At 47.8% G+C, this 72,089-nt stretch overlaps 1 protein-coding gene across 1 annotated transcript; it reads left to right on the top strand.

Annotated features, from left to right (window-relative positions):
- Nucleotides 1–19,034: 19,034 nt before the first annotated feature.
- Nucleotides 19,035–48,213, top strand: LOC142188991 (uncharacterized). The gene is made up of 9 exons (XM_075262092.1): nt 19,035–19,113; nt 25,609–25,716; nt 25,934–26,206; nt 26,290–26,455; nt 26,540–26,628; nt 27,278–27,335; nt 33,297–33,391; nt 34,109–34,217; nt 46,497–48,213. The coding sequence occupies exons 2-9, from the start codon at nt 25,639–25,641 to the stop codon at nt 47,900–47,902; spliced, it is 2,274 nt and encodes a 757-aa protein (XP_075118193.1). The 5' UTR covers nt 19,035–19,113; nt 25,609–25,638; the 3' UTR covers nt 47,903–48,213.
- The last annotated feature ends 23,876 nt before the right edge of the window (nt 48,214–72,089 follow it).

Below are 72,089 nucleotides of genomic sequence, written 5' to 3'. Positions count from 1 at the left end.
TATATATATATATATATATATATATATATATATATATATATATAGTAACAGGACTAGCTCAGGCATCGGCGTCTCCTCAGATAGATGCAGTATACACAGTATATATATATATATATAGTAACAGGACTAGCTCAGGCATCGGCGTCTCCTCAGATAGATGCAGTGTACACAGTATATATATATATATATATATATATATATATATATATAGTAACAGGACTAGCTCAGGCATCGGCGTCTCCTCAGATAGATGCAGTATACACAGTATATATATATATATATATATATATATATATATATATATATATATAGTAACAGGACTAGCTCAGGCATCGGCGTCTCCTCAGATAGATGCAGTATACACAGTATATATATATATATATATATATATATATATATATATATATATACATATAGCAACAGGACTAGCTCAGGCATCGGCGTCTCCTCAGATAGATGCAGTGTACACAGTATATATATATATATATAGTAACAGGACTAGCTCAGGGATTGGCGTCTCCTCAGATAGATGCAGTATACACAGTATATATATATAGTAACAGGACTAGCTCAGGGATCGGCGTCTCCTCAGATAGATGCAGTATACACAGTATATATATATATATAGTAACAGGACTAGCTCAGGGATTGGCGTCTCCTCAGATAGATGCAGTATACACAGTATATATATATATATATATATATAAAACAGGACTAGCTCAGGGATTGGCGTCTCCTCAGATAGATGCAGTATACACAGTATATATATATATATATAGTAACAGGACTAGCTCAGGCATCGGCGTCTCCTCAGATAGATGCAGTATACACAGTATATATATATATATATAGTAACAGGACTAGCTCAGGCATCGGCGTCTCCTCAGATAGATGCAGTATACACAGTATATATATATATATATATATATATATATAACAGGACTAGCTCAGGCATCGGCGTCTCCTCAGATAGATGCAGTATACACAGTATATATATATATATATAGTAACAGGACTAGCTCAGTGATCGGCGTCTCCTCAGATAGATGCAGTATACACAGTATATATATATATATATATATATAGTAACAGGACTAGCTCAGGGATCGGCGTCTCCTCAGATAGATGCAGTATACACAGTATATATATATATATATATATATATATATATATATATCCGGACTAGCTCAGGGATTGGCGTCTCCTCAGATAGATGCAGTATACACAGTATATATATATATATAATAACAGGACTAGCTCAGGCATCGACGTCTCCTCACATAGATGCAGTATACACAGTATATATATATATATATATATATATATAGTAACAGGACTAGCTCAGGGATCGGCGTCTCCTCAGATAGATGCAGTATACACAGTATATATATATATATATATATATATATATATATATATATAGTAACAGGACTAGCTCAGGGATCGGCGTCTCCTCAGATAGATGCAGTATACACAGTATATATATATATATATATATATATATATATATATATATATATATATATAGTAACAGGACTAGCTCAGGGATTGGCGTCTCCTCAGATAGATGCAGTATACACAGTATATATATATATATATATATATAGTAACAGGACTAGCTCAGGCATCGGCATCTCCTCAGATAGATGCAGTATACACAGTATATATATATATATAGTAACAGGACTAGCTCAGGCATCGGCGTCTCCTCAGATAGATGCAGTATACACAGTATATATATATATATAGTAACAGGACTAGCTCAGGGATTGGCGTCTCCTCAGATAGATGCAGTATACACAGTATATATATATAGTAACAGGACTAGCTCAGGCATCGGCGTCTCCTCAGATAGATGCAGTATACACAGTATATATATATATATATATAGTAACAGGACTAGCTCAGGGATTGGCGTCTCCTCAGATAGATGCAGTGTACACAGTATATATATATATATATATATATATATATATATATATATATATATATATAGTAACAGGACTAGCTCAGGCATCGGCGTCTCCTCAGATAGATGCAGTATACACAGTATATATATATATATATATAGTAACAGGACTAGCTCAGGCATCGGCGTCTCCTCAGATAGATGCAGTGTACACAGTATATATATATATATATATATATATATATATATATATATATATATATAGTAACAGGACTAGCTCAGGCATCGGCGTCTCCTCAGATAGATGCAGTATACACAGTATATATATATATATATATATATATATATATATAGTAACAGGACTAGCTCAGGCATCGGCGTCTCCTCAGATAGATGCAGTATACACAGTATATATATATATATATATATATATATATATATATATATATATATATACATATAGTAACAGGACTAGCTCAGGCATCGGCGTCTCCTCAGATAGATGCAGTGTACACAGTATATATATATATATATATAGTAACAGGACTAGCTCAGGGATTGGCGTCTCCTCAGATAGATGCAGTATACACAGTATATATATATAGTAACAGGACTAGCTCAGGGATCGGCGTCTCCTCAGATAGATGCAGTATACACAGTATATATATATATATAGTAACAGGACTAGCTCAGGGATTGGCGTCTCCTCAGATAGATGCAGTATACACAGTATATATATATATATATATATATAAAACAGGACTAGCTCAGGGATTGGCGTCTCCTCAGATAGATGCAGTATACACAGTATATATATATATATAGTAACAGGACTAGCTCAGGCATCGGCGTCTCCTCAGATAGATGCAGTATACACAGTATATATATATATATAGTAACAGGACTAGCTCAGGCATCGGCGTCTCCTCAGATAGATGCAGTATACACAGTATATATATATATATATATATATATATATATATATATATATATAGTAACAGGACTAGCTCAGGCATCGGCGTCTCCTCAGATAGATGCAGTATACACAGTATATATATATATATATAGTAACAGGACTAGCTCAGGGATTGGCGTCTCCTCAGATAGATGCAGTATACACAGTATATATATATATATATAGTAACAGGACTAGCTCAGGGATTGGCGTCTCCTCAGATAGATGCAGTATACACAGTATATATATATATATATAGTAACAGGACTAGCTCAGGGATCGGCGTCTCCTCAGATAGATGCAGTATACACAGTATATATATAGTAACAGGACTAGCTCAGGGATCGGCGTCTCCTCACATAGATGCAGTATACACAGTATATATATATATATAGTAACAGGACTAGCTCAGGGATTGGCGTCTCCTCAGATAGATGCAGTATACACAGTATATATATATATATATATAGTAACAGGACTAGCTCAGGCATCGGCGTCTCCTCAGATAGATGCAGTATACACAGTATATATATATAGTAACAGGACTAGCTCAGGGATTGGCGTCTCCTCAGATAGATGCAGTATACACAGTATATATATATTGTTAGGATCACATCTTCCATCTTGTATTCTGTCAGCCATTTTATAAGCATTTTCTGTTCTAAGCTTCATAAGGATGTCTGTTTAGAGTCTAAGAGACCCCTTTAGGGGATAAGGCGTGTGGAATGTTAATGGTTGGGTTATAACTCCTTATCTATTTGTGGTCATCTTTGAGAGTGGGTGTAGAAACCGGTTCAAATAACCTGTTTGGTCGTTAGCCCCAAGGCCGGAGCGGACCAGTACGTGATCATTATCTCTCTTTCTGTGATATACATCTAGAACTAGTGTATGATGTTGGCTTACACATAAATATCTTAGATTCTTTTTCATGTCATGAGAAAAGTCATCCCAGGTTGGAGTGTAATAATGATATGCAGACCTCAGCCAATAGTCATGTGCCAGGCTTGTCTTATATCTCTATAACCAATCGTGTTGTACCTGATTAGAATAGCCAAGCCAGCTCTTTGTCTGTAATGTATTTAAACTACCTTTTTCTTATAATAAATCAGAATCCATTTTGATACACGACCACCATGTGTCTTGTGGTTCTCCAGGCCAAGATGGCGGAGGCCGATCTTGGCCTGTTAATTAATTTTCCTTTACAGACAGCATATCTCTGGGGTATTATGATTTTCCCCCGACAATATATATATAGTAACAGGACTAGCTCAGGGATTGGCGTCTCCTCAGATAGATGCAGTATACACAGTATATATATATATATATATATATATATATATAACAGGACTAGCTCAGGGATTGGCGTCTCCTCAGATAGATGCAGTATACACAGTGTATATATATATATATATATATATATATATATATATAACAGGACTAGCTCAGGCATCGGCGTCTCCTCAGATAGATGTAGTATACACAGTATATATATATATATATATATATATATATATAGTAACAGGACTAGCTCAGGGATCGGCGTCTCCTCAGATAGATGCAGTATACACAGTATATATATATATATATATATATATATATATATATATATATATATATATTAACAGAGAACAGAGAACTTCCACCTGGAGTTCTGCAAATACCTGCTCCATGTCCATCGCAACACCACCAACATGGCCTGCAGGGCAGAGCTAGGCAGACTCCCCCTATGGCTCACCATACAGAAGAGGGCGCTAGCTTTCCAGGCACACATCCAGGGGAGCGACTCCTACCACCACCAAGCATGGCTAAGCCACCTGAGCAAACCAGACATTCACCAACCAAACAGCAGCCAACCACCAAACCAAAAACACCAACAGAAGATAACCAAGGCCGAAATAAAGGCGACCACAGAGGCAAACAGAGAGCGGTACATTGAAGAATGGAGAAACGAAATAAATAACTCCAAGAAACTCACCAATGTGTACCAATCCCTACAAAGGGACTACACCATGGCCACCTACCTGGAGAGAATACGCCACCCCAAGCACAGACAGACCCTGAGCCGGTACAGACTGAGCGCCCACAACCTAGAGATAGAGACGGGGCGATACAGGCAGACGTACAAGCCACGGGAGAAGAGACTGTGCCAGCACTGTGACCAGGGGGCCCTAGAAGACCAGACCCACTTCCTGCTACACTGCACCAAATACTCAGCTGTGAGGGCCGTCTACTACCAAAGACTCTCTGCCCACATCCCAGACTGGGAGAAGAGGAAACTCTACATCCTACTGGGAGAAGAAGAGGCCACTGTGGAGATCGCTGCCCAATACGTGTCCAGCTGTCACCAAACAAGAGGAAGATGAGACTCCACGGACTGTTATATTTATCCCAATACACCCACCCCACCCCCACCTCCCCATATAGCAGTCACCAACGAAGAGGAAGATGAGACTCCATGGACTGTTATAACCCAACTCCCCCCCCCCACCCACCCACTTTACTAGCTTTGGCAATGCCAAATACCTATTCGGACGTGCCAATAAAGCATTTTTTTGATTTGATTTGATTAGTAACAGGACTAGCTCAGGGATCGGCGTCTCCTCAGATAGATGCAGTGTACACAGTATATATATATATATATATATATATAGTAACAGGACTAGCTCAGGGATCGGCGTCTCCTCAGATAGATGCAGTATACACAGTATATATATATATATATATATATATATAACAGGACTAGCTCAGGGATCGGCGTCTCCTCAGATAGATGCAGTATACACAGTATATATATATATATATATATATAGTAACAGGACTAGCTCAGGGATCGGCGTCTCCTCAGATAGATGCAGTATACACAGTATATATATATATATATATATATATATATATATATATATACATATAGTAACAGGACTAGCTCAGGCATCGGCGTCTCCTCAGATAGATGCAGTATACACAGTATATATATATATATAGTAACAGGACTAGCTCAGGGATTGGCGTCTCCTCAGATAGATGCAGTGTACACAGTATATATATATATATATAGTAACAGGACTAGCTCAGGGATTGGCGTCTCCTCAGATAGATGCAGTGTACACAGTATATATATATATATAGTAACAGGACTAGCTCAGGCATCGGCGTCTCCTCAGATAGATGCAGTATACACAGTATATATATATATATATATATAGTAACAGGACTAGCTCAGGGATTGGCGTCTCCTCAGATAGATGCAGTGTACACAGTATATATATATATATATATATATAGTAACAGGACTAGCTCAGGCATCGGCGTCTCCTCAGATAGATGCAGTGTACACAGTATATATATATATATATAGTAACAGGACTAGCTCAGGGATCGGCGTCTCCTCAGATAGATGCAGTATACACAGTATATATATATATATAGTAACAGGACTAGCTCAGGGATCGGCGTCTCCTCAGATAGATGCAGTATACACAGTATATATATATATATATATATAGTAACAGGACTAGCTCAGGGATCGGCGTCTCCTCAGATAGATGCAGTATACACAGTATATATATATATATATAGTAACAGGACTAGCTCAGGGATCGGCGTCTCCTCAGATAGATGCAGTATACACAGTATATATATATAGTAACAGGACTAGCTCAGGGATCGGCATCTCCTCAGATAGATGCAGTATACACAGTATATATATATATATATATAGTAACAGGACTAGCTCAGGGATCGGCGTCTCCTCAGATAGATGCAGTATACACAGTATATATATATATATATATAGTAACAGGACTAGCTCAGGGATCGGCATCTCCTCAGATAGATGCAGTATACACAGTATATATATATATATATATATATATATATATATATAGTAACAGGACTAGCTCAGGGATCGGCGTCTCCTCAGATAGATGCAGTATACACAGTATATATATATATATATATATATATAGTAACAGGACTAGCTCAGGGATCGGCATCTCCTCAGATAGATGCAGTATACACAGTATATATATATATATATATATAGTAACAGGACTAGCTCAGGGATCGGCATCTCCTCAGATAGATGCAGTGTACACAGTATATATATATATATATAGTAACAGGACTAGCTCAGGGATCGGCATCTCCTCAGATAGATGCAGTGTACACAGTATATATATATATATATAGTAACAGGACTAGCTCAGGGATCGGCATCTCCTCAGATAGATGCAGTGTACACAGTATATATATATATATATAGTAACAGGACTAGCTCAGGCATCGGCGTCTCCTCAGATAGATGCAGTATACACAGTATATATATATATATATATATATATATATATATATATATATATATAGTAACAGGACTAGCTCAGGGATCGGCGTCTCCTCAGATAGATGCAGTATACACAGTATATATATTTATATATAGTAACAGTACTAGCTCAGGGATCGGCGTCTCCTCAGATAGATGCAGTGTACACAGTATATATATATATATATATATATATAGTAACAGGACTAGCTCAGGGATCGGCGTCTCCTCAGATAGATGCAGTGTACACAGTATATATATATATATATATATATATATATATATATATATATATATAGTAACAGGACTAGCTCAGGGATCGGCGTCTCCTCAGATAGATGCAGTGTACACAGTATATATATATATATATATATATATATATATATATATAGTAACAGGACTAGCTCAGGGATCGGCGTCTCCTCAGATAGATGCAGTATACACAGTATATATATATATATATATATATAGTAACAGGACTAGCTCAGGCATCGGCGTCTCCTCAGATAGATGCAGTATACACAGTATATATATATATATATATATATATATATATAACAGGACTAGCTCAGGGATCGGCGTCTCCTCAGATAGATGCAGTATACACAGTATATATATATATATATATATATATATATATGTAGTAACAGGACTAGCTCAGGGATCGGCGTCTCCTCAGATAGATGCAGTGTACACAGTATATATATATATATATAGTAACAGGACTAGCTCAGGGATCGGCGTCTCCTCAGATAGATGCAGTGTACACAGTATATATATATATATATATATATATATATATATATATAGTAACAGGACTAGCTCAGGGATCGGCGCCTCCTCAGATAGATGCAGTGTACACAGTATATATATATATATAGTAACAGGACTAGCTCAGGGATCGGCGTCTCCTCAGATAGATGCAGTATACACAGTATATATATATATATATATATATATATATATATATATATATATAGTAACAGGACTAGCTCAGGGATCGGCGTCTCCTCAGATAGATGCAGTGTACACAGTATATATATATATATATATAGTACCAGGACTAGCTCAGGGATCGGCGTCTCCTCAGATAGATGCAGTGTACACAGTATATATATATATATATATATATAGTAACAGGACTAGCTCAGGGATCGGCGTCTCCTCAGATAGATGCAGTGTACACAGTATATATATATATATAGTAACAGGACTAGCTCAGGGATCGGCGTCTCCTCAGATAGATGCAGTATACACAGTATATATATATATATATAGTAACAGGACTAGCTCAGGGATCGGCGTCTCCTCAGATAGATGCAGTATACACAGTATATATATATATATATATATATATAGTAACAGGACTAGCTCAGGGATCGGCGTCTCCTCAGATAGATGCAGTGTACACAGTATATATATATATATAGTAACAGGACTAGCTCATCCCTGACCACAGGCGCTTGTCCATGTGTCGGTGGTCAAGTGGACCTTGCAGCAAAGCGCAGAGCTCTGGGCCCGACTGATGTTATGGGACACGTGCAGGGACAGCACACCAAGAGAAGTAGTAACGGCTAGGCCCAGCATAGGGAGGTGCCCCAGCTGCCATCTTGGTGACGGAAGGCCTGGGTATCCAGAAGCAGAAACGCCAACATCTCCAGGGCCAGCAGTTTTGAGATGAGGCCCTTGAAGGCTTGGGCCATGGGGGTGGCTTGCACTGTACTTCTGCCTGTAATGAAACGCCTGGGAGATGGGGAGTGGCTGGGAAGAGGCGCATGATGGTGCAGGCCAAAAGGGCGGATGAGGGTGAACTCCCCAATGTGTCAGAGACAGATGTGTAGGTGTCCTGGGATGTTAAGGAGAAACGAACTGTTAAGCAAATATTTGACAATCTGCGCACCATACCTGAGACTAAGACTCTGTCAGAACTTAAAGCTCGGTTCTTTAGCCGCAAGCAGAACGCTGGTGAAAGTCTTAGAGACTCTGCTCTGAGCTTGGGTGAAGCTCTCCGCCAGGTTGCACAATTATGATCGCACACTGAGGGTCCATTCACACGGAGTAACGTGCCGCGTGATCTGGCATGTATACGGCGTGTGAGATCACGCAGAATTACGGGCGCAAAATAACGTGGCGTATACGATCCAGGCTCCCATTGAAATCAATGGGAGCTTTTACGGCACGCAGAGTCTCACACGCCGTATGCGTGCCAGATCACGCGGCACGTTACTCCATGTGAATGGACCCTGAGGGAGCAATTCATCGAGGGTGCTACACCTCTCAAGACCCTGACCGACCCTTCAACCTATTTAAAGAGACAGCCATCCAAATCCTTAAAGTGGACACAATGCCAGTGGAGCAGCATAATGTGCCCTCAGCTTCTACAGCACCCCCGCCCTGTGTAATCCAACGACCCATTGCTCAGTGCGCACAACTCCAACCTTCTGACTCCAACATTCAACTTCAAGGACAAACCGCTGAACTTTCAAAGAATCTAATTAAGCTTTGCAAAAAAGTAGATGACCTTCAGCTGACACCACCGAGGTCTCTCTCATCCAGACACTGGCAGGAACCTTCGCCACGTCAGTATTCACACAGACAGTTATTCCGACCCGGTCGCAGGGTCACAGACCAATTTGATTCGTCTGGAAGGCCCATCTGCAGGCGTTGTCATCTACCTGGACATGTTGAACGAGAATGCCAGCCTTTAAACTAGGCCGTCCTGGGGCTGAGGACCTATCCCCGGGAGACAACCACCACCATGGTCCACTATCACCTGAATGGGGCTGATGTTTCATCGGAGACCGTCCTATCCTTTCCATCAATATGAACAACATCCCGCTGACTGCTCTCTTGGATACGGGATCACAGACGACCACCATGCCCCTATCCCAGTTTGAGAAATATTGGTCTCAAGATCATCTACAACCATGCAACCCTTGTGAGAATTTGACTCTAATTTCCAGCAATGGACAAGAACTTAAACAGGTGGGATACTTCCTAGCCACCCTTAAGATCGAAAAAAACGAACTGAAGGACCAGGGGATTGTCATTGTGGACGTTGCCAAAGACAGAGACACTCCCTCCATCATCATTGGGACCAATGTCCTAGTTAATTGTTTTGATGAAGCTATTGCCGCCTTGTCTGACACTCTTCAGATAACCTCTCCAAAAGAGAGACACATCTACCATAAGGCCATTAAGGTTCTGGTCCAACAGCAACAGGTCCAACTTTCCCAAGGTGAGATCGGAAAAGCTAGGGTGACTGACGCTAGACCCATCATCTTACCACCTGGTCATGTGATGATGGTCTGGTGCTGGGCCAGGTTTGGTGTCAAAGGCAGGGATTACTCCATGCTCATCAAGTCAATGCCTACGGATCGTACAGTTATTGCTGCCCCTAGTTTGGCTAAGGTGACCCATGGACGAGTCCCTGTACAATTGCTGAATTTTGGAGATTCTGAAGTTACACTACCTTGGTATACAGTGGTTGCCAAATTATCCAGAGTTCAGGATGCTGATTGCCTCCAGAGAGTCCATTGTGAAGCTCAGACCACCTATTCACAACCCCCAGATAACCCCACTGGGGAGCAAAAAGAATGGTGGCAAGAGGTTCACCTTGGAACCCCTAAGACGCCTTCATCTCAGCTGGAAGGGGTATTGCGGGTAGTTCACGAATTTGAACACATTTTCAGCAAGTCCCCTATGGACTTTGGGCATGGGCAGTGGAACACACAATTCAAACTGGTGATCATCCTCCCATCAAGGAAAGACATAGGCCCATTCCCCCAGCACAATACCAACAAGTAAAAGGCTTACTCCCAAACATGAAGGATTCCGGTGTCATAAGGGACAGCTGAAGCCCTTGGGCTGCTCCTTTAGTACTCGTCAAAAAGAAGGACGGTACCATTCGCCTTTGCGTGGATTACTGCAAATTGAATGGTATCACCCACAAGGATGCATATCCGCTGCCCCGGATAGAGGAGTCCCTTGCCGCTCTTCAGTCTGCAGCCTACTTCTCTGTCCTGGACCTGACCAGTGGATGCTGAAAAAACTGCCTTCACAACACCAATGGGTCTGTTTAAATTTGACCGGATGCCATTTGGGTTGTGCAATGCGCCTGCCACCTTCCAACAGCTCATGGAGTTCTGTTTAGCTCATCTAAACTTTGAGTCTGTCCTGTTATATATCTGGATGATATAATTGTTTACTCCAGGACATACTGTATGCAGAGCACTTGGATCACCTTGCGAGAGTGTTTGAGTCTTTGGGTCGCTATGGTCTGAAACTCAAGCCTCCAAATGCCATCTCCTAAAATCTGAAATCCAATACCTGGGACACATTGTGAGCGCCGATGGGGTGGTCGCACATATATTGTCCCTCTTTCTGTACTTTGAAAGTTGGGGGGTGAAGTACAAGATCCAACCAGGACTGAAGCGGATTACACACACATAAAGCTGTAGGAGCCGTCACCAGTCGTGTCCTGTATGTGCAGATGATGCCTGGACATATAATGTTACCCAGAAATGGCCTCATATCATGTGGGGTAATGTGGGAGCGGGGACAGAGGAGGGTTTGTTTTAGGGATTCTAATGACGGTACAGAAAGGGTTACATTAGGACTAGAGATGAGTGAACGCCGTTCGATCGAATATCAGGGCGTTCGATGTATTCGTTCACAATCGAATACAAGGCCGCATACGCAGTAAAAATTCGTGTCCCCTCCCACCTTCCCTGGCGCGTTTTTTGCACCAATAACTGTGCAGAGGAGATGGGACGGGAACTACGACAACGGAGGCAGTGAAAAAAAAATTGAAAAAACCCATTGGCTGCCGAAAACATGTGACCTCCCATTCATAAGAACGGCCGCCGCCCTATTCGCCATTTTGGCGGTCAGACATAGGGAGAGAAACATCTGCTGAGGGCGAGATAGCGATTAGCTTCAGATAGGCAGGCAAGAACTAAAGAAGAAAACCAGCCGCTCTTCTCAGAGCTATACACTGCAGGGACATCAGTCCCGCTTTCCCCGGACGGTGGAAAACAGGGACACACAACAGATACAAGTTCATATATAGCGGAGAAACAGCGCTCATTATTGGCTGTCCGCACACAGAATAGCCGGAATACACAGCAGTGACTAGATCATATAGAGCTGGAAAAGCCTGGAATTTTGGGGGGGCCTGAAAAATAGCAGCAATCCACAGCAATTAGAAGTTCATATAGAGCTGGGAAAAAAAATTGAATTTTGTTGTTTCGTGACAAATTGCAGCAATCCACAGCAGTTACTTCTTGCTATATACATGCAAAGCAGCTTTTCAGGCTGTGTAACCCCAAAACAAGGATACAGAGCAATTAGGTCCGGCTATGTACACTCAATCCAGATATCCAGGGTGTGTACCCCCAAAACCTAGGTGGGAGACACCGAAATTCAGTCTGGTTATGTCCGCTCAATACAGTTGTTCACAGTGTGTAACCCCAAACCCTAGGTGGGAGAGACAGAAGTTCAGTCAGGCTATGTCCGCTCTTTTCAGTTTTTCACAGTGTGTAACCCGAAAACCCTAGGTGGGAGACCCAGAAATGCAGTCAGGCTATATCAGCTCAATCCAATGTTTAAGGGTCTACCCCTTGTATTTTTCATTTATTTCTGTGACATTATTTCCACCAATACCTCAAGCAGTCCAAGCAGTGGACACTGGTACTAGAACACTGACACTGCTCTATAAATGTAGTACAACTGCAGCCATTACTTCTCCGCCCTCCCAGGATCTCTTTTCGGGTCCTTTTCTCCCTCTGTTGAACCCCTTCCCCTCAATACGGTGTGATACACTAAACAATCTATGTGATACTCAGGTCGCTCGTGTCTACCTATTTCCAAGGGCCACTGGTGGCATTCTTCACAGTCACACAAGTACAGTTAAGGATTGTTTGATATCTCAACCTTTCAGCCTCACAAATTTCTTTCCTAAAGTATAAGGAAACTTTAATGAAGGACAATCCGAACATCCGGTGTGACAGGACCAGGGGAAAAGTGGGAGAAGCAGTGTAAATTTCTCCCAGGTTCCTGTCATACACAATCTAGGTACAGCTGAGCAAAGCTGCGCTCCTGGCTGGTGGGTCTTACCAAAACCCTGGTAAAGGTCTGGCTGCTGGAGCAGGGTGTATTGGTGTCTCTACTCCATTCAGCCACTCCAGGTTTTGGGATATGTGGGGTTAAATCCTTGCACCATACTTGGCTGGATTGGACTTTCATTTTGTGCCAAAGTGGTCAAGACAGCGATCCCTGAGCTAATCCCGTTACACCGTCCATTACCAACTGCAGCACTGAAGTTACCGTCTCTGGAAGTGGTACAACTTCTTTCTCTGCATTTAGCCAGGCTCAATGCTATGCTGACTACACTTGGTTGCTCGAGGGTTCTCTTAATGCATATCGCCAAGGGGTATCAGATGTGTTTTTCAGCACTGAGGCCACCTCCTCTGAGATCCCAAAGGAACTTTGTGTGTTGCAGCAAAAGAGAAGAGAAAATAAGTGTAGGGCACAGAGGGATCGGAGAGGACAGAGCTGGGGTCGGCCAGGTACTTCCACAACATGCGCCTATACTTGTCCCTCCTGGTGACACTAGGCCCGTCAGTGGCGGTAATTTGGCCAGGGGGGCCATTAACGTGTCCCTCCTGGTAACAGTCGGCCCCTCAGTGGCGGTAATTTGGCCAGGGAGGGGGGCCATTAACATGTCCCTCCTGGTGACAGTAGGCCCCTGAGTGGTGGTAATTTGGCCAGGGGGGCCATTAATGTGTCCCAGACCTAGGAATAAGTCTTGAAACAGGGTAGAGTTTTGCATGCCTTAGCCTCTACCCACTGTTTTTGCTGCTTAGCTTGCCTCCTCATCTACACTGCTTTCGCCCCTAGACATCACCGCAGTTTATGCCTCTGTTTCTAGCCACCTTTTTTGTTGATTAGCTTCCCTCCACATCTACACTGCTTTCACCCCTAGACATCACCCCTGTTCATGTCGGGTCGGTGGCCTCTTCGTCCACCAACTCCTCTTTCAATTGCTCAATGTCCCCTTACTGAAAACCGCACATAACCACAGCTCGGGCCTGGTCTGCGTTGTACCCTGCACCCTGCTTAACGCAGCTGCCATATCCGGAGTTGTGATGAGCGCATGCTAATGTTTTGTGTCCAGTGGAAAGGATTTCACATAAGTCTGCCACCCATGGAAACTCATGGTGCAGAAACTGAGGGAGCTGACTCTGAGGAACCCTTGGGTTTTGAACATGGTACTCCATCAAAGGTCTCTGCTGCTCACATTCTATTCTGGCAGATGGAGGCGTTGCTGGAGGCTTCGGAGGCTAGCAGCGGCTCCTGTACACTTGCGAAAGTGGGCGCACAAGCGCCGCACTTTCACCAGTAGCTTGTGTACATTGGGGTATGTTTTCAGTTAGACGTGGGCCAGGCATGGAACGTGTTGGAGGCTGGAAAGCTCCAGAGCCGCTACCAGGTTCCTGCCGTTATCACACAAGACAAACATGCCTGGTCCCAGGTGCAGCAGGGAAAACCACATTGCCATCTCAGCCAGGATGGCATCCCTGACCTCGGAGGCCGTGTGCTGTCTGTCCCCCAAGCTGATGAGCTTCAGCATGGCCTGCTGACATCTCCCCACGCCAGTAGCTGGGGTCGATTCAAGGGCAGAGGAGGAGGAGGGTGGTGTTTCAGCACTCCTACCAGGAATATTGGGCGGGGAGACAAGGCAGGCCGCCACAGTTTGCGACCCGGTCCCAGCCTCAACTACATTCAGCCAGGCTCATGTTAAGGGCCATAAAAGTGAATTTTGGAAGGTCTCACCACATCACACACATCCACACACATATATACACATCACACACATCCACAATGACAGGTCAGGGGGGGACTGAAGGATTTCCCATTGTCTATTCCATCTGTGGTTGTTGTGGGCAATGTGATATAAAGGGGGGCTCGGTAATGTTTGTGGAGCTTACATTGGGGTTTGTGTCCCTCCATTTGGGGAGTAAAGAAGGTTTCCAGGTATTTCCCCCCACTGTGATAGAGGTTGTAGTGAGTGTGTATAGTGTGTAGTTGTTAGGCTGTGATAGTGGGGTAATAGAGGGACTTTGGGGTGTTAGATGCCCCCAGACATGCGCCCCCTGCTGGCCCAGTTACATTGCAGAGGTGTTGGTATCATTTCCTGGGGTGTCATAGTGGACTTGGTGACTCCTGAGGTGAATGGTGGGATCCCCTGGAGTGAAGCATTTTCTCCCATAGACTATAATGGGGTTCCAGATTCCTTCCAATAGTCCCATATTCAGGTGATATTCAGAACGAATAACGGACATCAAATATTTTACTGATCACTCATCTCTAATTAGGACATGTGATCGGCCGGTCTGATGTGTCTTTAGTTTGTGCTTGAAGCTGTAGAAACTGGTAATGAATCTGATTGTCTGGGGGAGACCATCCCGAACCTTCATCTCCTCTCCTAAGCTCCGCCCCCATGTACTGGTCACATGATAGCGGTGACATCATCACAGGTCCTTCATCCTTCTCCTGAGCTCCGCCCCCATGTACTGGTCACATGATACTGGTGACATCGTCCCAGGTCCTTCAGCTCTTGCAGGTCCTGCTCGGTGGTCAGTGCTGTTGTCTTGTTCTCTCTGTTATCAGCCATTACCCCAGGCTATAGATATATATATATACTGTATATACAGCAGTGACTGCTCTCTCTGTTATCAGCCATTACCCCAGGCTATAGATATATATATATACTGTATATACAGCAGTGACTTCTCTCTCTGTTATCAGCCATTATCCCAGGCTATAGATATATATATACTGTATATACAGCAGTGACTGCTCTCTCTGTTATCAGCCATTACCCCAGGCTATAGATATATATATATATACTGTATATACAGCAGTGGCTGCTCTCTCTGTTATCAGCCATTATCCCAGGCTATAGATATATATATATATACTGTATATACAGCAGTGGCTGCTCTCTCTGTTATCAGCCATTACCCCAGGCTATAGATATATATATATACTGTATATACAGCAGTGACTGCTCTCTCTGTTATCAGCCATTACCCCAGGCTATAGATATATATATATATACTGTATATACAGCAGTGGCTGCTCTCTCTGTTATCAGCCATTACCCCAGGCTATAGATATATATATATACTGTATATACAGCAGTGACTGCTCTCTCTGTTATCAGCCATTACCCCAGGCTATAGATATATATATATACTGTATATACAGCAGTGACTGCTCTCTCTGTTATCAGCCATTACCCCAGGCTATAGATATATATATATATACTGTATATACAGCAGTGACTGCTCTCTCTGTTATCAGCCATTACCCCAGGCTATAGATATATATATATACTGTATATACAGCAGTGACTGCTCTCTCTGTTATCAGCCATTACCCCAGGCTATAGATATATATATATATACTGTATATACAGCAGTGACTGCTCTCTCTGTTATCAGCCATTACCCCAGGCTATAGATATATATATATACTGTATATACAGCAGTGACTGCTCTCTCTGTTATCAGCCATTACCCCAGGCTATAGATATATATATATATACTGTATATACAGCAGTGACTGCTCTCTCTGTTATCAGCCATTACCCCAGGCTATAGATATATATATATATATATATACTGTATATACAGCAGTGACTGCTCTCTCTGTTATCAGCCATTACCCCAGGCTATAGATATATATATATATACTGTATATACAGCAGTGACTGCTCTCTCTGTTATCAGCCATTACCCCAGGCTATAGATATATATATATACTGTATATACAGCAGTGACTGCTCTCTCTGTTATCAGCCATTACCCCAGGCTATAGATATATATATATATATATACTGTATATACAGCAGTGGCTGCTCTCTCTGTTATCAGCCATTACCCCAGGCTATAGATATATATATATACTGTATATACAGCAGTGACTGCTCTCTCTGTTATCAGCCATTACCCCAGGCTATAGATATATATATATACTGTATATACAGCAGTGACTGCTCTCTCTGTTATCAGCCATTACCCCAGGCTATAGATATATATATATATACTGTATATACAGCAGTGGCTGCTCTCTCTGTTATCAGCCATTACCCCAGGCTATAGATATATATATATACTGTATATACAGCAGTGGCTGCTCTCTCTGTTATCAGCCATTACCCCAGGCTATAGATATATATATATATACTGTATATACAGCAGTGACTGCTCTCTCTGTTATCAGCCATTACCCCAGGCTATAGATATATATATATATATACTGTATATACAGCAGTGGCTGCTCTCTCTGTTATCAGCCATTACCCCAGGCTATAGATATATATATATACTGTATATACAGCAGTGACTGTTCTCTCTGTTATCAGCCATTACCCCAGGCTATATATATATATATATATACTGTATATACAGCAGTGACTGCTCTCTCTGTTATCAGCCATTACCCCAGGCTATAGATATATATATATACTGTATATACAGCAGTGGCTGCTCTCTCTGTTATCAGCCATTACCCCAGGCTATAGATATATATATATATATACTGTATATACAGCAGTGGCTGCTCTCTCTGTTATCAGCCATTACCCCAGGCTATAGATATATATATATATACTGTATATACAGCAGTGACTGCTCTCTCTGTTATCAGCCATTATCCCAGGCTATAGATATATATATATACTGTATATACAGCAGTGGCTGCTCTCTCTGTTATCAGCCATTATCCCAGGCTATAGATATATATATATACTGTATATACAGCAGTGACTGCTCTCTCTGTTATCAGCCATTATCCCAGGCTATAGATATATATATATACTGTATATACAGCAGTGACTGCTCTCTCTGTTATCAGCCATTACCCCAGGCTATAGATATATATATATATACTGTATATACAGCAGTGGCTGCTCTCTCTGTTATAAGCCATTATCCCAGGCTGTAGATATATATATATATACTGTATATACAGCAGTGACTGCTCTCTCTGTTATCAGCCATTATCCCAGGCTATAGATATATATATATATATATACTGTATATACAGCAGTGACTGCTCTCTCTGTTATCAGCCATTACCCCAGGCTATAGATATATATATATACTGTATATACAGCAGTGACTGCTCTCTCTGTTATCAGCCATTATCCCAGGCTATAGATATATATATATATACTGTATATACAGCAGTGACTGCTCTCTCTGTTATCAGCCATTATCCCAGGCTATAGATATATATATATATACTGTATATACAGCAGTGACTGCTCTCTCTGTTATCAGCCATTACCCCAGGCTATAGATATATATATATACTGTATATACAGCAGTGACTGCTCTCTCTGTTATCAGCCATTACCCCAGGCTATAGATATATATATACTGTATATACAGCAGTGACTGCTCTCTCTGTTATCAGCCATTACCTCAGGCTATAGATATATATATATATACTGTATATACAGCAGTGACTGCTCTCTCTGTTATCAGCCATTACCCCAGGCTATAGATATATATATATATATACTGTATATACAGCAGTGACTGCTCTCTCTGTTATCAGCCATTACCCCAGGCTATAGATATATATATATATACTGTATATACAGCAGTGACTGCTCTCTCTGTTATCAGCCATTACCCCAGGCTATAGATATATATATATATACTGTATATACAGCAGTGACTGCTCTCTCTGTTATCAGCCATTACCCCAGGCTATAGATATATATATATATACTGTATATACAGCAGTGGCTGCTCTCTCTGTTATCAGCCATTACCCCAGGCTATAGATATATATATATATACTGTATATACAGCAGTGGCTGCTCTCAGGACACGTTCACACTGCGGCTAGAAGGTAAGATGACATTAGGGTTTTTTTGCGGGTTTCTTGTGGTCTCCGACCCTGTTACGTCATTGTGGCGGTCAGCGGGGTCATGTGACCTACAAGTGTTAGTGGCGGTTTGTCGGGATATTACATTTCCTGTTGTAAAGGGTTAAATGTGGGGTATAAATCCGGCCCAGAACATATTTGGTGCTTGGCTGGATACGGAGGAGTCTCCCTCACATAGATATTGGGAAGGGGGTTCCATATTTTGTGCCCTCTGGGCTCCTCCCTTGGTCTGACATCACATCATAGACGCTACAGTTATCCAGGCGACTGATTCTTGTGACAGCTGATGAGATTCTATTTAACCCCTTCCTGCTCTGCCCCATGTTTTTATATGACACCGAGTGTACAGAAAACTGGGACTGATAGCCCGATTTCAGAAATACTCCTGACAGATCTGTCCTCAGATACCGTGAAAAACATTCATCATGTCATGTACAAGCAGAGGACACAAATTACACACATGACAAGTCACACACATACACACATTAGACATGTCACAGAGGTAACAGATACAAGACACTAGACGAGAGATGTAACAAATTATACAAGTCACTAGACGAGAGATGTAACAGATCATACAAGACACTAGACGAGAGATGTAACAGATCATACAAGTCACTAGACGAGAGATGTAACAGATCATACAAGACACTAGACGAGAGATGTAACAGATCATACAAGACACTAGACGAGAGATGTAACAGATCATACAATTCACTAGACGAGAGATGTAACAGATCATACAAGACACTAGACGAGAGATGTAACAGATCATACAAGACACTAGACGAGAGATGTAACAAATTATACAAGACACTAGACGAGAGATGTAACAGATCATACAAGGCTCTAGACGAGAGATGTAACAGATCATACAAGGCTCTAGACGAGAGATGTAACAGATCATACAAGACACTAGACGAGAGATGTAACAGATCATACAATTCACTAGACGAGAGATGTAACAGATCATACAAGACACTAGACGAGAGATGTAACAGATCATACAAGACACTAGACGAGAGATGTAACAGATCATACAAGGCTCTAGACGAGAGATGTAACAGATCATACAAGACACTAGACGAGAGATGTAACAGATCATACAAGTCACTAGACGAGAGATGTAACAGATCATACAAGACACTAGACGAGAGATGTAACAGATCATACAAGTCACTAGACGAGAGATGTAACAGATCATACAAGACACTAGACGAGAGATGTAACAGATCATACAAGACACTAGACGAGAGATGTAACAGATCATACAAGACACTAGACGAGAGATGTAACAGATCATACAAGACACTAGACGAGAGATGTAACAGATCATACAAGACACTAGACGAGAGATGTAACAGATCATACAAGTCACTAGACGAGAGATGTAACAGATCATACAAGACACTAGACGAGAGATGTAACAGATCATACAAGACACTAGACGAGAGATGTAACAGATCATACAAGTCACTAGACGAGAGATGTAACAGATCATACAAGACACTAGACGAGAGATGTAACAGATCATACAAGACACTAGACGAGAGATGTAACAGATCATACAAGAGACTAGACGAGAGATGTAACAGATCATACAAGACACTAGACGAGAGATGTAACAGATCATACAAGGCTCTAGACGAGAGATGTAACAGATCCTACAAGACACTAGACGAGAGATGTAACAGATCATACAAGTCATTAGACGAGAGATGTAACAGATCATACAAGGCTCTAGACGAGAGATGTAACAGATCATACAAGTCACTAGACGAGAGATGTAACAGATCATACAAGGCTCTAGACGAGAGATGTAACAGATCATACAAGACACTAGACGAGAGATGTAACAGATCATACAAGACACTAGACGAGAGATGTAACAGATCATACAAGACACTAGACGAGAGATGTAACAGATCATACAAGTCACTAGACGAGAGATGTAACAGATCATACAAGACACTAGACGAGAGATGTAACAGATCATATAAGACACTAGACGAGAGATGTAACAGATCATACAAGACACTAGACGAGAGATGTAACAGATCATACAAGACACTAGACGAGAGATGTAACAGATCATACAAGGCTCTAGACGAGAGATGTAACAGATCATACAAGGCTCTAGACGAGAGATGTAACAGATCATACAAGACACTAGACGAGAGATGTAACAGATCATACAAGTCACTAGACGAGAGATGTAACAGATACAAGTCACTAGACGAGAGATGTAACAGATCATACAAGACACTAGACGAGAGATGTAACAGATCATACAAGACACTAGACGAGAGATGTAACAGATCATACAAGTCACTAGACGAGAGATGTAACAGATCATACAAGACACTAGACGAGAGATGTAACAGATCATACAAGACACTAGACGAGAGATGTAACAGATCCTACAAGACACTAGACGAGAGATGTAACAGATCATACAAGACACTAGACGAGAGATGTAACAGATCATACAAGACACTAGACGAGAGATGTAACAGATCATACAAGACACTAGACGAGAGATGTAACAGATCATACAAGACACTAGACGAGAGATGTAACAGATCATACAAGACACTAGACGAGAGATGTAACAGATCATACAAGACACTAGACGAGAGATGTAACAGATCATACAAGTCACTAGACGAGAGATGTAACAGATCATACAAGGCTCTAGACGAGAGATGTAACAGATCATACAAGGCTCTAGACGAGAGATGTAACAGATCATACAAGACACTAGACGAGAGATGTAACAGATCATACAAGGCTCTAGACGAGAGATGTAACAGATACAAGTCACTAGACGAGAGATGTAACAGATCATACAAGACACTAGACGAGAGATGTAACAGATACAAGTCACTAGACGAGAGATGTAACAGATCATACAAGACACTAGACGAGAGATGTAACAGATCATACAAGTCACTAGACGAGAGATGTAACAGATCATACAAGGCTCTAGACGAGAGATGTAACAGATCATACAAGACACTAGACGAGAGATGTAACAGATCATACAAGGCTCTAGACGAGAGATGTAACAGATCATACAAGACACTAGACGAGAGATGTAACAGATCATACAAGGCTCTAGACGAGAGATGTAACAGATCATACAAGTCACTAGACGAGAGATGTAACAGATACAAGTCACTAGACGAGAGATGTAACAGATCATACAAGACACTAGACGAGAGATGTAACAGATCATACAAGACACTAGACGAGAGATGTAACAGATCATATAAGACACTAGACGAGAGATGTAACAGATCATACAAGACACTAGACGAGAGATGTAACAGATCATACAAGACACTAGACGAGAGATGTAACAGATCATACAAGACACTAGACGAGAGATGTAACAGACCATACAAGACACTAGACGAGAGATGTAACAGATCATACAAGACACTAGACGAGAGATGTAACAGATCATACAAGACACTAGACGAGAGATGTAACAGATCATACAAGACACTAGACGAGAGATGTAACAGATCATACAAGACACTAGACGAGAGATGTAACAGATCATACAAGACACTAGACGAGAGATGTAACAGATCATACAAGACACTAGACGAGAGATGTAACAGATCATACAAGTCACTAGACGAGAGATGTAACAGATCATACAAGATACTAGACGAGAGATGTAACAGATCATACAAGGCTCTTAATGAGAGATGTAACAGATCATACAAGGCTCTAGACGAGAGATGTAACAGATCATACAAGGCTCTAGACGAGAGATGTAACAGATCATACAAGGCTCTAGACGAGAGATGTAACAGATCATACAAGACACTAGACGAGAGATGTAACAGATCATACAAGGCTCTTAATGAGAGATGTAACAGATCATACAAGACACTAGACGAGAGATGTAACAGATCATACAAGGCTCTAGACGAGAGATGTAACAGATCATACAAGACACTAGACGAGAGATGTAACAGATCATACAAGGCTCTAGACGAGAGATGTAACAGATCATACAAGGCTCTTAATGAGAGATGTAACAGATCATACAAGACACTAGACGAGAGATGTAACAGATCATACAAGTCACTAGACGAGAGATGTAACAGATCATACAAGATACTAGACGAGAGATGTAACAGATCATACAAGGCTCTTAATGAGAGATGTAACAGATCATACAAGACACTAGACGAGAGATGTAACAGATCATACAAGGCTCTAGTCGAGAGATGTAACAGATCATACAAGACACTAGACGAGAGATGTAACAGATCATACAAGACACTAGACGAGAGATGTAACAGATCATACAAGACACTAGACGAGAGATGTAACAGATCATACAAGACACTAGACGAGAGATGTAACAGATCATACAAGACACTAAACGAGAGATGTAACAGATCATACAAGACACTAGACGAGAGATGTAACAGATCATACAAGGCTCTAGACGAGAGATGTAACAGATCATACAAGACACTAGACGAGAGATGTAACAGATCATACAAGTCACTAGACGAGAGATGTAACAGATCATACAAGGCTCTAGACGAGAGATGTAACAGATCATACAAGTCACTAGACGAGAGATGTAACAGATCATACAAGACACTAGACGAGAGATGTAACAGATCATACAAGACACTAGACGAGAGATGTAACAGATCATACAAGACACTAGACGAGAGATGTAACAGATCATACAAGTCACTAGACGAGAGATGTAACAGATCATACAAGACACTAGACGAGAGATTAACAGATCATACAAGACACTAGACGAGAGATGTAACAGATCATACAAGACACTAGACGAGAGATGTAACAGATCATACAAGACACTAGACGAGAGATGTAACAGATCATACAAGACACTAGACGAGAGATGTAACAGATCATACAAGACACTAGACGAGAGATGTAACAGATCATACAAGTCACTAGACGAGAGATGTAACAGATCATACAAGGCTCTTAATGAGAGATGTAACAGATCATACAAGACACTAGACGAGAGATGTAACAGATCATACAAGGCTCTAGATGAGAGATGTAACAGATCATACAAGACACTAGACGAGAGATGTAACAGATCATACAAGACACTAGACGAGAGATGTAACAGATCATACAAGACACTAGACGAGAGATGTAACAGATCATACAAGACACTAGACGAGAGATGTAACAGATCATACAAGTCACTAGACGAGAGATGTAACAGATCATACAAGATACTAGACGAGAGATGTAACAGATCATACAAGGCTCTTAATGAGAGATGTAACAGATCATACAAGACACTAGACGAGAGATGTAACAGATCATACAAGGCTCTAGATGAGAGATGTAACAGATCATACAAGACACTAGACGAGAGATGTAACAGATCATACAAGGCTCTAGACGAGAGATGTAACAGATCATACAAGACACTAGACGAGAGATGTAACAGATCATACAAGTCACTAGACGAGAGATGTAACAGATCATACAAGGCTCTAGACGAGAGATGTAACAGATCATACAAGTCACTAGATGAGAGATGTAACAGATCATACAAGACACTAGACGAGAGATGTAACAGATCATACAAGACACTAGACGAGAAATGTAACAGATCATACAAGACACTAGACGAGAGATGTAACAGATCATACAAGTCACTAGACGAGAGATGTAACAGATCATACAAGATACTAGACGAGAGATGTAACAGATCATACAAGACACTAGACGAGAGATGTAACAGATCATACAAGACACTAGACGAGAGATGTAACAGATCATACAAGTCACTAGACGAGAGATGTAACAGATCATACAAGACACTAGACGAGAGATGTAACAGATCATACAAGTCACTAGACGAGAGATGTAACAGATCATACAAGACACTAGACGAGAGATGTAACAGATCATACAAGGCTCTTAATGAGAGATGTAACAGATCATACAAGACACTAGACGAGAGATGTAACAGATCATACAAGGCTCTAGACGAGAGATGTAACAGATCATACAAGGCTCTTAATGAGAGATGTAACAGATCATACAAGGCTCTAGACGAGAGATGTAACAGATCATACAAGGCTCTAGACGAGAGATGTAACAGATCCTACAAGTCACTAGACGAGAGATGTAACAGATCATACAAGACACTAGACGAGAGATGTAACAGATCATACAAGGCTCTAGACGAGAGATGTAACAGATCCTACAAGTCACTAGACGAGAGATGTAACAGATCATACAAGACACTAGACGAGAGATGTAACAGATCATACAAGACACTAGACGAGAGATGTAACAGATCCTACAAGTCACTAGACGAGAGATGTAACATTGTGAAGTGGTCCTGGTATGATTTTGGGCCCCTCCTCTCTCCTGCACTACTAGATCCTCCAGATCATCCAGTTTCCTCCTCTTCTCCTCCAGACGCTCCTTTTCCTGAATGACCCACCAAGAATGGACAAGAACAGGACTGAGATCACCAGAAGAATATTAGACTTCACCTTGGAGATCATCTCCCTGCTGAGTGGAGAGGTATCTGTACTACATTTCTATCATCTATCTGCTGAGCGGAGAGGTATCTGTACTACATTTCTATCATCTATCTGCTGAGCGGAGAGGTATCTGTACTACATTTCTATCATGTATCTGCTGAGCGGAGAGGTATCTGTACTACATTTCTATCATCTATCTGCTGAGCGGAGAGGTATCTGTACTACATTTCTATCATCTATTGTCTCTCCATACACAGGAATACTCACTGGTGAAGAAGAGATCGGGGGACGATGTGGCCCCCAGCAGCCGGGGCCCCATCTCAGAGCCAGGAAGAGGATGGAGCAGGAGCCGGGGCCCCATCACAGAGCCAAGAGGAGGAGGGAGCAGGAGCCGGGGCCCCATCACAGAGCCAAGAGGAGGAGGGAGCAGGAGCCGGGGCCCCATCACAGCCCCTCCCCCTCTCTCCCTGATACATGAGCAGAAGATTCTAGAACTCACCAACAAGATGCTGGAGCTGCTGACTGGAGAGGTGACACTGCTGGGAATGCTGGGAAATTCTCCAGTAACAGCACTGGAGGGGTCGGGGTGATGACTGTATCATTGTGTTGTCAGGTTCCTATAAGGTGTCAGGATGTCGCAGTCTATTTCTCCATGGAGGAGTGGGAGTATTTAGAAGGACACGAGGATCGGTACAAGGAGGTGATGATGGAGGACCCCCGGCACCCCCGGACATCTCGGGATAAGTGGAGCCCTTCCCTGGTAATAGAGGAGACATCAGGTTTGAGGCTCTTGTAGATTCTCCGTCTTCTGCTCCTTATTACATATAGACAATGTCTTCAGTCTTGCTGATTGTTTCCTATAGATCGCTGCAGTCAGAGGAATCCACCAGACAGATGTTCCGCTTTGCTCCGTTCCTGGGATTGTCCAGAGAAGACTCCTCAGGTAATGAAGGTGAGATCTGTGTAAGTCTTCTATAGCTTGGTGTAGTTTGGTGCGGGGGTGCTGGAGGGTCCTCTATGTCCTCATGTTGTGGACTCACTATGAGGCTGTGGCGACCTCCAGAGCTTAACTCCTTGGCTCCTGATCCCTCCATCCAGGAGTCACTGTATAAATCTCCTCTTTGTCTTCTTCACCATGTGCCATGAATTTCTATGCGCCTCATGGATAAAGCTGTAAAGTGCTGCACAGTGGGGGGTCCCCGGGACCTCCTAACCTGGGGTATAACTTTAGTACAGTAGTGCAGCCTCCTCTAGACTATACAGTCGGCCATTGGAGGACGTGACACATGATAGACATAGAGTCATGTAAGAAATCCTGTGAGCAGCTTCATAGAGGAGCAGAGCAGTGTCTGGCTGCAGGAAAGGTGGCTCAGTCTCTAGCAGTGATGAGCGGCTTTTCTACAGTCACAGCTGAGTCAGGTCAGGTCTGGTGTTAGTGATCTCGGTTGTCCAGGATCGGCTCAGATCAGGTTTATGTGCTTGGTGAATGTTGGTCCTGTCTGACGGTCACTATGGCTCCGCCGTCTCCTCGCTTCCCGCTGCTATGGGGTTTGATTCAGGATAATCTCCACTCTTTTCTGTTTTTTCTCATGTCCTTGCAGGAAAGTTCTGATGGATGGATGAGTGGACGTGAAGACCCCACATGGGCGTTGGTGACTGGTAAGAGTTTGCCATATACCTCCTGGAGGAGATGGACCTCACGTAGGGTCCATTTGGCTCAGCCCTTATTAACCTGGTTTTGTCCTATAGTGATATTATCTGATATATTGGAAGAACCCAGACCAGTTTTCTTACCACTAAGATTATATATCAGTATCACAGTATTGAAATTTGAAATCTCACATAAACTGGACTTAACTCTGACCTCATTGACCTGGCAGATACGGATAGTGGCACAGTGCTGAGCAGGGAGCGGTTAGTATTAATGAGATTCCGGTTCTCAATATGGGCTTCTTATTTTGCCCCTTCAACATTTTATACTAATGGTGGACTTAAATATGTTCTACAGAAAATGAACCATAAAGCACTAAACCATGAAGGACCCATTTTACACCATCAACGACCCCTGTGCACAATAGACCATACTGTGATTAGGAGGTCAAGCCTTAGACCTCACTATAATCTATGATACCACAGGTTTACCCAACCTGAAGATTTATGAAATGTCTTAGGAGAACGTATCCTGCCAATTCTCAAGATTTAGAAGAACCTATCCTGCCAGACCTCAGACTGAGAAGAACCTATCCTGCCAGACCTCAGACTGAGAAGAACCTATCCTGATAGACCTCAGACTGAGAAGAACCTATCCTGCCAGACCTCAGACTGAGAAGAACCTATCCTGATAGACCTCAGACTGAGAAGAACCTATCCTGCCAGACCTCAGACTGAGAAGAACCTATCCTGCCAGACCTCAGACTGAGAAGAACCTATCCTGCCAGATCTCAGACTGAGAAGAACACCTATCCTGCCAGATCTCAGACTGAGAAGAACCTATCCTGATAGATCTCAGACTGAGAAGAACCTATCCTAATAGATCTCAGACTGAGAAGAACCTATCCTGCCAGACCTCAGACTGAGAAGAACTTATCCTGCCAGATTGAGAAGACCCTATCCTGCCGGATCTCAGACTGAGAAGAACCTATCCTGACAGACCTCACACTGAGAAGAACCTATCCTGACAGACCTCAGACAGAGAAGAACCTATCCTGCCAGATCTCAGACTGAGAAGAACCTATCCTGCCATACCTCAGATTGAGAAGAACCTATCCTGATAGATCTCAGACTGAGAAGAATCTATCCTGACAGACTGAGAAGAACCTATCCTGCCAGATCTCAGACTGAGAAGAACCTATCCTGCCATACCTCAGACTGAGAAGAACCTATCCTGATAGACCTCAGACTGAGAAGAACCTATCCTGATAGATCTCAGAATGAGAAGAACCTATATTGCCAGACCTCAGACTGAGAAGAACCTATACTTCCAGACCTCAGACTGAGAAGAACCTATCCTGCCAGACCTCAGATTGAGAAGAACCTATCCTGCCAGACCTCAGATTGAGAAGAACCTATCCTGATAGATCTCAGACTGAGAAGAATCTATCCTGACAGACTGAGAAGAACCTATCCTGCCAGATCTCAGACTGAGAAGAACCTATCCTGCCATACCTCAGACTGAGAAGAACCTATCCTGATAGACCTCAGACTGAGAAGAACCGATCCTGATAGATCTCAGAATGAGAAGAACCTATCCTGCCAGACCTCAGACTGAGATGAACCTATACTGCCAGACCTCAGACTGAGAAGAACCTATACTGCCAGACCTCAGACTGAGAAGAACCTATCCTGATAGACCTCAGACTGAGAAGAACTTATCCTGCCAGACCTCAGACTGAGAAGAACCTATCCTGCCAGATCTCAGACTGAGAAGAACACCTATCCTGCCAGATCTCAGACTGAGAAGAACCTATCCTGCCATACCTCAGATTGAGAAGAACCTATCCTGATAGATCTCAGACTGAGAAGAACCTATCCTGCCAGACCTCAGACTGAGAAGAACTTATCCTGCCAGATTGAGAAGACCCTATCCTGCCGGATCTCAGACTGAGAAGAACCTATCCTGACAGACCTCAGACAGAGAAGAACCTATCCTGCCAGATCTCAGACTGAGAAGAACCTATCCTGCCATACCTCAGATTGAGAAGAACCTATCCTGATAGATCTCAGACTGAGAAGAATCTATCCTGACAGACTGAGAAGAACCTATCCTGCCAGATCTCAGACTGAGAAGAACCTATCCTGCCATACCTCAGACTGAGAAGAACCTATCCTGATAGACCTCAGACTGAGAAGAACCTATCCTGATAGATCTCAGAATGAGAAGAACCTATCCTGCCAGACCTCAGACTGAGATGAACCTATACTGCCAGACCTCAGACTGAGAAGAACCTATACTTCCAGACCTCAGACTGAGAAGAACCTATCCTGCCAGACCTCAGACTGAGAAGAACCTATCCTGCCAGACCTCAGATTGAGAAGAACCTATCCTGATAGATCTCAGACTGAGAAGAATCTATCCTGACAGACTGAGAAGAACCTATCCTGCCAGATCTCAGACTGAGAAGAACCTATCCTGCCAGACCTCAGACTGAGAAGAACCTATCCTGATAGACCTCAGACTGAGAAGAACCTATCCTGATAGATCTCAGAATGAGAAGAACCTATCCTGCCAGACCTCAGACTGAGAAGAACCTATACTGCCAGACCTCAGACTGAGAAGAACCTATCCTGATAGACCTCAGACTGAGAAGAACCTATCCTGCCAGATCTCAGACTGAGAAGAACACCTATCCTGCCAGATCTCAGACTGAGAAGAACCTATCCTGATAGATCTCAGACTGAGAAGAACCTATCCTGATAGATCTCAGAATGAGAAGAACCTATCCTGCCAGACCTCAGACTGAGATGAACCTATACTGCCAGACCTCAGACTGAGAAGAACCTATACTTCCAGACCTCAGACTGAGAAGAACCTATCCTGATAGATCTCAGACTGAGAAGAACCTATCCTAATAGATCTCAGACTGAGAAGAACCTATCCTGCCAGACCTCAGACTGAGAAGAACTTATCCTGCCAGATTGAGAAGACCCTATCCTGCCGGATCTCAGACTGAGAAGAACCTATCCTGACAGACCTCAGACAGAGAAGAATCTATCCTGACAGACTGAGAAGAACCTATCCTGCCAGACCTCAGACTGAGAAGAACCTATACTTCCAGACCTCAGACTGAGAAGAACCTATGCTTCCAGACCTCAGACTGAGAAGAACCTATCCTGATAGACCTCAGACTGAGAAGAACCTATCCTGATAGATCTCAGAATGAGAAGAACCTATCCTGCCAGACCTCAGACTGAGAAGAACCTATACTGCCAGATCTCAGACTGAGAAGAACCTATCCTGCCAGACATCAGACTGAGAAGAAAATATCCTGCCAGACCTCAGACTGAGAAGAACCTATTCTGATAGATCTCAGACTGAGAAGAACCTATCCTGATAGACTTCAGACTGAGAAGGACCTATCCTGCCAGACTGAGAAGAACCTATCCTGATAGACCGCAGACTGAGAAGAACCTATCCTGATAGACTTCAGACTGAGAAGAACCTATCCTGCCAGACCTCAGACTGAGAAGAACCTATCCTGCAAGACCTCAGACTGAGAAGAACCCATCCTGCCAGACCTCAGACTGAGAAGAACCTATCCTGCCAGACCTCAGACAGAGAAGAACATATCCTGCCAGACCTCAGACTGAGAAGAACCTATCCTGCCAGATCTCAGACTGAGAAGAATCTATCCTGACAGACTGAGAAGAACCTATCCTGCCAGACCTCAGACTGAGAAGAACCTATCCTGATAGACCTCAGACTGAGAAGAACCTATCCTGCCAGACCTCAGACTGAGAAGAACCTATCCTGATAGATCTCAGACTGAGAAGAACCTATCCTGCCAGACCTCAGACTGAGAAGAACCTATCCTGCCAGACCTCAGACTGAGAAGAACCTATCCTGATAGACTTCAGACTGAGAAGGACCTATCCTGCCAGACTGAGAAGAACCTATCCTGCCAGACCTCAGACTGAGAAGAACCTATCCTGATAGACCTCAGACTGAGAAGAACCTATCCTGCCAAACCTCAGACTGAGAAGAACCTATCCTGCCAGACCTCAGACTGAGAAGAACCTATCCTGCCAGATCTCAGACTGAGAAGGACCTATCCTGCCAGACCTCAGACTGAGAAGAACCTATCCTGCCAGACCTCAGACTGAGAAGAACCTATCCTGCCAGACCTCAGACTGAGAAGAACCTATCCTGCCAGACCTCAGACTGAGAAGAACCTATCCTGCCAGATCTCAGACTGAGAAGAACCTATCCTGATAGATCTCAGACTGAGAAGAACCTATCCTGATAGATCTCAGACTGAGAAGAACCTATCCTGCCAGACCTCAGACTGAGAAGAACCTATCCTGCCAGATCTCAGACTGAGAAGAACCTATCCTGCCAGACCTCAGACTGAGAAGAACCTATCCTGATAGACTTCAGACTGAGAAGGACCTATCCTGCCAGACTGAGAAGAACCTATCCTGCCAGACCTCAGACTGAGAAGAACCTATCCTGATAGACCTCAGACTGAGAAGAACCTATCCTGCCAAACCTCAGACTGAGAAGAACCTATCCTGCCAGACCTCAGACTGAGAAGAACCTATCCTGCCAGATCTCAGACTGAGAAGGACCTATCCTGCCAGACCTCAGACTGAGAAGAACCTATCCTGCCAGACCTCAGACTGAGAAGAACCTATCCTGACAGACTGAGAAGAACCTATCCTGATCAGACTGACTTAGATGAACTTGTCTTGCCATACCTCAGACTGAGAAGAACCTGAGAAGACGGTTCTCGGAATTAAAGCATTTTTTGGCCACAATGGTTTAGAGAACTTCCAATAACGGGTCAAACCATTGACACATCCCACAGTGGCTTATTACAACAGAAAGGAGTAACACTACCAGCATGGTGATAAGGACTATCGTGGAGAGGAGAGCAATCCAAGCTGACAGATGAGCAAGACTGAAATAATAGTCTAGTGGCAGTATATAGAAATGGTGCCGCCCTGTATTCTTCATACAATGTAGAAGACTGAGTTGGAGCTGCGGGGACATCTCTTACCCTGAAAGAAAGCCGATCGTAGTTCTAGTCAGCTCCACTTACTTGAGGTTCGGAGAACGCTCTCTGACTGACCTTCAAGCACTACCAGACATGGAGAACTTGCTATGCCAGCACCGTTTTCAATCCAGAAGTGAGGAATGTTGAAATATCCCATCAACTTATTAGGAGATTTCTACTCCACTAGCGAGCAGACAGAAGCTTAGATCACACATTTACTCTCCAGGTACAGCCGCCATCTCTCACCATATGTGAAGAGATATCCTCTGGAGCAGGGGTCACCTTCCAGAAGTTTAATACAGAGAAGGACGGGGTTATTGCCTCTATTTCGTGATCTCTTAGATTTTCACTTCCTGTTCAGTAGGGGGCAGTCTCAGCCTCTCTCATGGTGTTGTCAGGGGCTCTCACAAAACCAATTACCGATTGTCATGTATATTTTCCTTTATTTCCCCACATTCTCCATAACAGCTCCTGAGGAGAGAGATCGTCTACCAGGGGTGTAACGTAGACCATTCTCCAGTACCTCAGTGGTTTCCCATCCCTGGTGGACATGAGATCTAGGAGTAGAAGGTCTCCTTCATCTGACTGATATAAGATGAGGTTCTCCCCCATGGGCCCTCTCTTATAGGTAAAGTTATATGGCTATAGGATTCCTCCAGCAGACGACCATCTAAATACATCCATGTCAGAGTCTCTTCTCCTGCCAAAGTCGGAATGATGGTCGAGTCTGTGGATGACCAGAAGCTCCAGGTCTGGAGGGTCAATGTGGGGCAGACTGGACTATCTTGGGGTGTAGTAGAAAGTTGTTATTTGGGGTCACCCCATAAGTAACCCTAGAAGTGTCTGATGTATAGACAGATCTCCAGCAGCTCATGTATTCCGTCACTGTGTGTTTGTGTCTCCACAGATGGATCCAGTAGGAGAAATCCCCCCGAGAGATGTCCCCTGAGTCCTCTGTATTCCCAGGACTGCCCGGAGGAGAATGTCCCAGACAGTCAGCAGGTAGATGGCGCTGCTGAGTCCTGGGGTACATCTATATAGGGGGTGGAGCTCGCCGCTCCTGTACTCATACATGTACCAGACAGTCAGCAGGTAGATGGCGCTGCTGAGTCCTGGAGTACATCTATATAGGGGGTGGAGCTCGCCGCTCCTGTACTCATACATGTACCAGACAGTCAGCAGGTAGATGGCGCTGCTGAGTCCTGGGGTACATCTATATAGGGGGTGGAGCTCCTGTACTCATACATGTACCAGACAGTCAGCAGGTAGATGGCGCTGCTGAGTCCTGGGGTACATCTATATAGGGGGTGGAGCTCCTGTACTCATACATGTACCAGACAGTCAGCAGGTAGATGGCGCTGCTGAGTCCTGGGGTACATCTATATAGGGGGTGGAGCTCCTGTACTCATACATGTACCAGACAGTCAGCAGGTAGATGGCGCTGCTGAGTCCTGGGGTACATCTATATAGGGGGTGGAGCTCACCGCTCCTGTACTCATACATGTGCCAGACAGTCAGCAGGTAGATGGCGCTGCTGAGTCCTGGGGTACATCTATATAGGGGGTGGAGCTCCTGTACTCATACATGTACCAGACAGTCAGCAGGTAGATGGCGCTGCTGAGTCCTGGGGTACATCTATATAGGGGGTGGAGCTCACTGTTAGATTTTCCTCCTGTATTTCTGATGTATTGGACTGAATTGTGACCTCTGACCAATCAGGGAGAAGATGTGACTGATATTAAAGCGGAGGCTGAAGAAGAGAGGATGAGGGGCCATCACCAGTGTAAGAGGGAAGTGGAGGAGGAAATTCCAGGAGGTGATACCACAGGTACGGAGTCATGAATGGAGAAGGAGAAGTCACAGGTTTGTTGGGGTTGGCTTTCCCTTAGAGGTTCATTTCAATATCACAGAAAAGTTCTCTCCACGCTCTCCTATGGGGTCCTGACTCTCCTATGATGTCCTCGATCTCCTATGGTGTCCTCGCTCTCCTATTGGGTCCTGGAGCTCCTATCCTCGCTCTCCTATAGGGTCCTGGATCTCCTATGGGGTCCTGGCTCTCCTCTGAGGTCCTGGCTCTCCAATGGGGTCCAGGCTCTCTTCTGGGGTCCTGGCTCTCTTCTGGGGTCCTGGCTCTCCTCTGGGGCCCTGGCTCTCCTCTGGGGCCCTGGCTCTCCTGTGGGGTCCTGGCTCTCCTGTGGGGTCCTGGCTCTCCTGTGGGGTCCTGGCTCTCCTCTGTGGTCCTGGCTCTCCTCTGTGGTCCTGGCTCTCCAATGGGGTCCAGGCTCTCTTCTGGGGTCCTGGCTCTCTTCTGGGGTCCTGGCTCTCCTCTGGGGCCCTGGCTCTCCTGTGGGGTCCTGGCTCTCCTGTGGGGCCCTGGCTCTCCTGTGGGGTCCTGGCTCTCCTGTGGGGTCCTGGCTCTCCTGTGGGGTCCTGGCTCTCCTCTGGGGCCCTGGCTCTCCTGTGGGGTCCTGGCTCTCCTGTGGGGTCCTGGCTCTCCTGTGGGGTCCTGGCTCTCCTGTGGGGTCCTGGCTCTCCTCTGTGGTCCTGGCTCTCCTCTGTGGTCCTGGCTCTCCTGTGGGGTCCTGGCTCTCCTGTGGGGTCCTGGCTCTCCTCTGATGTCCTGGCTGTCCTGTGGGGTCCTGGCTCTCCTGTGGGGTCCTGGCTCTCCTCTGTGGTCCTGGCTCTCCTGCGGGGTCCTGGCTCTCCTCTGAGGTCCTGGCTCTCCTGTGGGGTCCTGGCTCTCCTGCGGGGTCCTGGCTCTCCTGTGGGGTCCTGGCTCTCCTCTGTGGTCCTGGCTCTCCTCTGTGGTCCTGGCTCTCCTCTGTGGTCCTGGCTCTCCTGTGGGGTCCTGGCTCTCCTGTGGGGTCCTGGCTCTCCTCTGAGGTCCTGGCTGTCCTGTGGGGTCCTGGCTCTCCTGTGGGGTCCTGGCTCTCCTCTGTGGTCCTGGCTCTCCTGCGGGGTCCTGGCTCTCCTCTGAGGTCCTGGCTCTCCTGTGGGGTCCTGGCTCTCCTGCGGGGTCCTGGCTGTCCTCTGAGGTCCTGGCTTTCCTGTGGGGTCCTGGCATGGACTTGCTGGATCACCAGGATTAGCAGCAGATTTTGGGGTGCATTGGCTGCACTATTGGCCAGGTTAACCACTTCAGCTCCACAGTCAGTGCATTTAGGGGCGGCCTCTGACTTTGCATATACTTGATATAACATCCTACATAATAATAATAAGGAGTTTCAGGGCCGGCGTCCAGTTACGAGCTCTATGCATCCTGCAATAAAGGTGCCAATATTTTGCATTAGTGATCGACCCACTGAGGTTCAAAACCACTATGGGGTCTAATAAATGCAATAAAAAAATTTAAAAAGTGAAAAACATATTTTAAAAAAATTAAAAATTCTCCCCCCCCCCCTTTCCATAGAACACATAAAAGTACTTCAATACTTTGAAACTCACATTAGTTAGAAAACACCCGCTCTACAAACTACCGCCCTCTCTACAAACTACCGCCCTCTCTACAAACTACTGCCCTCTCTACAAACTACCGCCCTCTCTACAAACTACTGCCCTCTCTACAAACTACCGCCCTCTCTACAAACTACCGCCCGCTCTACAAACTACTGCCCCCTCTACAAACTAGCGCCCTCTCTACAAACTACTGCCCGCTCTACAAACTACCGCCCGCTCTACAAACTACTGCCCGCTCTACAAACTACCGCCCGCTCTACAAACTACTGCCCCCTCTACAAACTAGCGCCCTCTCTACAAACTACCGCCCTCTCTACAAACTACCGCCCTCTCTACAAACTACCGCCCTCTCTACAAACTACCGCCCTCTCTACAAACTACCGCCCTCTCTACAAACTACTGCCCTCTCTACAAACTACCGCCCACTCTACAAACTACCGCCCTCTCTACAAACTACTGCCCTCTCTACAAACTACTGCCCTCTCTACAAACTACCGCCCGCTCTACAAACTACCGCCCGCTCTACAAACTACCGCCCGCTCTACAAACTACCGCCCCCTCTACAAACTACCGCCCGCTCTACAAACTACCGCCCTCTCTACAAACTACCGCCCTCTCTACAAACTACCGCCCTCTCTACAAACTACCGCCCTCTCTACAAACTACCGCCCGCTCTACAAACTACCGCCCGCTCTACAAACTACTGCCCGCTCTACAAACTACTGCCCGCTCTACAAACTACCGCCCTCTCTACAAACTACCGCCCTCTCTACAAACTACCGCCCTCTCTACAAACTACCGCCCTCTCTACAAACTACCGCCCTCTCTACAAACTACCGCCCCCTCTACAAACTAGCGCCCTCTCTACAAACTACTGCCCGCTCTACAAACTACCGCCCGCTCTACAAACTACCGCCCGCTCTACAAACTACCGCCCGCTCTACAAACTACCGCCCTCTCTACAAACTACCGCCCGCTCTACAAACTACCGCCCGCTCTACAAACTACCGCCCTCTCTACAAACTACCGCCCTCTCTACAAACTACCGCCCTCTCTACAAACTACCGCCCTCTCTACAAACTACCGCCCGCTCTACAAACTACCGCCCGCTCTACAAACTACCGCCCCCTCTACAAACTAGCGCCCTCTCTACAAACTACTGCCCGCTCTACAAACTACTGCCCGCTCTACAAACTACCGCCCGCTCTACAAACTACCGCCCGCTCTACAAACTACCGCCCTCTCTACAAACTACCGCCCGCTCTACAAACTACCGCCCGCTCTACAAACTACCGCCCTCTCTACAAACTACCGCCCTCTCTACAAACTACCGCCCTCTCTACAAACTACCGCCCGCTCTACAAACTACCGCCCGCTCTACAAACTACCGCCCGCTCTACAAACTACCGCCCGCTCTACAAACTACCGCCCGCTCTACAAACTACCGCCCGCTCTACAAACTACCGCCCCGCTCTACAAACTACCGCCCGCTCTACAAACTACCGCCCGCTCTACATACTGCCACCCGTTCAACAAACTGCCGCCCACTCTACAAACTACTACTCTCTCTACAAACTGCCGCTGCCGCCCACTTTACAAACTACCGCCCACTCTACAGACTGCCACCCGCTCTACAAACTACTGCCTCCTCTACAAACTACTGCTCTCTTTACAAACTACCGCCCTCTTTACAAACTACTGCCCGCTCTACAAACTACCGCCCGCTCTACAAACTACCGCCCGCTCTACAAACTACCGCCCGCTCTACAAACTACCGCCCTCTCTACAAACTACCACCTGCTCTACAAACTACCGCCCGCTCTACAAACTACCGCGCTCTTTACAAAATACTGCTCTCTCTACAAACTACCGCCCACTCTACATACTGCCGCTGCCACCCGTTCAACAAACTGCCGCCCGCTCTACAAACTACTACTCTCTCTACAAACTGCCGCCCACTTTACAAACTACCGCCCGATCTTCAGACTGCCACCTTTTTTTTCACTGTTTCGTCTGTAATAAAAATTTGAATAAAAAGTGATCAAAGTATCAGACATTCCCCAAATGTTATAAAGTACACCTGACTCCACCCAATAAGACAACCTATACACCCCTGTACACGCGAATATAAAAAAGTTACCCATGTCAGAATATGGAAACTTTTAGAAAAAATCTTTTTGCAAAGCGTTAGATCTTTGTTAAGGGGTGTGGGGAAGATATCTGGGTAGAAGCGGTGCCGACCCAACCAGTCAGAGACGGGGACACAAATCTGTAGCCAACCGATTTATTTTTAAAAACCCAAAAAAACTGTGAAATAAATAAACCTTCACATCAGGCGCAAAACGAGCAAATGAAATACAGCCTTAACTTCAGGCACAATAACGGCAAACAAAACCCTGCTCGTCCGAGCTCTAACTAACCACTACCTACACGAATACACCAAACTAGCGTAATACAGTCTCACGAGACTCTGAATATGTCAGCACAGACCCCGGCGCCTCCTCTCCCCCAGGATCTGCCCTGAAGTGTCGGCTCTGCAGCCTTTTATGGCCCAGTAATGAGCCTATGACCCATACCTGGGACTGAGGCCTACTCTCTGGACCACTCATAGGTTAGAAACCTGGGGCTGATATATCAGGACTCATTCACTTTTCACATACCGCCCCTCCCCCCCCTTTGTTCAGACCTGTAGGGGCGGACACCTTTAGCTCACATACAGTAGGTCCGGCATTCCCTGCTGCTTGCTTGCCCTGTGTTCCACAGTGAACTTAAAGAGGACCTTTCACCTCCTGGGGCACATGCGGTTTTATATGGGCTTTCCCGTTCTGTGCCCCCGATGCAGAGCTGGTACCGTAGCTCTTCACTGTCAGAAGGGCGTTTCTGACAGTCATTCAGGAACGCCCCTCCTCACAGCAGCGTCTATAGCGATGTACTGTGAGAGCGGTGAGGAACTCCCCCTCCCCTCCTGATAGTAGAGTCCATAGACGAATACTGGGTGGGCTTTCCTCACCACTCAGTGTCATGGCTGGGCGGTAAGGAATGCCCCCTCTCACAGTACAGCGCTATAGACGTTACCGTGAGGAGGGGCAATCCTGGTTGACTGTCAGAAACTCCCTTCTGACAGTGAAGAGCTACGGTACCAGCACTGATAGCTCTGCATGGGGGGCACAGAATGTGAAAGCCTATAAGCGCATGTGCCGCAGGAGGTAAAAGGTCCTCTTTAAAGTTTTGCAGGGTCCGAGACCTCCTGGTGACTCCGGCGTTCCTCTCCTTAGTGCGGCACATCCATGTTAGAGGGGAGTGAGCAGTGACGGGCTTATAGTGTCGGCCAGGAGGTTGTACCTTAGGGATTCCCGGGCCCACTTATGGCTGAGCACTCCCTCTCCACAATGCCATAATGTCTCTCCGGGGGTGTAAGCTTCCTACTCAGGTCAGTGACTGGGGGTCTTCACCACCCACCATTTGGGACAGCACTGTCCCTAACCCTACATCAGTGGGGTCAGTCTGAACCGCAAACTCTATGGTAAAGTCAGGTGTGACCAAAACCGGCTGTTTACAGAGGCCTGACCCCAACTCTTGGATGTCCCCTCGGCCTCTTCACTCCATGTGACCAGGACAAGATTACCTCTCCATTAACTCATCGAGTCTGGGCATCGGGAAGGCATCAAATTCTGACCCTTCATTCAGTTTACGGAAATCATTACAGACCCTTCTGGAACCATCTGGCGTACGGATCAGAACAATGGGATTGGACCAGTCGCTCTTAGACTCCTCAATTACCCCAAGTGCCAACATATCTTTGACCTCCTCAGATATGGCTTGTCTGTGAGCTTCAGGTAGATTTTAGATTACCCCATACCTGCGGCTCGGTGAAAATGTCATGTTCTATCACACGGGAGCATCCCGGCGACTCAGAAAACACATCAGTATTTCTCTGCACCAACTCTTCTGTCTCCTGTTTCTGGGCCTTAGACAGGTTCTCTGCTCTGGGCCCCTCAGTAACCTTATAGGGGCACCTACTGACGCCAACACTTCCCTGTCCTTCCAGGGTTTAGTACATGTATATGGTATATATGTTCGAGCTTCCTCTTGCCCGACTGGTACCTTATACTTTACTTCCCCCACTCTTCCAATAATCTCATGTGGCTCTTACCATTTGGACAGAAATTTACTTTCTACCATGGGAACCAACGCCAACACCCTATCACCGGGACTAAAGGTCCTAAGTTTAGGCGTTCTGTTATAGACTCGGCTCTGGACCATTTGGGCCGCTCCATATGTTCCTTCACAATGGGCATTACTGCTGTGATTCTGTCCAGAATCAGGGTAATGGGTTCTATTACACCCCTGTAAGGAGTTTGCTCTTGCTCTCAGGTTTCCTTTGCCATGTCTAGGAGACCACGGGGGTGTCTACCATATACCAACTCCAATGGGGATAAACCTGTGGAGGACTGGGGGAACCTCCCGGACTGCAGACATTACATAGGGCAGTAGGCAATCCCAATCTGTGCTGTCTTTACTAACCGCCCACTTTAGCAGGTCCTTAAGGGTTTTATTGACCCTCTCCACTAGGCACATCTGTCTGGGGGGATATACAGAGGGTCGCAGGGGTAGAATTGTCAGGAACAATTTGTATCTTCTCTGATAACAGAGACAAGGCTTAAAGCTTCTATTGGCCTGAGGATAGTCCAGGGCTCTCACCTTCTTATTGGCTTCCAGAAGCTGATCCAATTTCTCCCCAAAAAGTCTCCGATATTCAGAAGGCATAGAACAGAGATTGTATGGTGAAGTAGCTTCTTCTGTCCAAGGCTTTAGCCATGGGGCTGGTCTCATCACTTTGGTGACTGCTCGGTGTTCTGCGGCTATTCTTAGTGTATCTAAGGGAGAATCAGAAGTAAAGTCTAAGTCTACAGCAAGTTTAGGGGAATAAGGTTGCTCCATTAATTCTTCCCTGGGAACGCCATCTTGGATGTCTCTACCCAACTGACCTAGCCATAATTCTAATTCCCTGGACACAGGAACGGCGGCCATGTCGGCTTTAGATAAGACCACCAATAAGAAAAATATCAGCTCTACAATCCATTGGACCCTTAAGAAGATCTGAATAATCTGCTACAAAAATGGGTTTTCTAGAGAATCTCACCACTGCTGGATCAGCTCTGGCTGGTTCTTCCCAAGCTTCACATCCCCAGGATTTAGTTTGTACAAAGTTATAAATCAGGAACCAAGCTCCAATCTTCTAGCTAGAAATGTCCATTTCGTCTCCATAATACTGGATCCCCGCAAGGAATTCTCAGTATTTTCTTTTGTAAACAAATAATTATCTTCAGAAATCGGTGAGACGGAATCTTAGGTCAGAAGTAAAGAAGAATCCTGGTTGAACTTTTTGGGTTTCTTTTTGACGGACACAATGCCTGTTATCTGCTGAACCTCAGACACTACATATCTTGGAGGGCTTGTCCTCACTACCACGGTGTTCAGGTTTAGTCTTCTGCTTAGTTTCAGAAGAGCCTGAGGACTGGTGGAGAGGCCGACCCTGTACACACTATACATACGTCAGGCACATCAGGGAACAACTGCGGGCACTCTATACAATTCCCAGAATTCCTCTTAGAGAGATTTTTACCACGGGATGTCTCTTCAGTACATTGTACGAGCAGAAATATGGACAAGGAAATCCCCAGAAGGACAAAGTACCTTAAACTCTGAGGGTCCGGCTTGCCAGGCACAGTGCGCCAGCCCTCATACATCAGAGACTTTAAATGGGCAATCCCACACATCGCTTCCACCCCTTCCGGGACGTAACATACCTGTAGGAGTGTTGCTTTCTGTCAGTGTCTCCTGCTGCTCGCTCCTCCTTCACTTGATATAACACATGTGCACAAGGCGCCAGAGGATGCGGTGCCGGCCTAAAATGAAGGCTATAACCACATTCTCGCAGTCCTTTCGGCCTCTTTCTTCATCCACTAGGTAGCACAAAGCTCGGCTTACAGTATCTCATTCCCTGCTCAGGAGGAGCCTCCAGGCACGTTGTCCCTCACATAGCCTGGGAATGTGGCAACAAGAATAAACCTCCCTGTGTACCACGAGCCAAAAAAACAAAGAGATGGGGGAGAGATAAAGAGATAGTGGGGAGATAAAGAGATAGTGGGAGGGAGATAAAGAGATAGTGGGGGGGAGATAAAGAGATAGTGGGAGGGAGAGATAAAGAGATAGTGGGGAGGAGATAAAGAGATAGTGGGGAGGAGATAAAGAGATAGTGGGGAGGAGATAAAGAGATAGTGGGAGGGAGATAAAGAGATAGTGGGAGGGAGATAAAGAGATAGTGGGAGGGAGATAAAGAGATAGTGGGAGGGAGATAAAGAGATAGTGGGGGGGAGAGATAAAGAGATAGTGGGGAGATAAAGAGATAGTGGAGGGAGATAAAGAGATAGTGGGGGGGGAGATAAAGAGATAGTGGGAGGGAGAGATAAAGAGATAGTGGGGAGGAGATAAAGAGATAGTGGGAGGGAGATAAAGAGATAGTGGGGGGGGAGATAAAGAGATAGTGGGAGGGAGAGATAAAGAGATAGTGGGGAGGAGATAAAGAGATAGTGGGGAGGAGATAAAGAGATAGTGGGAGGGAGATAAAGAGATAGTGGGAGGGAGATAAAGAGATAGTGGGAGGGAGATAAAGAGATAGTGGGAGGGAGATAAAGAGATAGTGGGGGGGAGAGATAAAGAGATAGTGGGGAGATAAAGAGATAGTGGGAGGGAGATAAAGAGATAGTGGGGGGAGATAAAGAGATAGTGGGAGGGAGAGATAAAGAGATAGTGGGGAGGAGATAAAGAGATAGTGGAGGGAGATAAAGAGATAGTGGGAGGGAGAGATAAAGAGATAGTGTGGGGGGGAGAGATAAAGAGATAATGGGAGGGAGAGATAAAGAGATAATGGGAGGGAGAGATAAAGAGATAGTGGGGAGGAGATAAAGAGATAGTGGGGAGGAGATAAAGAGATAGTGGGAGGGAGAGATAAAGAGATAGTTGGGGAGAGATAAAGAGATAGTGGGGGAGGAGATAAAGAGATAGTGGAGGGGAGAGATAAAGAGATAGTGGGGGGAGAGATAAAGAGATAGTTGGGGAGAGATAAAGAGATAGTGGGGAGGAGATAAAGAGATAGTGGGGAGGAGATAAAGAGATAGTTGGGAGGAGATAAAGAGATAGTGGAGGGAGATAAAGAGATAGTGTGGGGGGGAGAGATAAAGAGATAGTGGAGGGAGATAAAGAGATAGTGGGGGGGAGAGATAAAGAGATAGTGGGGGGGAGAGATAAAGAGATAGTTGAGGAGAGATAAAGAGATAGTGGGGAGGAGATAAAGAGATAGTGGGGAGGAGATAAAGAGATAGTGGAGGGAGATAAAGAGATAGTGGGGGAGAGATAAAGAGATAGTGGGAGGGAGAGATAAAGAGATAGTGGGGAGGAGATAAAGAGATAGTGGGAGGGAGAGATAAAGAGATAGTGGGAGGAGATAAAGAGATAGTGTGGGGGGGAGAGATAAAGAGATAGTGTGGGGGGGAGAGATAAAGAGATAGTGTGGGGGGGAGAGATAAAGAGATAGTGTGGGGGGGAGAGATAAAGAGATAGTTGGGGAGAGATAAAGAGATAGTGGGGGGGAGAGATAAAGAGATAGTGGGGAGGAGATAAAGAGATAGTGTGGGGGGAGAGATAAAGAGATAGTGTGGGGGGGAGAGATAAAGAGATAGTTGGGGAGAGATAAAGAGATAGTGGAGGGAGATAAAGAGATAGTGGGGGGGGAGAGATAAAGAGATAGTGGGGGGGAGAGATAAAGAGATAGTGGGGGGGAGAGATAAAGAGATAGTTGAGGAGAGATAAAGAGATAGTGGGGAGGAGATAAAGAGATAGTGGAGGGAGATAAAGAGATAGTTGGGAGGAGATAAAGAGATAGTGGAGGGAGATAAAGAGATAGTGGAGGGAGATAAAGAGATAGTGGAGGGAGATAAAGAGATAGTGGAGGGAGATAAAGAGATATTGGGGGTGAGATAGTGGGAGGGGGCTCTTATAAAGACCCTTCTGTGCTGCTGCAGGACATACACTCACCGGCCACTTTATTAGGTACACCATGATAGTAACGTGTTGGACCCCCTTTTGCCTTCAGAACTGCCTCAATTCTTCATGGCATAGATACAACAAGGTGCTGGAAGCATTCCTCAGAGATTTTGGTCCATATTGACATGATGGCTAAACATCAATGCCATGGGGGAAACGGGAGTCATATCATAAGACGCTAATGTGATTTAGATAGTGGTCAGTTAATCTCCTGTGCACAACAAAAGCCTCTGATGATTCATGCTGACAGGGAGAGTGTTAGTATGTTGAAACGCCGCGTCAGGCTAAGTTTAAGACAATCTCGGCTATTGTTTTAGCCCTAAAGCAGGCAAGGGGAATTGAGCTGCCTGAGCTGCCTGTGATTTATCAGCAGCAGAGCAGCTCTACCCGGATAACTACCTTAGCTTTTAGGTGTTACTATCCGGTTACTCTGTATACCAGCCTGCTAACAAGTCCTCTTTTGTAGGCATTTTATTGCACAGCAGAGAGCTTCAGTGTTTTAACAAAATGAATTATTAACTGTAGCTCCAGCTTATGGGAAGGAAAAATCTATAGCAGTGGAGTTATTTGCCTGCCAGTACTCTATAGATAACATAGGCGGCTATAGCACACGTTTTTCCAGCCCTGCTCTTTAACCCATTATCCACAACAAAGATAAGAAGTGTAACACTAGTGGGGTAAATAAACAATTGTGGAGGACGGTGTGTCCCACTCCCCCACAGGCTAGGTGGTTGCACATTATCATTACCTTTGTTAATTTTGGGGTATTTTATACCACATTTTTGTTATGTTGTCTTGTACTAAGTATAGCTTTTAATACATATCAATAAAAGTGAAATTTTAAATACGTCCCTGATAGTTACCTACCTATCTCCAATTTTTGTTTATTAACTGGGCACGTAGCATTGGTTATCTCTACTTTAATTTTTGAACATATTGACATGATGGCATCACACAGTTGCAGTCGCAGATTTGTCGGCTGCACATCCATGATGCGAATCTCCCGTTCCACCACATCCCAAAGATGCTCCTCTATTGGATTGAGATCTGGTGACTGTGGAGGCCATTGGAGTACAGTGAACTCATTGTCATGTTCAAGAAACCAGTCTGAGATGATTCCAGCTTTATGACATGGCATTGCATTATCCTGCTGAAAGTAGCCATCAGATGTTGGGTACATTGTGGTCATAAAGGGATGGACATGGTCAGCAACAATACTCAGGTAGGCTTTGGCGTTGCAACCATGCTCAATTGGTACCAAGGGGCCCAAAGAGTGCCAAGAAAATATTCCCCACACCATGACACCACCACCACCAGCCTGAACCGTTACCGATACAAGGCAGGATGGATCCATGCTTTCATGTTGTTGACGCCAAATTCTGACCCTACCATCCGAATGTCGCAGCAGAAATCGAGACTCATCAGACCAGGCAATGTTTTTCCAATCTTCAATTGTCCAATTTCGATGAGCTTGTGCAAATTGTAGCCTCAGTTTCCTGTTCTTAGCTGAAAGGAGTGGCCCCCGGTGTGGTCTTCTGCTGCTGTAGCCCATCTGTAGCCTCAAAGTTGGACGTACTGTGCGGCGTTCAGAGATGCTCTTCTGGCTACCTTGGTTGTAACGGGTGGCTATTTGAGTCACTGTTGCCTTTCTATCAGCTGGAACCAGTCTGGCCATTCTCCTCTGACCTCTGGCATCAACAACGCATTTCCGCCCCCCACAGAACTGCCGCTCACTGGATGTTTTTTCTTTTTCGGACCATTCTCTGTAAACCCTAGAGATGGTTGTGCGTGAAAATCCCAGTAGATCAGTTTCTGAAATACTCAGACCAGCCCTTCTGGCACCAACAACCATGCCACGTTCAAAGGCACTCAAATCACCTTTCTTCCCCATACTGATGCTCGGTTTGAACTGCAGGAGATTGTCTTGACCATGTCTACATGCCTAAGTGCACGGAGTTGCCGCCATGTGATTGGCTGATTAGAAATTAAGTGTTAACGAGCAGTTGGACAGGTGTACCTAATAAAGTGGCCGGTGAGTGTATAAGATATACTATATACAGATTTAGCACCAGCCCTCGTCTGGCTCCTTCTAAGACATAAACCACTAGGTATATTTGGCCTCTCAGCATTTGCAATGGTTTCTCTTCAGCTGATGGAACAGTAAGATAATGGGACTGATGAGATAGTAACTGGCCCAGGGATCCTCGTTGTCCCTAAAGACATCCCTAATGGAATCCCTATGCTGCAATAAAGCCCAATGTGAACAGAAGAGCACTAGGACCCAGAGACACACTTAAAAGCTTTGTAAGGCTGGATTCACACCTGCAGTTTTCTGACAGATTTTGATGCTTTTTTGGCTGCAGTCAGTAGGTTATTCAACAGGGAAGGGAAATAGACAGAAAGTCCTTCCTGCTCGACCCACCTCTAACATTAGCTTAATAAGACTTCATCAAAAACTGCAAGTGTGTTTTCAGTCTAATAGGAATGTTATTCATTTCTCTAATTATGTGAGTAGAAAATCACCAAATCTATTTGTAATCCACAGAAAATCCCAGTGCGATCTCTGAGGGAAACGTCATGTTATCAGTAAGTGATAAAGGAGAAGATGAAGATATGATGGAGCGCTCCTCAGGAGAAAACCTCATTACCCCTAATGTACATCCAGGACGTCACAGTACAGATCCATCATATAATCCCCCAAATCATGAGGAACCTTCTCACCAACCACAGATTGTGACCACAAGTACCAGCCAGAAAGAGGGGAAAAGGTTTCATTGTGGGGAATGTGGAAAAGAGTTTACACAAAGATCAAATCTTTATGTACACAGGAGAATTCACACAGGAGAGAAGCCATATTTATGCCCAGAATGTGGGAAATGCTTTACAAATAGGTCAGATCTTGTTACACATGAGAGACGTCACACAGGAGAGAAGCCATATTCATGTCCAGAATGTGGGAAATGTTTTATTACTAAATCCAAAGTCAATGATCATCAGAGAACTCACACAGGAGAGAAGCCATATTCATGTTCGGAATGTGGAAAGTGTTTTATAAAAAAATCCCATCTTGTTACACATCAGAGAAGTCACACAGGAGAGAAGCCATATTCATGTGCGGTATGTGGGAAATGTTTTATCACTAAAGCTAAAGTCAACGATCATCAAAGAATTCACACAGGAGAGAAACCATTTACATGTTTAGTATGTGGAAAACGGTTTTTAAATAAATCAGATATTGTTCGACATGAGAGAAGTCACACGGGAGAGAAGCCATATTCATGTTCAGAATGTGGGAGAAGTTTTACACATAAATCTGATCTTGTTAGGCATAAGAGAAGTCACACGGGGGAGAAGCCATTTACATGTTCACTGTGTGGTAAATGTTTTGTAAATAAATCAAACCTCATTACACATGAAAGAATTCACACAGGAGAGAAGCCGTATTCATGTCCAGTATGTGGGAAATGTTTTACAAGTAAATTTAGTCTTGTTATACATAAGAGAATTCACACGGGAGAGAAGCCGTATTCATGTTCTGAATGTGGTAAAGGTTTCATAAATAAATCAGATCTTGTTACACATGTGAGAAGTCATACAGGAGAGAGGCCATATTCATGTGCAGAATGTGGGAAATGTTTTGCAATTAAATCAAGTCTTGTTACCCATGAGAGACTTCACACAGGAGAGAAGCCATATTCATGTTCAGAATGTGGGAAATGTTTTATAGATAAATCAAGCCTTGTTGTACATGAGCGATACCACACGGGAGAGAAGCCATATTCATGTTCACTATGTGGGAAATGTTTTATAAATAAATCCAGTCTTGTAACACACCAGAGGAGTCACACAGGAGAGAAGATCTATTCATGTTCAGATTGTGGGAAATGCTTTACAAGGAAAGGTAATCTTGTTAAACATGAGAAGAATCACATGGGGGAGAAGCCATATTGATGCCGTATTTATGGAAAAACCAGAAAATCAAATTTGTTAACTTTTCAGAGAATTGACATTTTATTGACTTGTTCTATAGAGTTGTGATATAAGGCATGATAAGAACTTCTGAGCAGGACGTCAATCAGTGAGATTATTAGATTATTATTCTCCAGAAAGGGCATTGACAGAACTTGTTACAGGAAGAAGAGCCGGTGACCCTGGAGACAACGTTCCTGGAAGTTTGAGGTGGATCACCTTCTCATGTAGGGAGGCTGTAAACAGTTATCGTTTTTACTGTATTGCCGGTGCAGAACCCATTCTATAGTGTTTGGTGAACTAAACATGAAATAAATTGGAACAGAACATGGTGGTAGACTTTGGTTATTCTCTATTGTCTGTGAGCTTCCCATTCTTCAGCCTACTGTGGGAGGGTTTGTGTCACATGGCAGGGCTTTGGTTCCGTGCTGGAAGCCTGGGTTCTATTCCAACCATGGAGAACATGTGCATGGAGTCTGTATGTTCTCCCCATGTTTGAGGGTGTTTTCTCCCACAGTCCTAGGGATTGTGACAGTGAGGGATGAGGACTATGCTGACACTATATAGGAGGGAAATGATGCCTTTAGGGAGTTGCTTCCAATCAGAATTGTTCTAACATATGAAGCATGTATACATTACAAAATAGAGTGACAACTATAGAATATTTGGAGCAAACTATTTTTTGCAATGTTTAGAAGGGGGGTGTCTGGAATCTAATAGCCAATGATAGATATAGATATATCTATAGATGATGATATATGATGAACTATCTCAAAGACCGTATCAGTCTTCCATTATTTGTCTCAATATGTTATTTATTCAGCCTTATGACCTCCTATAGATCGGCCTTATAGAATAGTATAGGTAAATATAAGAACCATCATATTCATTAGACTGCAATCCTCTCTCCTCCCCCAGCCTCGTCTCTAGTAACATTCATACCTGTATCCAGTCTCACGCAGAAGTCTATGGAGAGGACTCTGTACAGAGTGAGACAATAAACCCCTCACTAGAAAGCAATCTGCGGGTCTCTCCTCTCTTATAGTGTCCACCCCAAGGACTCATAACCTCAATCGGCGCGCGTAGTTGGTCATCACTATGTGTTCAGATTGGTGTGACACCAGAGCACAAGCTTTTCAAAACCATGATTTTGCAATACTTTGCCATATGGGCCTATGCGTGGGCACTAGAAATGGGCAAACCCATTTGTAACTTCCTGAATTTGACCCAAATTTTTCCAAACTTTCAGCAGATGCAGTGGAGAGAGCTACAGTATGCAGATGTAAGTATGGCAGGGATAAAGAGGCGTGTCCAAGGTAAATGGTCATAATATAGGGGCCATCCATATGGACCAGGGGGGCTTTTCCACCCATTACACTTCTATGTTTTTGATGAAACCAAGGAGGGAGGGTCACATGATCTGTGACCCAGATGGGCTTTTGCCATCATCCCCTGAAAGTCTCTTAGCCAACCATTAATGGTGCGTGGAGAGGCCACAGTGATGATGTCAAGGGCACTAAATAAGACTATGGAGATGGAGAAAATGAAGCTGCAATGTGTGAACAAGGGCAGGGCAAAAACATTGATGTATGAGAGCAGCAAATATCAGACGGGATGAATGCAGACAGATGAGGAGGGAGAGACAATCTCCTCTGTACTGCCCACGCTCTCACATACAGCCTGACTGCCTAGGTCACCTTTTCAGTGCCAAATCACTATGTTACCCATATTTGTAGCCTGCATGTTTTTGTTTTTTTTTTGTTTTTTTTTTTGGGGGGGGGGGGGGGGTAGGGTTACATACAGTCTGTCTGACCTGCTGGTACCGCAGTAACCCTCTGAGCGCCATATCATTTTTTGTGTCAAAGAACGTGCGCCTGACCTTGGGGAACGGTGCACTCCACGGAGCCGGACAATACATGGCTTTCATGGCCCACTTGGTCAATCTTTTGAGCGGCAATGGTGCAAAAACACAGCAAGGTCAGAGGTTAGTACCACCCGACTGTACAGGCCCAGCTCCAACACCAGGTGCCATCTATTGTCTCCTCCAATTCCTACCTCCTGGACCACTAGGGCACTAGACCATCAACCTCACTAGGCCAAGCTGTGGCTCCCACTTCTCCCTCGTTTCCTGAGTATAAGGTGAAGCACTGCCATACTGCTCTACTGCTTATGTGTGGATCAGAGAAGCCACACAGTGGGCCGATGTCTGTGCACCAACTACAGCTGGGGATTGGTGTCACCCACGTGGCAGGAATATTGTGACTGATCGCTAAACAATGGAAGTCAATATGGTGCAATGATTTCTTTTCACGTAACCAGTCACAATCGGGGATCCAATATTATTATATTTAATGGTGCCCTGATGTAAAGGCCCTTAAAGAGCCATGAAATGTCATTCTTAACCCTTAAGTACCATCATGGTGTCTATCATACACCACTACCATACACATATCACTATGATAGACACCATGATAGTACTTAAAGGGGTATTCCCACCTCACACACTCATCAGTCTTTACTGCTGTAAAATCTTCTTTCTTCCTGGTTTCTTGCATCATTTGGTGGGCGGGGTTTCACATGCAACCTGCTGTTTAGCTCCGTGCCCCAAATCAGCATGTAGCTCCGCCCACCCATATTGGACTATGAAGTACAGGCAGGAGCAACTCCATTCTGTGTTACATACAGACACTGCCTGTCTCTGCCATAATGAACACAATTGTATTAGCTAGCCTGATAACTGGGAGAACAGAAGAACTGAAAGCAGCTCCTCTATCTGATAGCAGGGACCTAGGTCACATGGTGCAGACACAGGAATAGCTAGATACACAGGCTCCTCCCCTGCACTTAGCCCCTCCTCCCTCCCCCCTCAGAGCAGCAGATACATCACTGGACTCATGAGCAGATAAGTCAGGGGCTGTGGCCACAAAGAAGTGAATAACGTAAGATAGTGGACAAACAAAGCAGCTTTGCTGAAGCAATGTATTTAGGAAAAGTCTTACATCCACATTAACAAGCAGTATAGATAGGAGCCTTGTGATGGGACAACCCCTTTAAGGGTAGATCCCCTGTGAAGGGCTCTCCCAGGGTGACATTGATGCATCCACCATTATACACCCTGCAGGCCTCCTCTACAACAGCAGAGAGAAGCATTGGAGGCTCTGGTGGAGATCTCTGCCAATGTGACCACAGATACTACTCCAAAACTCCTGGCCTTCCTCCACCAAGCTGCCATCAGCTGCTCATTTACTATGGCAGATAACCTTGACCCCTGGGAATTCTGGGCCTATAGGTTAGAGCAGTGGGAAGAGCTGTTTTATCTTCTCCAACCTCCAGTGTGATGGCTGAGTGTTATGTTCTCCATATTATGTCCTTCCCCCTGCTCCACCATATTATGTCCTGCCACCTGGTCCACCATATTATGTCCTGTTGCCTCGTCCACCATATTATCTCCTGCTGCCTGGTCCACCATATTATGTCCTGTTGCCTCGTCCACCATATTATCTCCTGCTGCCTGGTCCACCATATTATGTCCTGCCCCCTGCTCCACCATATTATCTCCTGCTGCCTGGTCCACCATATTATGTCCTGTTGCCTCGTCCACCATATTATCTCCTGCTGCCTGGTCCACCATATTATGTCCTGCCCCCTGCTCCACCATATTATGCCCTGCAGCCTGCTCTACCATATTACAGTTCTATGAAAAAGTTTGGGCACCCCTATTAATCTTAATCATTTTTAGTTCTAAATATTTTGGTGTTTGCAGCAGCCATTTCAGTTTGATATATCTAATAACTGATGGACACAGTAATATTTCAGGATTGAAATGAGGTTTATTGTACTAACAGAAAATGCGCAATATGCATTAAACCAAAATTTGACCAGTGCAAAAGTATGGGCACCTCAACAGAAAAGTGACATTAATATTTAGTAGATCCTCCTTTTGCAAAGATAACAGCCTCTAGTCGCTTCCTGTAGCTTTTAATCAGTTCTTGGATCCTGGATGAAGGGATTTTGGACCATTCCAAAATCGTGAAGAAAAAGAGCCACAGCTGCTTTGCGCTTCTTTTCCTATGTTCTTAAGGGTGATGAATAAAGCAATTCTTTTATGAAAGTACCGGGTGAGCGCCCACATTTCTTTCTTTCGTTAACTGGAAATTTATTAAGGTCTTGATGGAAAATAGATACAGGAAAACCTTTCAGAATAGCAGAAATCTCAGCCATTGTCTCCTTAGAGGACATCATGGGAGAAGCTCACAGTCAGGTTTCTTCAGTTGGGGGATCTTGTAGTTCCAACTTGGGTCATTCTTGTTCCTCTGGTTGTAGGACTCTTGTGGGATTGTCCCAAAATCTTCTCCAGGTGACAGAGAGGAAAGATAGAAGACAGAGAGACCAAGACATGTGCGTCTGCCACTCATTTATGGCCATGAGAGGGGTGCTCCCCAGATCTTCCAGCTTCCATATAAAATAGTGCACCCTAACCCCACCATGTACCGTAACATAGACGAGCGTCGTCAGCAGAATAGTCAACCCTTATACACCATGAATATTGTAATATCAGAATATTGTAATATCAGAATATTTAACCGAGTCACTTGGAAAAAACTACTCTGCCTCTGTGGAAAGTTTTAAAGTAGTCTTCTGCTCGTCTCACTAACAGGATTGTCAGACCAATAGAAACTTTTATGTATATATCTCCTCATAATATCAGCTTTATCCAGATAATCCAGGGATTTTATATTCACCTGTCTGGAGCAAGCTGCTTGGTTTGGAGGAGTCCCTCTTTGGTCGCCCTAGGCAGGTCCACACAGTCTTCTCCCCACCTCTCTGAAATACTGACCCCAGAGCCTGGGGCAAATTCACCTCACAATGAATGATGTCTGGCAGTGGCGTATCTAGGAAAGGCGCGGCACCATGGCTAACTTTTGACATGCCCCCCCCCCCCAAACGATGCCTTCTGAAAACTCTTATCAACCCCCCCACAAACACACATTCCTGCACACAGTATTATGTCCTATAGTGGCCCCTGCACACAGTATTATACCCCATAGCGGCCCTGCACACACTATTGTACCCCATAGTGGCCCCTGCATACACTACTGCACACAGTATTATGTCCCATAGTGGCCCCATCACCCAGTATTATGCCCCATTGCGAACACCCTTGAACAATTATTATACACTGGGGTCTTTCAGACCCCAGAGTATAATAATCGGAGACCGAGAGGGGATACAAACATAAAAACCACTGTTACTTATCTATCTCCCGCTCCGCCGCAGTCCTCGGTGGCATCGGCCGTCTTTAATGACGTCCGAGATGTCACATGACCGGCACCTTTGTCCCGGGTCATGTGACATCAGGGAGCATCCAGAAATAGGCCCGAACCTGCGTGGAGCAAGGAAAGGTAAGTAACATAGTTTTTTATTTTCTCTTACCTTTCCTGGACCTCCGATCATTATACTCGGGGGTCTGAAAAGACCGTTAGGGGCTCAAGACCCCTGGGTTATGTTGTCGTAGGCCTAATTTAATCAAGAAGTTCACAGCACACAGACACAGTCGTCAGTGATTCAAGTGTTTTCCTTTATTTGTGACACACATAGCCTATTTATAGTCTCAAGCAAACTGCCCAGCCTTTGTCGTTATTTGGCCATGCTAAGCATATCACCCTCAACCTATATTTTCTACCGATTAAACTAGTTTGAACCAGCTCGAACCAACACTTGTGTATCTCTTTAAAGCTTGGTGACCTTTGTACATAGTCTCAGACAGCACATGTATAATGATGTTTGTGGGGCCCGTGGCGACACTTACCGAGATGTCTGGCTAGAAGGAGGCAGTGGTGGCGGCAATATGTGTGGCAGTATGGAATGGCATAATATGGTGGACCAGATGGCAGGACATAATATGGTGGATCAGGTGGCAGGGCATAATATGGTGGAGCAGGCGGCAGGACATAATATGGTGGACCAGGCGGCAGGACATAATATGGTGGACCAGGCAGCAGGAGATAATATGGTGGACCAGGTGGCAGGACATAATATGGTGGAGCAGGCAGCAGGACATAATATGGTGGACCAGGCAGCAGGACATAATATGGTGGAGCAGATGGCAGGACATAATATGGTGGAGCAGGCAGCAGGACATAATATGGTGGACCAGGCAGCAGGACATAATATGGTGGAGCAGATGGCAGGACATAATATGGTGGAGCAGGCAGCAGGACATAATATGGTGACCCAGGCAGCAGGACATAATATGGTGGAGCAGATGGCAGGACATAATATGGTGGAGCAGGCAGCAGGACATAATATGGTGGACCAGGCGGCAGGACATAATATGGTGGACCAGGCAGCAGGAGATAATATGGTGGACCAGGTGGCAGGGCATAATATGGTGACCCAGGCAGCAGGACATAATATGGTGGAGCAGATGGCAGGACATAATATGGTGGAGCAGGCAGCAGGACATAATATGGTGGAGCAGATGGCAGGACATAATATGGTGGACCAGGTGGCAGGGCATAATATGGTGGAGCAGGCGGCAGGACATAATATGGTGGACCAGGCGGCAGGACATAATATGGTGGACCAGGCAGCAGGAGATAATATGGTGACCCAGGCAGCAGGACATAATATGGTGGAGCAGATGGCAGGACATAATATGGTGGAGCAGGCAGCAGGACATAATATGGTGGATCAGGTGGCAGGACATAATATGGTGGACCAGGTGGCAGGACATAATATAGTGGACCAGGGGGCAGGACATAATATGGTGGAGCAGGGGACAGGACATAATATGGTGGACCAGGCGGCAGGACATAATAGGCTGTGATAGTGGGGTAATAGAGGGGGTTTGGGGTGTTAGATGCCCCCAGACATGCGCCCCCTGCTGGCCCAGTTACATTGCAGAGGTGTTGTATCATTTCCTGGGGTGTCATAGTGGACTTGGTGACTCTCCTGAGGTGAATGGTGGGATCCCCTGTAGTGAAGCATTTTCTCCCATAGACTATAATGGGGTTCCAGATTCCTTCCAATAGTCCCATATTCAGATGCTATTCGGAACGAATAACGAACATCGAATATTTTACTGTTCGCTCATCTCTAATGGAGACCACAGTGGGTTAATCCCACTACCCCAAACAAAATCTTATAGTGTCCAGAATAAAACATTGTGAGGTCAATGTAATAAAGCCGGAGCCCTCAGCATTTGTAAAACAAACACCAAGAGACACAGCAATATACAATGCTCCAGGCTTCAATGTGAGGGGCCAAATGATTTCAATATCAGCGACCGCAAAGTGTTTTTTTGTCCAGCAATTAACAAAATACACTGTTTACCCTTCCGACACTCAGAGATATTGGTGCAGCCACAAAGTATCTAGCTCAGATGATTCCTATTCTAGCTGTCCTATAGTAGAGTGTATAGCTCGCCTGTATAAACGTTCTCCGGTGCGGTGGTGATAACGACCCTTCCTCATGCCTTGATGGTGGGCGCAGGTACTTTGAGATCCTGTGATTTGCATATCTGGTTTCCTCATGCACATATTCCTTGGAGAATATATTAGTCCTTTTCTGGTAATTCCTCGGACACTCTTGTCCAGTTATCCAGACAAAGGCATGGACGCCCCTCCCTAGTTCACATTGTTATAAAGACCCTGACACAAAGGTGTTAGATGGAGCTTCAACTAGGACAGAGCTGATACAATATGGCGGCTGTGTCCAGAAACTGCTGATTCTACTTCTGGGCTACAAGCAGGAGGACACGGCACCCCAGACCGCTGATTCTACTTCTGGGCCACAAGCAGGAGGACACAACTCCCCAGACTGCTGATTCTACTTCTGGGCCACAAGCAGGAGGACAGAGCACCCCAGACCGCTGATTCTACTTCTGGGCCACAAGCAGGAGGACGGGGCTCCCCAGACTGCTGATTCTACTTCTGGGCCACAAGCAGGAGGACGCAACTCCCCAGACTGCTGATTCTACTTCTGGCCCACAAGCAGGAGGACGCGGCACCCCAGACGCTGATTCTACTTCTGGGCCACAAGCAGGAGGACGCAACTCCCCAGACTGCTGATTCTACTTCTGGCCCACAAGCAGGAGGACGGGGCTCCCCAGACTGCTGATTCTACTTCTGGGCCACAAGCAGGAGGACGCGGCACCCCAGACGCTGATTCTACTTCTGGGCCACAAGCAGGAGGACGCAACTCCCCAGACTGCTGATTCTACTTCTGGGCCACAAGCAGGAGGACGCAACTCCCCAGACTGCTGATTCTACTTCTGGCCCACAAGCAGGAGGACGCGGCACCCCAGACGCTGATTCTACTTCTGGGCCACAAGCAGGAGGACGCAACTCCCCAGACTGCTGATTCTACTTCTGGCCCACAAGCAGGAGGACGCGGCACCCCAGACGCTGATTCTACTTCTGGGCCACAAGCAGGAGGACGCAACTCCCCAGACTGCTGATTCTACTTCTGGGCCACAAGCAGGAGGACGCAACTCCCCAGACTGCTGATTCTACTTCTGGCCCACAAGCAGGAGGACGCGGCACCCCAGACGCTGATTCTACTTCTGGGCCACAAGCAGGAGGACGCAACTCCCCAGACTGCTGATTCTACTTCTGGGCCACAAGCAGGCAGACGCGGCTCCCCAGACTGCTAATTCTACTTCTGGGACACAAGCAGGAGGACACAACTCCCCAGACTGCTGATTCTACTTCTGGCCCACAAGCAGGAGGACACAACTCCCCAGACGCTGATTCTACTTCTGGCCCACAAGCAGGAGGACACAACTCCCCAGACGCTGATTCTACTTCTGGGACACAAGCAGGAGGACACAACTCCCCAGACTGCTGATTCTACTTCTGGGCCACAAGCAGGAGGACAGGGCACCCCAGACTGCTGATTCTACTTCTGGGACACAAGCAGGAGGACACGGCACCCCAGACGCTGATTCTACTTCTGGGCCACAAGCAGGAGGACAGGGCACCCCAGACTGCTGATTCTACTTCTGGGCCACAAGCAGGAGGACACAACTCCCCAGACTGCTGATTCTACTTCTGGGACACAAGCAGGAGGACACGGCACCCCAGACGCTGATTCTACTTCTGGGCCACAAGCAGGAGGACAGGGCACCCCAGACTGCTGATTCTACTTCTGGGCCACAAGCAGGAGGACGCAACTCCCCAGACGCTGATTCTACTTCTGGGACACAAGCAGGAGGACACAACTCCCCAGACGCTGATTCTACTTCTGGGACACAAGTAGGAGGACACAACTCCCCAGACGCTGATTCTACTTCTGGACCACAAGCAGGAGGACGCAACTCCCCAGACTGCTGATTCTACTTCTGGGCCACAAGCAGGAGGACGCAACTCCCCAGACCGCTGATTCTACTTCTGGGCCACAAGCAGGCAGACGCGGCTCCCCAGACGCTGATTCTACTTCTGGGCCACAAGCAGGAGGACGGGGCTCCCCAGACGCTGATTCTACTTCTGGGCCACAAGCAGGAGGACACGGCTCCCCAGACTGCTGATTCTACTTCTGGGACACAAGCAGGAGGACACAACTCCCCAAACTGCTGATTCTACTTCTGGGCCACAAGCAGGAGGACACAACTCCCCAGACGCTGATTCTACTTCTGGGCCACAAGCAGGAGGACACGGCTCCCCAGACTGCTGACTCTACTTCTGGGACACAAGCAGGAGGACACAACTCCCCAGACGCTGATTCTACTTCTGGGACACAAGCAGGAGGACGCAACTCCCCAGACTGCTGATTCTACTTCTGGGACACAAGCAGGAGGACACAACTCCCCAGACGCTGATTCTACTTCTGGGCCACAAGCAGGAGGACACAACTCCCCAAACGCTGATTCTACTTCTGGGCCACAAGCAGGAGGACACAACTCCCCAGACTGCTGATTCTACTTCTGGGACACAAGCAGGAGGACACAACTCCCCAGACGCTGATTCTACTTCTGGGCCACAAGCAGGAGGACACGGCTCCCCAGACTGCTGATTCTACTTCTGGGACACAAGCAGGAGGACACAACTCCCCAAACTGCTGATTCTACTTCTGGGCCACAAGCAGGAGGACACAACTCCCCAGACGCTGATTCTACTTCTGGGCCACAAGCAGGAGGACACGGCTCCCCAGACTGCTGACTCTACTTCTGGGACACAAGCAGGAGGACACAACTCCCCAGACGCTGATTCTACTTCTGGGACACAAGCAGGAGGACACAACTCCCCAGACGCTGATTCTACTTCTGGGCCACAAGCAGGAGGACACAACTCCCCAAACGCTGATTCTACTTCTGGGCCACAAGCAGGAGGACACAACTCCCCAAACGCTGATTCTACTTCTGGGCCACAAGCAGGAGGACGCAACTCCCCAGACTGCTGATTCTACTTCTGGGCCACAAGCAGGCAGACGCGGCTCCCCAGACTGCTGATTCTACTTCTGGGCCACAAGCAGGAGGACACAACTCCCCAGACGCTGATTCTACTTCTGGCCCACAAGCAGGAGGACGCGGCACCCCAGACTGCTGATTCTACTTCTGGGCCACAAGCAGGAGGACGCGGCTCCCCAGACGCTGATTCTACTTCTGGGACACAAGCAGGAGGACGCGGCACCCCAGACTGCTGATTCTACTTCTGGGCCACAAGCAGGAGGACGCGGCTCCCCAGACGCTGATTCTACTTCTGGGCCACAAGCAGGAGGACACAACTCCCCAGACTGCTGATTCTACTTCTGGGCCACAAGCAGGCAGACGCGGCACCCCAGACTGCTGATTCTACTTCTGGGCCACAAGCAGGAGGACGCGGCTCCCCAGACGCTGATTCTACTTCTGGGACACAAGCAGGAGGACACAACTCCCCAGACGCTGATTCTACTTCTGGCCCACAAGCAGGAGGACGGGGCTCCCCAGACTGCTGATTCTACTTCTGGGACACAAGCAGGAGGACACAACTCCCCAGACGCTGATTCTGCATCTGGGCCACAAGCAGGAGGACACAACTCCCCAGACGCTGATTCTACTTCTGGGCCACAAGCAGGAGGACGCAAGTCCCCAGACGCTGATTCTACTTCTGGGCCACAAGCAGGAGGACGCAACTCCCCAGACGCTGATTCTACTTCTGGCCCACAAGCAGGAGGACGGGGCTCCCCAGACTGCTGATTCTACTTCTGGGACACAAGCAGGAGGACGCAACTCCCCAGACGCTGATTCTACTTCTGGCCCACAAGCAGGAGGACGCGGCTCCCCAGACTGCTGATTCTACTTCTGGGCCACAAGCAGGAGGACGCAACTCCCCAGACTGCTGATTCTACTTCTGGCCCACAAGCAGGAGGACGCAACTCCCCAGACGCTGATTCTACTTCTGGGCCACAAGCAGGAGGACGGGGCTCCCCAGACCGCTGATTCTACTTCTGGGCCACAAGCAGGAGGACGGGGCTCCCCAGACCGCTGATTCTACTTCTGGGCCACAAGCAGGAGGATGCAACTCCCCAGACGCTGATTCTACTTCTGGGACACAAGCAGGAGGACGCAACTCCCCAGACTGCTGATTCTACTTCTGGGACACAAGCAGGAGGACGCGGCACCCCAGACTGCTGATTCTACTTCTGGGACACAAGCAGGAGGACACAACTCCCCAGACGCTGATTCTACTTCTGGGCCACAAGCAGGAGGACGGGGCTCCCCAGACCGCTGATTCTACTTCTGGGACACAAGCAGGAGGACGCAACTCCCCAGACGCTGATTCTACTTCTGGGACACAAGCAGGAGGACGCGGCACCCCAGACTGCTGATTCTACTTCTGGGACACAAGCAGGAGGACGCGGCACCCCAGACTGCTGATTCTACTTCTGGGACACAAGCAGGAGGACGCGGCACCCCAGACTGCTGATTCTACTTCTGGGCCACAAGCAGGCGGACACGGCTCCCCAGACTGCTGATTCTACTTCTGGGCCACAAGCAGGAGGACACGGCACCCCAGACTGCTGATTCTACTTCTGGGACACAAGCAGGAGGACACAACTCCCCAGACGCTGATTCTACATCTGGGCCACAAGCAGGAGGACGCAACTCCCCAGACTGCTGATTCTACTTCTGGCCCACAAGCAGGAGGACGGGGCTCCCCAGACCGCTGATTCTACTTCTGGCCCACAAGCAGGAGGACGGGGCTCCCCAAACTGCTGATTCTACTTCTGGCCCACAAGCAGGAGGACGGGGCTCCCCAGACCGCTGATTCTACTTCTGGGACACAAGCAGGAGGACGGGGCTCCCCAGACCGCTGATTCTACTTCTGGCCCACAAGCAGGAGGACGGGGCTCCCCAGACCGCTGATTCTACTTCTGGGACACAAGCAGGAGGACACAACTCCCCAGACTGCTGATTCTACTTCTGGGCCACAAGCAGGAGGACGCGGCACCCCAGACTGCTGATTCTACTTCTGGGACACAAGCAGGAGGACGGGGCTCCCCAGACGCTGATTCTACTTCTGGGACACAAGCAGGAGGACACAACTCCCCAGACGCTGATTCTACTTCTGGGACACAAGCAGGAGGACACAACTCCCCAGACGCTGATTCTACTTCTGGGACACAAGCAGGAGGACGCAACTCCCCAGACTGCTGATTCTACTTCTGGGCCACAAGCAGGAGGACACAACTCCCCAGACGCTGATTCTACTTCTGGGCCAGAAGCAGGAGGACGGGGCACCCCAGACTGCTGATTCTACTTCTGGGCCACAAGCAGGAGGACGGGGCTCCCCAGACGTTGATTCTACTTCTGGCCCACAAGCAGGAGGACGCAACTCCCCAGACGCTGATTCTACTTCTGGCCCACAAGCAGGAGGACACAACTCCCCAGACTGCTGATTCTACTTCTGGGCCACAAGCAGGAGGACGGGGCTCCCCAGACTGCTGATTCTACTTCTGGCCCACAAGCAGGAGGACGCAACTCCCCAGACGCTGATTCTACTTCTGGGACACAAGCAGGAGGACGCAACTCCCCAGACGCTGATTCTACTTCTGGCCCACAAGCAGGAGGACGGGGCTCCCCAAACTGCTGATTCTACTTCTGGCCCACAAGCAGGAGGACGGGGCTCCCCAGACCGCTGATTTTACTTCTGGGCCACAAGCAGGAGGACGGGGCTCCCCAGACTGCTGATTCTACTTCTGGGACACAAGCAGGAGGACACAACTCCCCAGACGCTGATTCTACTTCTGGGACACAAGCAGGAGGACGCAACTCCCCAGACTGCTGATTCTACTTCTGGGACACAAGCAGGAGGACGGGGCACCCCAGACTGCTGATTCTACTTCTGGGCCACAAGCAGGAGGACGGGGCTCCCCAGACTGCTGATTCTACTTCTGGGCCACAAGCAGGAGGACAGGGCACCCCAGACTGCTGATTCTACTTCTGGGACACAAGCAGGAGGACGGGGCACCCCAGACTGCTGATTCTACTTCTGGGCCACAAGCAGGAGGACACAACTCCCCAGACGCTGATTCTACTTCTGGCCCACAAGCAGGAGGACAGGGCACCCCAGACTGCTGATTCTACTTCTGGGCCACAAGCAGGAGGACAGGGCACCCCAGACTGCTGATTCTACTTCTGGGCCACAAGCAGGAGGACACAACTCCCCAGACGCTGATTCTACTTCTGGCCCACAAGCAGGAGGACGCAACTCCCCAGACGCTGATTCTACTTCTGGGCCACAAGCAGGAGGACACAACTCCCCAGACGCTGATTCTACTTCTGGGACACAAGCAGGAGGACGCGGCACCCCAGACTGCTGATTCTACTTCTGGGCCACAAGCAGGAGGACGGGGCACACCAGACTGCTGATTCTACTTCTGGGCCACAAGCAGGAGGACACAACTCCCCAGACGCTGATTCTACATCTGGGCCACAAGCAGGAGGATGGGGCTCCCCAGACCGCTGATTCTACTTCTGGGCCACAAGCAGGAGGACGCAAGTCCCCAGACGCTGATTCTACTTCTGGGCCACAAGCAGGAGGACACGGCTCTCCAGATCGCTGATTCTACTTCTGGGCCACAAGCAGGAGGACGGGGCACCCCAGACTGCTGATTCTACTTCTGGGCCACAAGCAGGCAGACACGGCTCTCCAGATCGCTGATTCTACTTCTGGGCCACAAGCAGGAGGACACGGCACCCCAGACTGCTGATTCTACTTCTGGGACACAAGCAGGAGGACGGGGCACCCCAGACTGCTGATTCTACTTCTGGGCCACAAGCAGGAGGACAGGGCACCCCAGACTGCTGATTCTACTTCTGGGCCACAAGCAGGAGGACAGGGCACCCCAGACTGCTGATTCTACTTCTGGGCCACAAGCAGGAGGACACAACTCCCCAGACGCTGATTCTACTTCTGGCCCACAAGCAGGAGGACGCGGCACCCCAGACTGCTGATTCTACTTCTGGCCCACAAGCAGGAGGACGCAACTCCCCAGACGCTGATTCTACTTCTGGGACACAAGCAGGAGGACACAACTCCCCAGACGCTGATTCTACATCTGGGCCACAAGCAGGAGGACGGGGCTCCCCAGACCGCTGATTCTACTTCTGGGACACAAGCAGGAGGACGGGGCACCCCAGACTGCTGATTCTACTTCTGGGCCACAAGCAGGAGGATGCAAGTCCCCAGACGCTGATTCTACTTCTGGGCCACAAGCAGGAGGACGCAACTCCCCAGACTGCTGATTCTACTTCTGGGCCACAAGCAGGCAGACGCGGCTCCCCAGACTGCTGATTCTACTTCTGGGCCACAAGCAGGAGGATGCAAGTCCCCAGACGCTGATTCTACTTCTGGGCCACAAGCAGGAGGACGCAACTCCCCAGACTGCTGATTCTACTTCTGGGCCACAAGCAGGCAGACGCGGCTCCCCAGACTGCTGATTCTACTTCTGGGCCACAAGCAGGAGGACGCAAGTCCCCAGACGCTGATTCTACTTCTGGGCCACAAGCAGGAGGACACGGCTCTCCAGACGCTGATTCTACTTCTGGGACACAAGCAGGAGGACACAACTCCCCAGACCGCTGATTCTACTTCTGGGCCACAAGCAGGCAGACACGGCTCTCCAGATCGCTGATTCTACTTCTGGGCCACAAGCAGGAGGACGCGGCACCCCAGACTGCTGATTCTACTTCTGGGCCACAAGCAGGAGGACGGGGCTCCCCAGACCGCTGATTCTACTTCTGGCCCACAAGCAGGAGGACGGGGCACCCCAGACCGCTGATTCTACTTCTGGGACACAAGCAGGAGGACGGGGCTCCCCAGACCGCTGATTCTACTTCTGGCCCACAAGCAGGAGGACGGGGCTCCCCAGACCGCTGATTCTACTTCTGGGACACAAGCAGGAGGACACAACTCCCCAGACTGCTGATTCTACTTCTGGGCCACAAGCAGGAGGACGCGGCACCCCAGACTGCTGATTCTACTTCTGGGACACAAGCAGGAGGACGGGGCTCCCCAGACGCTGATTCTACTTCTGGGACACAAGCAGGAGGACACAACTCCCCAGACGCTGATTCTACTTCTGGGACACAAGCAGGAGGACACAACTCCCCAGACGCTGATTCTACTTCTGGGACACAAGCAGGAGGACGCAAATCCCCAGACTGCTGATTCTACTTCTGGGCCACAAGCAGGAGGACACAACTCCCCAGACGCTGATTCTACTTCTGGGCCAGAAGCAGGAGGACGGGGCACCCCAGACTGCTGATTCTACTTCTGGGCCACAAGCAGGAGGACGGGGCTCCCCAGACGTTGATTCTACTTCTGGCCCACAAGCAGGAGGACGCAACTCCCCAGACGCTGATTCTACTTCTGGGCCACAAGCAGGAGGACGGGGCTCCCCAGACTGCTGATTCTACTTCTGGCCCACAAGCAGGAGGACACAACTCCCCAGACTGCTGATTCTACTTCTGGGCCACAAGCAGGAGGACGGGGCTCCCCAGACTGCTGATTCTACTTCTGGCCCACAAGCAGGAGGACGCAACTCCCCAGACCGCTGATTCTACTTCTGGGACACAAGCAGGAGGACGGGGCTCCCCAAACTGCTGATTCTACTTCTGGCCCACAAGCAGGAGGACGGGGCTCCCCAGACCGCTGATTTTACTTCTGGGCCACAAGCAGGAGGACGCGGCACCCCAGACTGCTGATTCTACTTCTGGGACACAAGCAGGAGGACACAACTCCCCAGACGCTGATTCTACTTCTGGGACACAAGCAGGAGGACGCGGCACCCCAGACTGCTGATTCTACTTCTGGGACACAAGCAGGAGGACACAACTCCCCAGACTGCTGATTCTACTTCTGGGCCACAAGCAGGAGGACGCGGCACCCCAGACTGCTGATTCTACTTCTGGGACACAAGCAGGAGGACGGGGCTCCCCAGACGCTGATTCTACTTCTGGGACACAAGCAGGAGGACACAACTCCCCAGACGCTGATTCTACTTCTGGGACACAAGCAGGAGGACACAACTCCCCAGACGCTGATTCTACTTCTGGGCCACAAGCAGGAGGACACAACTCCCCAGACTGCTGATTCTACTTCTGGGACACAAGCAGGAGGACGCAACTCCCCAGACTGCTGATTCTACTTCTGGGCCACAAGCAGGAGGACACAACTCCCCAGACGCTGATTCTACTTCTGGGCCAGAAGCAGGAGGACGGGGCACCCCAGACTGCTGATTCTACTTCTAGGCCACAAGCAGGAGGACGGGGCTCCCCAGACGTTGATTCTACTTCTGGCCCACAAGCAGGAGGACGCAACTCCCCAGACGCTGATTCTACTTCTGGGCCACAAGCAGGAGGACGGGGCTCCCCAGACTGCTAATTCTACTTCTGGGACACAAGCAGGAGGACACAACTCCCCAGACTGCTGATTCTACTTCTGGGCCACAAGCAGGAGGACGCGGCACCCCAGACTGCTGATTCTACTTCTGGGACACAAGCAGGAGGACGGGGCTCCCCAGACGCTGATTCTACTTCTGGGACACAAGCAGGAGGACACAACTCCCCAGACGCTGATTCTACTTCTGGGACACAAGCAGGAGGACGCAACTCCCCAGACTGCTGATTCTACTTCTGGGCCACAAGCAGGAGGACACAACTCCCCAGACCGCTGATTCTACTTCTGGGCCACAAGCAGGCAGACGCGGCTCCCCAGACGCTGATTCTACTTCTGGGCCACAAGCAGGAGGACGGGGCTCCCCAGACGCTGATTCTACTTCTGGGCCACAAGCAGGAGGACACGGCTCCCCAGACTGCTGATTCTACTTCTGGGACACAAGCAGGAGGACACAACTCCCCAAACTGCTGATTCTACTTCTGGGCCACAAGCAGGAGGACACAACTCCCCAGACGCTGATTCTACTTCTGGGCCACAAGCAGGAGGACACGGCTCCCCAGACTGCTGACTCTACTTCTGGGACACAAGCAGGAGGACACAACTCCCCAGACGCTGATTCTACTTCTGGGACACAAGCAGGAGGACGCAACTCCCCAGACTGCTGATTCTACTTCTGGGACACAAGCAGGAGGACACAACTCCCCAGACGCTGATTCTACTTCTGGGCCACAAGCAGGAGGACACAACTCCCCAAACGCTGATTCTACTTCTGGGCCACAAGCAGGAGGACACAACTCCCCAGACTGCTGATTCTACTTCTGGGACACAAGCAGGAGGACACAACTCCCCAGACGCTGATTCTACTTCTGGGCCACAAGCAGGAGGACACGGCTCCCCAGACTGCTGATTCTACTTCTGGGACACAAGCAGGAGGACACAACTCCCCAAACTGCTGATTCTACTTCTGGGCCACAAGCAGGAGGACACAACTCCCCAGACGCTGATTCTACTTCTGGGCCACAAGCAGGAGGACACGGCTCCCCAGACTGCTGACTCTACTTCTGGGACACAAGCAGGAGGACACAACTCCCCAGACGCTGATTCTACTTCTGGGACACAAGCAGGAGGACACAACTCCCCAGACGCTGATTCTACTTCTGGGCCACAAGCAGGAGGACACAACTCCCCAAACGCTGATTCTACTTCTGGGCCACAAGCAGGAGGACACAACTCCCCAAACGCTGATTCTACTTCTGGGCCACAAGCAGGAGGACGCAACTCCCCAGACTGCTGATTCTACTTCTGGGCCACAAGCAGGCAGACGCGGCTCCCCAGACTGCTGATTCTACTTCTGGGCCACAAGCAGGAGGACACAACTCCCCAGACGCTGATTCTACTTCTGGCCCACAAGCAGGAGGACGCGGCACCCCAGACTGCTGATTCTACTTCTGGGCCACAAGCAGGAGGACGCGGCTCCCCAGACGCTGATTCTACTTCTGGGACACAAGCAGGAGGACGCGGCACCCCAGACTGCTGATTCTACTTCTGGGCCACAAGCAGGAGGACGCGGCTCCCCAGACGCTGATTCTACTTCTGGGCCACAAGCAGGAGGACACAACTCCCCAGACTGCTGATTCTACTTCTGGGCCACAAGCAGGCAGACGCGGCACCCCAGACTGCTGATTCTACTTCTGGGCCACAAGCAGGAGGACGCGGCTCCCCAGACGCTGATTCTACTTCTGGGACACAAGCAGGAGGACACAACTCCCCAGACGCTGATTCTACTTCTGGCCCACAAGCAGGAGGACGGGGCTCCCCAGACTGCTGATTCTACTTCTGGGACACAAGCAGGAGGACACAACTCCCCAGACGCTGATTCTGCATCTGGGCCACAAGCAGGAGGACACAACTCCCCAGACGCTGATTCTACTTCTGGGCCACAAGCAGGAGGACGCAAGTCCCCAGACGCTGATTCTACTTCTGGGCCACAAGCAGGAGGACGCAACTCCCCAGACGCTGATTCTACTTCTGGCCCACAAGCAGGAGGACGGGGCTCCCCAGACTGCTGATTCTACTTCTGGGACACAAGCAGGAGGACGCAACTCCCCAGACGCTGATTCTACTTCTGGCCCACAAGCAGGAGGACGCGGCTCCCCAGACTGCTGATTCTACTTCTGGGCCACAAGCAGGAGGACGCAACTCCCCAGACTGCTGATTCTACTTCTGGCCCACAAGCAGGAGGACGCAACTCCCCAGACGCTGATTCTACTTCTGGGCCACAAGCAGGAGGACGGGGCTCCCCAGACCGCTGATTCTACTTCTGGGCCACAAGCAGGAGGACGGGGCTCCCCAGACCGCTGATTCTACTTCTGGGCCACAAGCAGGAGGATGCAACTCCCCAGACGCTGATTCTACTTCTGGGACACAAGCAGGAGGACGCAACTCCCCAGACTGCTGATTCTACTTCTGGGACACAAGCAGGAGGACGCGGCACCCCAGACTGCTGATTCTACTTCTGGGACACAAGCAGGAGGACACAACTCCCCAGACGCTGATTCTACTTCTGGGCCACAAGCAGGAGGACGGGGCTCCCCAGACCGCTGATTCTACTTCTGGGACACAAGCAGGAGGACGCAACTCCCCAGACGCTGATTCTACTTCTGGGACACAAGCAGGAGGACGCGGCACCCCAGACTGCTGATTCTACTTCTGGGACACAAGCAGGAGGACGCGGCACCCCAGACTGCTGATTCTACTTCTGGGACACAAGCAGGAGGACGCGGCACCCCAGACTGCTGATTCTACTTCTGGGCCACAAGCAGGCGGACACGGCTCCCCAGACTGCTGATTCTACTTCTGGGCCACAAGCAGGAGGACACGGCACCCCAGACTGCTGATTCTACTTCTGGGACACAAGCAGGAGGACACAACTCCCCAGACGCTGATTCTACATCTGGGCCACAAGCAGGAGGACGCAACTCCCCAGACTGCTGATTCTACTTCTGGCCCACAAGCAGGAGGACGGGGCTCCCCAGACCGCTGATTCTACTTCTGGCCCACAAGCAGGAGGACGGGGCTCCCCAAACTGCTGATTCTACTTCTGGCCCACAAGCAGGAGGACGGGGCTCCCCAGACCGCTGATTCTACTTCTGGGACACAAGCAGGAGGACGGGGCTCCCCAGACCGCTGATTCTACTTCTGGCCCACAAGCAGGAGGACGGGGCTCCCCAGACCGCTGATTCTACTTCTGGGACACAAGCAGGAGGACACAACTCCCCAGACTGCTGATTCTACTTCTGGGCCACAAGCAGGAGGACGCGGCACCCCAGACTGCTGATTCTACTTCTGGGACACAAGCAGGAGGACGGGGCTCCCCAGACGCTGATTCTACTTCTGGGACACAAGCAGGAGGACACAACTCCCCAGACGCTGATTCTACTTCTGGGACACAAGCAGGAGGACACAACTCCCCAGACGCTGATTCTACTTCTGGGACACAAGCAGGAGGACGCAACTCCCCAGACTGCTGATTCTACTTCTGGGCCACAAGCAGGAGGACACAACTCCCCAGACGCTGATTCTACTTCTGGGCCAGAAGCAGGAGGACGGGGCACCCCAGACTGCTGATTCTACTTCTGGGCCACAAGCAGGAGGACGGGGCTCCCCAGACGTTGATTCTACTTCTGGCCCACAAGCAGGAGGACGCAACTCCCCAGACGCTGATTCTACTTCTGGCCCACAAGCAGGAGGACACAACTCCCCAGACTGCTGATTCTACTTCTGGGCCACAAGCAGGAGGACGGGGCTCCCCAGACTGCTGATTCTACTTCTGGCCCACAAGCAGGAGGACGCAACTCCCCAGACGCTGATTCTACTTCTGGGACACAAGCAGGAGGACGCAACTCCCCAGACGCTGATTCTACTTCTGGCCCACAAGCAGGAGGACGGGGCTCCCCAAACTGCTGATTCTACTTCTGGCCCACAAGCAGGAGGACGGGGCTCCCCAGACCGCTGATTTTACTTCTGGGCCACAAGCAGGAGGACGGGGCTCCCCAGACTGCTGATTCTACTTCTGGGACACAAGCAGGAGGACACAACTCCCCAGACGCTGATTCTACTTCTGGGACACAAGCAGGAGGACGCAACTCCCCAGACTGCTGATTCTACTTCTGGGACACAAGCAGGAGGACGGGGCACCCCAGACTGCTGATTCTACTTCTGGGCCACAAGCAGGAGGACGGGGCTCCCCAGACTGCTGATTCTACTTCTGGGCCACAAGCAGGAGGACAGGGCACCCCAGACTGCTGATTCTACTTCTGGGACACAAGCAGGAGGACGGGGCACCCCAGACTGCTGATTCTACTTCTGGGCCACAAGCAGGAGGACACAACTCCCCAGACGCTGATTCTACTTCTGGCCCACAAGCAGGAGGACAGGGCACCCCAGACTGCTGATTCTACTTCTGGGCCACAAGCAGGAGGACAGGGCACCCCAGACTGCTGATTCTACTTCTGGGCCACAAGCAGGAGGACACAACTCCCCAGACGCTGATTCTACTTCTGGCCCACAAGCAGGAGGACGCAACTCCCCAGACGCTGATTCTACTTCTGGGCCACAAGCAGGAGGACACAACTCCCCAGACGCTGATTCTACTTCTGGGACACAAGCAGGAGGACGCGGCACCCCAGACTGCTGATTCTACTTCTGGGCCACAAGCAGGAGGACGGGGCACACCAGACTGCTGATTCTACTTCTGGGCCACAAGCAGGAGGACACAACTCCCCAGACGCTGATTCTACATCTGGGCCACAAGCAGGAGGATGGGGCTCCCCAGACCGCTGATTCTACTTCTGGGCCACAAGCAGGAGGACGCAAGTCCCCAGACGCTGATTCTACTTCTGGGCCACAAGCAGGAGGACACGGCTCTCCAGATCGCTGATTCTACTTCTGGGCCACAAGCAGGAGGACGGGGCACCCCAGACTGCTGATTCTACTTCTGGGCCACAAGCAGGCAGACACGGCTCTCCAGATCGCTGATTCTACTTCTGGGCCACAAGCAGGAGGACACGGCACCCCAGACTGCTGATTCTACTTCTGGGACACAAGCAGGAGGACGGGGCACCCCAGACTGCTGATTCTACTTCTGGGCCACAAGCAGGAGGACAGGGCACCCCAGACTGCTGATTCTACTTCTGGGCCACAAGCAGGAGGACAGGGCACCCCAGACTGCTGATTCTACTTCTGGGCCACAAGCAGGAGGACACAACTCCCCAGACGCTGATTCTACTTCTGGCCCACAAGCAGGAGGACGCGGCACCCCAGACTGCTGATTCTACTTCTGGCCCACAAGCAGGAGGACGCAACTCCCCAGACGCTGATTCTACTTCTGGGACACAAGCAGGAGGACACAACTCCCCAGACGCTGATTCTACATCTGGGCCACAAGCAGGAGGACGGGGCTCCCCAGACCGCTGATTCTACTTCTGGGACACAAGCAGGAGGACGGGGCACCCCAGACTGCTGATTCTACTTCTGGGCCACAAGCAGGAGGATGCAAGTCCCCAGACGCTGATTCTACTTCTGGGCCACAAGCAGGAGGACGCAACTCCCCAGACTGCTGATTCTACTTCTGGGCCACAAGCAGGCAGACGCGGCTCCCCAGACTGCTGATTCTACTTCTGGGCCACAAGCAGGAGGATGCAAGTCCCCAGACGCTGATTCTACTTCTGGGCCACAAGCAGGAGGACGCAACTCCCCAGACTGCTGATTCTACTTCTGGGCCACAAGCAGGCAGACGCGGCTCCCCAGACTGCTGATTCTACTTCTGGGCCACAAGCAGGAGGACGCAAGTCCCCAGACGCTGATTCTACTTCTGGGCCACAAGCAGGAGGACACGGCTCTCCAGACGCTGATTCTACTTCTGGGACACAAGCAGGAGGACACAACTCCCCAGACCGCTGATTCTACTTCTGGGCCACAAGCAGGCAGACACGGCTCTCCAGATCGCTGATTCTACTTCTGGGCCACAAGCAGGAGGACGCGGCACCCCAGACTGCTGATTCTACTTCTGGGCCACAAGCAGGAGGACGGGGCTCCCCAGACCGCTGATTCTACTTCTGGCCCACAAGCAGGAGGACGGGGCTCCCCAAACTGCTGATTCTACTTCTGGCCCACAAGCAGGAGGACGGGGCACCCCAGACCGCTGATTCTACTTCTGGGACACAAGCAGGAGGACGGGGCTCCCCAGACCGCTGATTCTACTTCTGGCCCACAAGCAGGAGGACGGGGCTCCCCAGACCGCTGATTCTACTTCTGGGACACAAGCAGGAGGACACAACTCCCCAGACTGCTGATTCTACTTCTGGGCCACAAGCAGGAGGACGCGGCACCCCAGACTGCTGATTCTACTTCTGGGACACAAGCAGGAGGACGGGGCTCCCCAGACGCTGATTCTACTTCTGGGACACAAGCAGGAGGACACAACTCCCCAGACGCTGATTCTACTTCTGGGACACAAGCAGGAGGACACAACTCCCCAGACGCTGATTCTACTTCTGGGACACAAGCAGGAGGACGCAAATCCCCAGACTGCTGATTCTACTTCTGGGCCACAAGCAGGAGGACACAACTCCCCAGACGCTGATTCTACTTCTGGGCCAGAAGCAGGAGGACGGGGCACCCCAGACTGCTGATTCTACTTCTGGGCCACAAGCAGGAGGACGGGGCTCCCCAGACGTTGATTCTACTTCTGGCCCACAAGCAGGAGGACGCAACTCCCCAGACGCTGATTCTACTTCTGGGCCACAAGCAGGAGGACGGGGCTCCCCAGACTGCTGATTCTACTTCTGGCCCACAAGCAGGAGGACACAACTCCCCAGACTGCTGATTCTACTTCTGGGCCACAAGCAGGAGGACGGGGCTCCCCAGACTGCTGATTCTACTTCTGGCCCACAAGCAGGAGGACGCAACTCCCCAGACGCTGATTCTACTTCTGGCCCACAAGCAGGAGGACGCAACTCCCCAGACCGCTGATTCTACTTCTGGGACACAAGCAGGAGGACGGGGCTCCCCAAACTGCTGATTCTACTTCTGGCCCACAAGCAGGAGGACGGGGCTCCCCAGACCGCTGATTTTACTTCTGGGCCACAAGCAGGAGGACGCGGCACCCCAGACTGCTGATTCTACTTCTGGGACACAAGCAGGAGGACACAACTCCCCAGACGCTGATTCTACTTCTGGGACACAAGCAGGAGGACGCGGCACCCCAGACTGCTGATTCTACTTCT

Source organism: Leptodactylus fuscus, unplaced genomic scaffold (genome assembly GCF_031893055.1).
Source record: "Leptodactylus fuscus isolate aLepFus1 unplaced genomic scaffold, aLepFus1.hap2 HAP2_SCAFFOLD_92, whole genome shotgun sequence".
Lineage (NCBI taxonomy): Eukaryota > Metazoa > Chordata > Amphibia > Anura > Leptodactylidae > Leptodactylus > Leptodactylus fuscus.
This window is presented reverse-complemented; position numbering and strand designations above follow the sequence as displayed.

Excerpts from the sequence above, each read along its gene's own strand:
- LOC142188991 (XM_075262092.1), top strand. The coding sequence starts at position 25,639 with ATGGACAAGAACAGGACTGAGATCACCAGAAGAATATTAGACTTCACC. Across the intron at positions 26,456-26,539 it reads GGTAATAGAGGAGACATCAG|ATCGCTGCAGTCAGAGGAAT; the intron begins GTTTGAGGCTCT and ends TGTTTCCTATAG. Across the intron at positions 34,218-46,496 it reads TCCAGGAGGTGATACCACAG|AAAATCCCAGTGCGATCTCT; the intron begins GTACGGAGTCAT and ends TGTAATCCACAG.